At 41.1% G+C, this 72,089-nt stretch overlaps 1 protein-coding gene across 1 annotated transcript; it reads right to left on the bottom strand.

The window, feature by feature from the left end:
• Nucleotides 1-42,037: 42,037 nt before the first annotated feature.
• LBH (LBH regulator of WNT signaling pathway) lies at nt 42,038-58,702 on the bottom strand. Its single transcript, XM_083379637.1, has 3 exons — nt 58,273-58,702; nt 54,356-54,455; nt 42,038-44,533 (listed from the first exon to the last, which is right to left on the bottom strand). Exons 1-3 carry the CDS (start codon nt 58,296-58,298, stop codon nt 44,345-44,347), a joined length of 315 nt encoding a protein of 104 aa, XP_083235763.1. The 5' UTR covers nt 58,299-58,702; the 3' UTR covers nt 42,038-44,344.
• Between the last annotated feature and the right edge of the window lie 13,387 nt (nt 58,703-72,089).

Raw genomic sequence — 72,089 nt, 5'->3', positions numbered from 1 at the left:
TCCTAATGAGCAACTTGAAGGATAAATCTTGGAAAAGAAATAAGGCTTTTAAGCAACCCACTCCCCAAAGAGTGTGGATTTTTAATAATAGGACTCCTGGCAAAGGGAAAAATCTCTCCTTTATTACTCTTCCCCCAAATGTGTACACTGTGTTACTAGTGTATGGTGTATTGATTTTTTGGGGCAACTAGATTAGGTGAAGTAGTTTGTGGCTTAGTTTACACAATATAATAGCTAGTTTATGATAGCACCACAATTATCAAATAGCATTTCAAGAGAATATCATTACCTTTACTGTTTTTAGCACCAAATTAATAACAATTTATTCATCCATTTCTAAGTAGCATGTATCCTTTAGCTTAGGCCCATTTGGCTCAAAATCAATATTTCAAATATGTTTCAATTTTAATTATTATTACTATTTTAGATTATGTTTTTAATTTTATTCTTGCATCTGAAAGAAAACTCCAATTTTGGTGTAGTTATATAAATAAAATAATAAATAAATGTCCACATTTGGGCCAAGGGCAATAATTTCCCTGTCTCTATTTTACAGATTTGTGATGTCCATAAAATACTAACTAACAACACATTTTCCATGATAAGCAATATATTTGGACAAATGAATGGAACTGTCCTCATGTAAAAGCAGAACAGTGGTGCAAATTATAAATAGCCTAGAATGCTGAACATTTTAATGCAGTTTCAAATAGCAACAAATCAGGGTTTTTTAATTTAAATTCAAGTAATACCTAATGGAACATTGTGTGAGAGGTGACATTGTGTACTTTGAGATTTATAGATGTTACAAATTCTGAAGTTACTTCCAAGTTTCTCATCTTCTAAGGCAGACAGGAACATACATATGACTAAACATTAAAATGAAAGGAAAAGAAGGAACATAAACAAAACTGCTAAGCTTGTAAGCCGCCCTGAGTCTTCGGAGAAGGGCGGGATATAAATGTAATAAAAAAATAAAAAAATAAAAATCCACTATTCCATTCCATTCGCTTTCTAGATACTCTCAGGAGCATCCTTCCTGTGTGCTGAGGAACAAGGAAGACGACCAAGCTTCTTGCATCTCCAAACTCTTTCTTTGTCAGTGTGTCTTCCTATCTCTCAGGCAACTCCTTGCTCCTACTTCCTGTTCACCGTGATCTTATGAGAAAGAATGTGGAATCTGGATTACCTATGGGCTTGGTGCCTCTGAGAGGTAACATTCATTTTATCTGCATCTGGAAGAGAGAAAGATGAACATATGTGGCAATCACTGGCTGATGGGAGAATGGAGAAAGAGGAGCTGGATCACTTCTGGTTTGTGGAAATGGACATAGGAAGGGCTAACTATATTATCTTTTCGGCTGATAATATTGAATTTGTTCTACTATACATACCCATATATATATATATTTTGCTTAACAGCCTTGTGTTGAAAGGATTCATCCTTGCAAATTAAAATGATACTTATAAACTGCTCATCCAGGTAGTCCCTAAAATACTGCATAATAGCAAGGTTCAGCCATCCTATTTTCCATTATCATTCCAAAATTGGAAGTAGAAATATAAATGGAGTTCCTATTTGGTCCAAGGGGAAAAAAAGCCTGTTCTTCTCCTGCCGTTGAAATAAGTGGTAGCAACCAAGCTGTAAATAACCTGTTGAATCAATAAGCACTTCCTGGATACTCTTGGGTGGCTGGTACATGAACTGGAGAAGAGCCAAGAGAACCAAATACTCAATAGAAAGATGGTGTGTGTGTGTGTGTGTGTGTGTGTGTGTGATTGTGTGTGTGTGTGAATAAGCTAGACAGGGCAGATTTATTCCATTATACCCACACCTTTCCTCTGTCTTAAGGCTAATGCCTGGGAAGTATTGGAATCACATGTGACTATTTTCCTCCATCTGCTGAATTTCTACTTGTCTTGTAGCATTTGTTTCTTTTTCCTTTGACAAAAGATTCCCAAAGACCAGACAAGAAGGCCCTTGGGTTTTACTGCTTTTTAAAAATTATCTTGAGGCATATAAACTGTGAAAAGTAATTGTTACATTACAAGAGGAAGCAAATGATCCTGAATTATGCAATGGCTTTTAACTGAGGCTATTTACTTGATTGGCTGAGGGAGTGAGAGGAAGCTAATTAAATGTTGGTGTTTGTTTTTTAATCAGCTAGATGTTTAGACAATGGAGAGGTGGCAGACGTTTAGGATTTAGAATGAACAATTTCTATTATATCCTTTCATTGTTATTTTGCTGGTTACATAAGGATAAAAGCCAAAAATGCAAACAGCAATTTGAAGTTTTTAAAAATCTGTCAGTCTGTTGCAACACTACTTATATATACAAATTTAAAAGTTCTTTCGTGGAATTGTCCCAACATTATCATATGTGCTGATTATCATATTGTGGTCTCTCTCTCTCTCTCTCTCTCTCTCTCTCTCTCTCTCTCTCTCTCTCTCTCTCTCTCTCTCTCTCTCTCTCTCTCTCTCTCTCTCTCTCTCTCTCTCTCTCTCTCTCTCTCTCTCTCTCTCTCTCCCCCCCCTCTCTCTCTCACACACACACATCAGAATGAAGCCTACTTATAGAAAGTAAGATTCATATGGAGTTCTTGCCTGCTTTAATTAAAAATCCCATGGTGCCAGTGATAATGATGCAAAATCATGTGATGGTGCCCATTGTTTGAAAGGTTTCTGGTCCCCGATCCAGCCTCAGTTTCCTTTAGGTAATGTCTCTTGCAATGGAGAGATGGAAATAGGCCACTATTTGAAATGCCTCCATGCATTCAGAGGATAAAAACATAGCAAAGAGTTTACAGCAATTATAAATCAGAGATAATGTTACTCAGCTATCATTTCAAGTGATAGTTGCTATGTACAGGGTCATTTGGATTAAGCTAGGATTACCAGGTTATAAAATCTGCATACACATACATACAAAAGGTCTCTGAATGTTTTGTTTCCTTCAGGGACTCGGCTGGGCTTAAAAGGAGAATTCCTATTTGCTTTGCATGCATCAGCCACAACAGAAACCTGTCTAGTGGTAAGAGGAGACCTTAAATTACCTCTTGTTCCATCTCTGTTAAAATGCAGGTGGTTACTGTTGTTGACACTCAGTGATAAGTGAAGACTTTTTCCATTGGAAAGAATCTCAAGAATCCGAGTTCATTTTTCATACCATTTTCCTGCCAATGCCTTGTTTCACCTAGCCTTTTAGAACAGGATATAGATAAGAGAGGTAAAAAGTCTAGAGGACATGATAATACAGGATCTTAAATATCCCCCTCCCTCTCTTCCTCTCTCTCATTGGCAGTCAATAATAATAATAATAATAATAATAATAATAATAATAATAATAATAATAATAATAATAATGATGATGATGATGATGACACAAAAATTTGTGAAGCCTTTCAGATTATTTTCACCAGTGAGGCACTAGCTTGACACTGTTCTGGGGCTGTAACAGAGGTTCAGCCATACTACTAGGCCTCAACAAAGAAGCAAGAAGAAGAGTTCCTCTCCCATAAATAATATGGTGAGACATAACATACAGAAACCCATACCAGACTGATCACTGCCTGGGTCAACAAGGACATACTACATAGTGGAGTCTCTGGACATCTGATGACAAATGAGTGACAGGACTCAGGACTGTTGGCTGAGCAGCCAGAACCAACAGCTGCAGGACTACCTGAAGAAAAGTTGTTTGAGGAATCAAGGTGCCCTATGGCAGAGATCCCCAACCTTTTGGGCACCATGGACCAGTTTTACGTGGAGAGAGGTTTTTTTCACAGACCAGAGAGGGCGTGGTTTTGTGTGCTGCCTGCATCCCGCAAATGGGGTTTTTGCTTGTTTGTGTGGTTCAGTTGCTGGCATGCCGTGGCCTGGTACTGATCCACAGACCAGGAGTTGGGGACCCTGCCCTATGGAAATAACATCAAGAGTTATTTGGATGAAACTGGATGAAAAACATCACTATACTGGGCCAGCCCTCCGGCAGCAAGCGGAGTAGGGGAGGGGGGATCCATTATACCAGTTCCTTACCTCTGCCCCGGCTTGTTCTGTGGCCTTATGGTAGCGGCATTGGGTGCAATGTGCGAGGCGGCATATGGCCAGTTTTGGCATGATGTGTCTGTTTGCTGCTGGCTGCGGCCATTTGCCACCTCGCGCGTTGCACCTAATGCTGCTGCCATGAGGCCACGGAACAAGCCAGATGGAGCTAAGGAACTGGTATACCGGTTTCTTACTGCTGTCCAGTTTGTTCCACGGCCTCATCACAGAGGCACTGAGCTGGAGGCATCAAAGAGCCGGTTTTGGCATGGCATGACTGTTTGCCACCTTGCGTATTGCACCTGATGCTGCTGCAATGCGGCTCGGTTGAAAGTAGCTATGGAACAGGTGGGGCAGGTTCCCCCCTCACCTGTTGATTCAGCTACAATTTTGGTGGCTCTGTAGGCAGAGCTGCAAAGTTTTCTTCTCTGACAGAGAAGAGAACAACACAGCTCTGCTTACAGAGCCACCAAAGCAGCAGGTGGATCACCGGAGGCTCAGGGAGAGGGTGCTGAAGTGGGTGGTTGGGCCATTGGCAAGAACAACGTGGTTGAGCAAAAAGTGGCCTCAGAACAAGTGGGGCAGGTAAGGAAAGAAATCCTTGCTCCCCCCAGAAATTGCCTTCCTTTCCTTACCTGACTCCCAGCCCTGTGCCGTTTCTCCTTCGCAATCTACCACTGCCACTTGCAAGGACAAAGGAAGTATTTTTGGGGGTGGGGGTGGGGGGAAAGGTCAATCAATCAATTCCAACTTCTTGTGAAAGATTGCAAAGTTGGAATTGATTGACCTTCCCCCCCCAAAAAAAAACTTCCTTTGTTTCCTTGCATGCTTCAGCATCCTCCCTCCCAGAGCCTCCAGTGCTTCACCTGCTGCTTTGGTCAGCCTGCCAGCCCCCACCTCAACGCCCTGCCCACCCCTGCCTAGCATGGCCACCCCAGGGCTGTAGGGACTGGCCTGGCATGGGAAGGGCACACGTCCTACCCTACTCCCACCACGCAAGGTAAAGTTGCCACCTTCCTCCTGATGCCCTCACCTCCCCCAAGCATTTTTTTTTTACTAACCTGCCTTTCAGCTGCATTCCATTTCTCTGTTCGCTTCTCAGCCTTTTCTGCATGTTTGTGGGACTATTGGTAAAAAAAAAGTTCCATCAGACTTTCTAACTTCTTGAGATCTTGGGGGAGGCAAGGGCATCTGGGTGGGGGCGGGCCCAGCAACCTTACCCTGCGCAACCTCAGCAGGTGTCTGGCAGGGGAAGGGAAGCAACTGGTCTACCACCATGCCAGTGCTGCCGTGTTGTTTCTCTACCCCATGCACAGGCCCCGCCCTACACCTCACAGGTTCACTCAGGATAGTGAACGTTGTAATACCTGGAGACGGCAGAAGATAAGAGAAAGAATTGGACAAAATCACCAAAGGCCTGCAAATAGAAGTAGAATGACTGGGGCAAAAGAAAGCAAAGCTAATACCAATAGTAATTAAGTGCCTTTGGATGCAATGCCAAAACATCTAGAGCACTACTTGAATACCATTGGCACTGACCATCAGTCAACTGCAGAATGCAGCTTTGCTTGGAACAGCTTACATCCATACTGCAATGATACCATCAAATACCAGCAAATGTTGATTAATGCAGAGCCCTGGTTCAAGATGGGCCATTGATGACAGCAAAACAGCTGCCTATCTAACTAGTCTGTGAGCACTTGGAATACTGGCTTTAAAATACCATATCTGCTTTCCCTACAGTAAGAGAAAATGCAGCTGAGTCATCTAAATTGTTTTCAAGATGAATGTGAAGGTATATCTTTATGTTTTCTGTACAAGACTCTTGGTATAGACCCCAAACACCTAAGTGACTCTCTGTGTGGGGTTCACAACCAAGGAATTTACTTCTTTCCATGACCAGGAGCACACCAAATTTAAAAGCACCTGTTGATGATATAAATGTATCTGCAAAGCTCTTTGTGGCAGCAAAGCCCAAGGCATTGTAATACAAGATGTTTGGATTGCCTCCTTAGAGCATGACTTTATTTTTTTCTGTCAGTTTCCTGGAAAGTCTCAAATGCTATAGAGGTTCTCTTATGGACTAATAATGTCTCCTACTTTGCTGTCCTCCCTCCCTTTCTTTCTGTCCTCAATTATGCTGGTGAAGGAAGAAGCAGTACTAACTACTGTGCCCTGCCCTGCTGCATAATGGAAAGTATGAATTATCTTTTTAAAAAACATCCTTGGGAACAAGCAAGTGCAAGGTGTCTGCACAAAGTGCCTTGGGAACTTAACCTAGCCTGGCAAGTTCACTGTGGTTGAACTGCACTGCAGTCATTAATTAGCTGTCTTTTTGGCTGCCATAATCATCTGATAAGCCCTGAGAGCTCCTTCTTTCCATAAGGAAAGGGAGTCTAACACGTATAAAGCAGGCCAGATCTATAGAAGGGGTTAGTATCAAGGCTGCAACTCTGCATTCAGATTTTGCTGTTGCTACAAAAGTTGTGATGGGGGTTCAAGTCAGTTTTTGACTCCTGACAACTGGCTGGACAAGTCAGTGCAGTTTTCTTGACAAAATTTCAGACATGGTTTGCCATTACCTATTTTCTAGAACTGAGAGAGGGGGTCTGGCTCAAGGTCACCCTCCTGGCTTCCCACCTAAGGCAGGACTAGAACTCCCAGTCTTGCAGTTTCTAACCTGGTGCCTTAATTACTATTGCAAACTATATCTCAGATATGAAATCCAAACTGGCAATAAATACAATAGTATAAGCAACTAAAGGAGGACTTCACTGGGTTAGGACGCTGAGCTTGTCAATCAGAAGGTCGGCAGTTTGGCAGGTTGAATCCCGAGTGCTGCGTCACAGAGTGAGTGCCTGTTACTCATCCCAGCTTCTGCCAACCTAGCAGTTCGAAAGCACGTAAAAATGCAAGTAGAAAAATAGGTACCACTACGGTGGGAAGGTAACAGCGTTCCATGAGCCTTTGGCATCTAGTCATGCCGGCCACATGACCACGGAGACATCCTCAGACAAGAGTCGGAAATGACTAGCAGGCATTTGCGGGGGAACATTTACCTTTAATATATATATCCCTTCCTCACCTAGGATGCCTATTGATTTTAATGAAATTTTTGTCAACAACCTTTCTCCCAAAAAAGATTTAACCCTGTCCTGTCCCAAGCAAGACAAATTGTAAATTGGATGAGTCTTAGAAGAACTATATCGATTTTTAGGCCTGTTGTACAGGCTACATTCAAATGTATATTCTTCCAAAAACCCAGGGGCTTTGCATAGCCATGTACAACTAGACTTTATATATATATATATATCACGGACCTTGCTTATTTTACATTTCCTGATTGTACCATATTGATGCTCTTGGTCATACTTTCCACTCCCAATTGGCAATTTGAGTGGGCTGTCTGTATAGCCCTTTTCCTAGCAAATGATTAGTAGGTATGCATACAATGGAGCAAATCTTCTGATAATAAAGCTGTGGGAAGAAGTTGGGCAAATGGGCTGGTCCATTTGCATAACTGTGATCTATCTAGACGTTTATCACAAAACAATCAGAAAAGCTAATTGTAGGGAAGCCAAATATACAAATACGAATTGTTACTCAGAAAAGGGCATTTATGAACTGTCTACAGTGATTGATGTTTGTGGGTAAGTCTCATCTTGTGTTCTGGGAAGATATGCAGTTCCTCATAGATTTAGGAAGTAGCTGCTTCTATTTTAAAAGTTTGTGTATTAGGTCAACAAATATCTGTATACCTTACGATATTCCCCCAAAGGAGTTTTTTTGTTGCTATTGTTCTGTGCAATCTGCTCTTGGTAGCTTCTTGCAATAGGCAAAATGGGTCATATGACTCATCTCCTTCAGTAAAAAATTGCCATATTTTTAGGTGTGGAAAAGTTCCAAAAGTGTATGGAAAAATACTAGCTCTGCTTGAGACAAATAAATTGGACAATGCATTTGTCACTAGCAGAAAGATGCCAGGACCCACGCATCAGTTGGTTGGTTGTGGGCATCTACAATTCTCATCTCAGATTTCAGTATTGCTTTACTGGAAACATGAGATAGATAGTTACTTCATAAACCCATCTATGTAGTTTGCATGGCAACTGCTCAGAAACGATGTGGCAGTGCCAACTTCTAGGTTGCTTTTAACCTTTCTGCCTAGCCTGCTACTCTCAGATTTCCTAGTGGTTTCTCCTCCAAGTACTAACCAGATTTGAACCTGCTTAGCTTTTTTTTTTTTTTGCAGTTAGGGTTTGGGTAGTTAGAGGAACTTTGAAGAGCAATAAAGTACCAAAACTTCTGATATGTGCAGAATTTATGAGGATATGTGACAGACACCTGCAGCTTTTATTTCTTTTCACAGCTTGTAAGTATTTCCTACAGTTCTGTTTATGCAGAAAGCTGACCTATAGATTATTTATGTACTATTGGCAATTTATTGATAAGACAATGGCAAATTGATAAGAAAATTGGCAAATAATTGATACAGTAGGTTATTTATCTAGGGGTGGTGTCTCTTACTACCTTGGTTTGGATGGTGTCAGAATCAGTAGCCCTCTAGGCTCCAATAAATGACTTACCTATCATCTGCAACTCATATTAGTTTATTTAAACAATCTATATAGCTATCCATCTTACGTAATTCTGGACAGTTCACAATAACAACAAAACCAGTAAATAAACAATCATAAAAGCAATAAAAACAGTTAAAGAGGGTGCATCATTGTTAGACTTACCATAAAACCAGCTTTGGGACAGATCCTCCTACTGAAAGCCTATCTGGGGTTTCTAAGAATCAACAGTGACTTGATGGTATGGAAGCAATCAAACAAAATCAAACCATTACTACCCAGTTCTTTTACTGATGATGTTCAGGACTGCATCTCAGAGCAGGAATATATATGTAAGACAACTATTTTTCTCAAATGTTTTCTGGCATGCATTCAGAATGGTGATGTGCAAAGCCTTTGGTAATATTTCTTTTTAAAGTCTACCTGTAGCCTAGGGGCACTTACTGGAATTCTTTTCACCCACATTAAAACTCAATCCTATGTGAAATCAGACCAGCTTTTTAGCAACAGGCCCACTCTTTTGTGATTGAGCAATAAAGCTATTCATTATAGGTCGGCTGTCAGGAGGAAGGAGAGTCAGCTTCACAAAGCAATAGATGTTTTGTATATCTCATGTAATATCATGCAGGACTAAGTCTTTTTTAATATATAAATGAATCTTTATTTACATTTCGTGTTAAAAACACACCATACACCAAAAAAGACAAAAAAAAACCATTTACAATATACAAAAAATGAAGAAATCAAAAAATTGAAAACCATTTCAATAATTTTACATTATATCTACTTCTAAACTAACAATTATATTCCACTCATTAAGTCTCTTATAACTATTCAAGTCCAAAGCTTATTCATTAACAAAGACTATATCACTTCATTTTTGACCAACCTCCAAGCCACCCTCATTTCTTTAATCTTTTATCCATCCAAATATACCATTTATTCCATGATAGAAATGCTGGTGTCTCTTCTTTACCCTTCAACTTCTTGGTCAATGTGTCTGCTTCTGCACAATCAAGTATTCTCCTAATTATAACTTCATCCGGCGGGGTATGATTTGCCCTCCAAAATTGAGCATACCCCATCCTTGCCGCCGTTAAGATATGTAAAACCAAATACCATATTTCCTTCTTAATATTTCCAGGCCTGGAGCCAAGCAGATACGTCTCTGGTTTAAGATCAACTAAATACCCTGTGATTTCCTCTATCCATTTTTGGATCCTCATCCAATATCTAACCACTTCTGGACATGTAGGACTAACAGTCTTGAATACACCAGTCTGAAGTTACTTGGGGAAGGAAATTTGGAATATGGAATGCTTTCCAATTGCCAAGGTAACTTAGCAAATATTTCCTTTCTGGCACTGGACTGAAACTCCAAATATGCAACCAAAAATAACTGCCTGGGAGAAGAGGGTAAGATGGCAAATTGTTGCTATAAGTTAGAAATATGCCATCTCTTTTAAAAAGTCTTTTTTTATGGGCAAGTAGGATGATTAATTAGGGAGGAAAAAATACCCAGCCATAGTTACCTGTGCTGAAGATCAAGATTGCTATTCTCTACATCTCTATTTCGAGTTAATTTGGGGAATCACTGCAGACTTTTCTATGTTCTAGTTGTTCTAGTAATTGTTTCAAAGTATCCTCTTGGTAAGGGATTTGCCTTGTTTTAGTAAGTAAAATAAAACAAAAACGGCATTGTAAGGAAAGAAAATGAAAAAAAAAATATGGTCTTGCTTTGTTTTTTTTTTAAATCATACTCTATTTACTATCCAGAGGTAGAATGGAGAAAAAAAAACAACTCATTCTTTTCCAGTTGACTTGAACCCCATTAAAATCCCAAGCAAAGAAGCCTTCCATTCAGATAGCATGAGTCCTGAGAGTTGCTTATTCCATACTTGGGAGGAAAATTATTCTTTGTGTATAAATCAGCACAGAATCCTTGGCATATCTTTCTTTCACTGGCCATGTTATTCTTTTCTTTCACCTCTTCAAAGGAATCGGTTTTCAAAGGTCTTTTTTTCACCTTCCTACGCCTACACATATAAAAATGGCTTCTACTTATTTGTCAACATGTCCCACTTTCAGTCTTCATAACAGCTCCCAGCTCTATAGCTAGCAGAGAATGTAGTGACCAGTATGCCAAGAACAGAAGGACGTTGCCTTTTGTCCCCCTCAGAGCAGAACCTGAGCTCGGCAATATATGACTGTCTCTTCCCAGACATTTTGTCTAGAGTAGAAGTCAGCCAAAAAATGAGAATCAATTTATTATAAAGCACAACTCACAAATGTCACTCTATTATGGCAGGCTTTCCTTCACTGCTCTGTTGGAGAGATCCGGGGTACAAAATTGTTGTTTATTGTCTTATGGACAGCCATTGAATGCTGTAGTGAACTCATCTCAGCATTCAATTGGCAGGAATACAACTTTTTAAATATATCACCATATATTTAAACCATAGCCAAATCTCAGATGTGGTTGGTTAGAAGAGGATCCAAATCTGGCATTACCAGGGATTTGTTGAGATATTTTTGTTTATTTTTTTTAGGTCTATACAATCCAGAAAGAGGTCTATCATTTATTCCCAAGCTCAGTGCCCTTCTCCCCTTTTACAATTGCTACCAGATTGTAACATAACCTCCTTTGAGTTGAGCTTATCTCCTGATGTTTTCATGGACAAGCTCAAATTATTTTCTGGGAATCAATTTAAAAACTGCCACTGCCTTTTTCTGGGATGGTTTACAATTTCTCAGTTTCACTTACAGCTCTGGTTTCTCCTAGTGACCTCCCATCCAAATGCAACTAGGTCCAATACGAAGCCAAGGTCCCCATCAGATAACCTCCAGCAGTTGGCCAATACTGCCATGTGGATGAGCTCTGTCCATTTGGAGTATTTTGACTTGCTCTCTCTGGCTATAAATCTAAAGTTGCCACAGGGCATCCATAAGTCTTTTATTGTTTATTTCCAAGAAGGCTTTTTTATGCCCATTGAAGGCTTAAGCAAAGGGATCAAGACCTGTTGGACAAGGAAGACACATTTACAGGTTAGCATGGATGGTGAAAGACTCATCTGCAGCCATTGCCATGTGGAAGAGATTACAGGAAAGAAATGGGTTGATGAAACCTAGTCCGCCTCAGCTTAGTCTGAAGAGACACCTCCTCCCTCCTTCTCCTCCTCCTCCACCTCCTCCTCCTCATCTTCCTCCTGCTCCTCCACTGCCCCTTAGATCCATATGCCAGGAGCAGATTCTGAGATTTAATATAGTTCGATAGGGTGATTTGCTCCTGACCAATTCCCTTAGAAAGATTCATGTCCTAAAAGGGAAGAAAAGTGTAGAGGAAGAGAAAGAAATGGAGTAAATTTAATTAGTTTTACTGCCTATTTTATGGTGCAAATTTATGTCTCGGTTTTTAATAAAATATCACAGATGATTTATGTCTGATCCATTTAAGGGATAAGGGGAAGAGGGGGATGTCCTGACTAGGAGCATGCCAAACATTGAGGAAATGCTTCCCTTTGAGGGTGAGCTGATGAAAGCATCCTATCAAAGTAGAACTGTGAAGATGGCTGATGAAATGCTTATGTTAGTACAGGTCAGAATAACCACCTTGTATCACTTTACTTTGTCTCTCCTTTGCTGCCTTATTGATTGGTTGATTGACTGATTGATCAAATAGATTTACATCCTTCATTTTTTTTGTTCAAAAACTAAAAAGGACAACTCCCATCTTATTTTCTTTGTAACACTCCCCCACCCCCACCCCATGGGGCAGGTGGAATTGAGAGAGAAGAACTGGTTCCTTTGATGGGTCTCTGTGCATCTGTGGCAGCCCCTTTTCTTGAAGTGAAGTGGCCAGTTGAGGCACATCACCCTATCTTTGACGCTTCGTAAGGTAGAGCATATCACTTCCAGCACCTTTTCCCTTTAAACAGAAAGTTGCATCTCCTCTGATGCTGGAAGTGAAGCATTCAAACAGATTGTGTTGCCTTAAACGAGCCAAATAATTAATCCTAGGTGGTTAAGGTTACTATTTTTTTTTCATGTGATCACATGAAAAAGCATATATATATATATATATCCTAGTGAATTTATTTATTTGTTCGACTTAGATCCCAGTGCAATCAGAAGCAGAGTTTTGGCAGCTCACAAAAGAAGATGTTAAGCCTTTTGCCCCTTTAGGAAGGACAAAAGCTAGTCTGATTTTCTTCCTGGTAGTGTTCATCTTGGCTTTGATTTTAGTGGATGTGAAAGATCTGCTTCCAGTCAGATCTGTGCATATTTTTTTCTTTGTTTTTTTACATCTCTTATGAGATTGTGGAGGACAGAGAAATAATGTTATGATATTTGAACACTTTGAGTATCATGCTTACCAATTTTTACAGGAGGCTTATTTTTAACTGTACTTGTTCACATTCTTCTTTTTTTCTTAGCATAGATTAGCAACTATGGAGGAAAAACATGAAAATTCTGCATAATGCCTTTGGATTGGTTGTGCAGATTTTCATTCTGAAATAATTGTAGTTCTGCAAACATGACTGAAATTAACAAGACATGTACTGGTGCACTTTGAGGACTGAAATAAAGACATCTTGATTGATCCAGAGAGAGAGATCCATAAAAGTTAACATGGATTTTTTTTTATCCTAATCTTGGTAAAGATGAATGCAGAAGAGCAAATAACAAAACAGCAACAAATAAAGATGTGGTTGTTTCTTTGTGTCCTACTTGGAACTAATCTTTCTTCCATTAGTTCATCACTGAGTTCCTGCTAAACACCCTGTGGGAACAACAGTTTCCAGAGCAGACTATGGAAACTTTCAAAGCATAAACACTTGAGGCATATTCTCATGGGCCTCTTCGTATTTGGCAGCTGGAGTTTCCAGTCAGACCCTGATCATTTCCTTGTGGGGACTGCCACAGACAAAAGTGATCACGTGCACACTGATGGCACATGCCACCTATCAACCGAGATCAGGCCTTTGGCATGTCACCAAAATCATTCAGAGGGCTGTTTTTTCAGTGGTGTGAACAGCTTATCTACTCTAATTGTAGCACAACCATTAGGCTGAGTGAGGCAGTTGTCTCAAATGGCAGATTAAGTAAATTCAACTGCCCGTCTGGCCCGTGTTGGTTCATGGAATTGAGAAATATGATCTCCTTATTTATCCCAGAGAGCACTATTACTTGGACCAGCACTAAACTTACTAGATAACTATGACTCCCTTAATCTGGATCAACTATTCTGTCTATCTATATGTACCTAGTGGTTATATTACTCTTCTGTATATAGTTTACAAAAAATAAAAACAAAAATCAAATATATTTTACATGGATTTGAATATTCACCAGAGGGAACTTCCAGAAAAAACCAAAAACTCTATTGGGCTGAAAGTAAATGTAGTTAAGGGCTTAACCATTCAGACTTAACTTTTCCTAATGTTTTATCATTCACTGGAGTGTAAAGGAGTATATTAAACCTTCATTGTGACAGATTGGCCCCCATAAAAATGCTCTTTGCCTGAAAGAAATAAACATCTTTGCTTCTTGGGCAAACAGCATTTTCATGTAGGAAAATATTTTTATAAGAAAATGCCATAATTTAACATCATCTCACCATTGGCATGGATGTGAGTGGTATTCATTCCAATGTTTCCACTAATAATATCACTTTCTACAGGGGAACAATCAAGAGCATCCTGTCATACAGCATCACAGTCTTGTTTGGAAGCATCACTGCTTCAGATAGGAAGTTGGTGCAGAGAGTGGTGAGGATGGCCGAAAAGATCATTGGCAGTTCCCTCCCTCCCATCCAGGACATAGCACAGAAGTGTTGCTTGAGCAGGGTCTGTAAGATTATCTTGGACACTACACATCCTCTTCATGACCCGTTTTCCCTGTTACCTTCTGGGAGGAGGCTTCATGGTATCCGCAGCAGAACATCCAGATTCAGCCATAGTTTCATTCCATACAGCATTAACCTTGTGAACTCTCAAGCTTCCTCCTTCCATTATATATTTAAGATGGACAGTATTTAATATTTATTTGTTATGTATATTTAGGGGTGTGGGTCTATACATATGTGTATATAGTATGGTTAGGTGTGTGTCATGTATGTGTTCCACTCTGAGAGCAGGCAACTAAATTTCATTTTTGATGTGTGCCGTTGTGCCCACAGTAAAAAAAAAAAATGACAATAAAGGTTATCTTATCTAAAATACTTTAAAATGGTGAATAGAATGGGGATATTACACTATTATCATTTTGGGCTTCCTCGAGGCAACTTGATTATTCCAGGTCTCTTGGCTTACTATCCCCATGATTCCCGAATATTCCTTATATTGTTAGGGGTAATACAAAACAGTCATACTGAACCCAGATTGAGAAAATCTAAGAAAAGCTTCAGATCATCACCATTAAGGATGGTCTTATGATAAGCTTCATAGATATTACACCTTAAGCTCATTTCCAGTTTGGTCCGCAGTGAGATCAATGTCCTTCATCAGATCTTTAGTTACTTTTCAATGAATATTTATGATGTAACAGTTATACCATCCCGGCTTTGTTCCATTTTTTTAAAAATGTGTAGTAACTTTCAGTGATATTCCTTAACAACCAACACAATATTCAACATACCTTTCCTGAAGAAATTCAGAGCTTTTAGTCATCTTTCCCACATTTTCGCCTATTTGGTTTAACTCCTAGCAGTGTTCTGTAGATCTGGGAGTTGAAGTCCATTTATCTTCAACTTGCCAAGGTTGAGAAACACTGTTGTAGATTATTAGTACTGATGATACATCAGGAATTTCTAGAAGGAAGTTTGAACAAGAGATTTTCACTATGTGTAAATTTATCATTGCAGGTGCTTCCACTGAGCAATTTCCTAGCAAGAGCTGAGGTGCAAGCATATTCCAGTGGGTCAGGATGCTATTGTAGTGCTGAGCTGATTGTCTCACTCAGCTTCCTTCTATCGCAAGGCTTAGCATAGTCTTTTTATAAAAAACATCCTTGGCTACAATGGCAGTGGTCCCTGTGTGTGTAGGTAACATAAGCCAATTTTGGCCAGCAAGTGACAGACACTGGATGCATCCAAATGAGTGTATTATTATGCAGCCTACATGGAAGCCATATTTACCAAAGAAGAGGTAAAGCTAGTTCAACTTAAATTAATTAAACACAGTGAATAATACAAGTACTATATCTGTGTGAGGCAACTCTACTTTGCCTCAAAGAGGAAACTCTCCTACAATGGACCCTACCATAGTATTTGCCCAATTGTACTCTTTTGTTCTTTAGAAGTGCATCAGAGAAGATCTGCAAAGCTTTACAAAGCAATTTCAAAGGGGTGCTTCACCCAAAGCATGGCCACAGCTAAGCACCCCTTTGAAGCTTTCCACCCCCACAAGGACTCCTCTCATGTCTTTAATACCTTTCTCCTTTTGCCATATTATATTTTAGAATTAAATTGTATATTTGGGGGTTGCCTCCAAAGCTTTGGAGGTTTTATGTAGGTCTCATGTGACAGAGGTGTTTTTTGCAAAATCCAAAGAGAAGGAAGGAAGGGTACTTACATTATAAGGAATTCTTTTTAAAACATAGTTTAAAGATTAACCCAATTACTTGATTCACAAAAATTCATTGACTGGAGTTTTAGCCCTTCATGCAGCATGAACTCCAGCAAAGAAAGACAGAAAGAAACAACGTTAACAAATTAACACAAACCCACCTACTCACTCCCCAGACAGTTCAGAGAATCATTCACTTCCTAAACAGCCTCATTCCCTATTTCACGTGGTAAAACTTCTCTGGACAGAACTTTTGACTCAGACTGATGAAAGATAGAAGTGAAATGGCAAAGGAAGGAAAACAAACAATTGCCAGATCATTAGACAGCAGGTATACTGACCATTTTCACTGCAGAGATGGCAAAAAATAGCATGAAAAGGTTTTGTGGCATGACAGAGAGGATGTATGTAAGAGGAAGAAGGATGACATTGGTAATTCCAACAAAGGAAGAAGGAACCCAGATGCAAATAAATATAATCTCCTTGAGGTAATAGCAAGCAAATGGAACATATAAAGCTGATAATTAAGTTAGTCACCAGCAGCAAATTACAGCTCTTAAGCCTGCAGTGACTTTAAAGACTCTTCCTTCCACCTTTTTTCCCCTCCCTTAAGCACCTGCCTGTTTATAAAAGGCCTGTGAGAAAACAACCCATTAAAGGAATTATGAAATGGAGCTGCCCATAACGCTTTCTGTTTCAGAATTTTCCATTCCTTTCTGCTTTGTGTAGCTATCTTAGCTAATTAGGCTTTCAAGGTACCAGGTGCCGCTGCTAATAATACAGCTCCTTTTTTAGCAGTTTTCCTTAAGGTTTTTTTTTCCCCCTTTGTAAGCCAGAATACAATTCACAAGATTGATCCTGGACAAGTACATTGAGAGAGATAATGACAAGAGAGGCAGCCTGAAAAAAGGATGACAACAGCATACATAATTTATAGAATGATGCAATAAGTGGAGAGGAAGACTGGAGTGGGGAAATGGATGGTAGACAATCTGTTTTTTTCTGGAGTCCTACTGCCTCATTGTCTACCCTGATGAAGGGACAAGATTATGCCCAGTTCATCACACATTTTGGGGGGAGGGGATGTAAAGGCTTTAGGTCTTTCAGATTGATGACCTGGTGATATAGAAACACCAGAACTTGAACCCTTTTGGACCATGCTAGGGATCATGGAGTCCAGAATTCTCTGCCACTCTGTCACAATTTCTGACCAGTGGCAATAAAAAGTCACCAAAATTAATAGCAATTATCCAATACTCCCTGAATGTATCCATTAGTCGCCATGTAAAACTGTTTAAACTGGTGGCCGTAAGCACCATACATGGTTAACTATGGCTTTGTCCTCATTTGTACCTAACCACACCACAAGCTTGCCTAGACACCCCTTTTTTTTCTCTTCTGCATTCCAATAACATTGACTTTGTCTTGTCCCCAGCCATGTGCTAAGACAGGCTTAAGTTGTCTGCAGATGTACCAGTGTTAAAGTAGAATGTTTCACTTTATTTTAATAATGTCCACGGACAGCCTCAGGCTATGTAAAATCTGTCAGAGTTTGTCATGTTTTACTTTTGATGGGTCAGGCACTTGGTGGTGAGTCAGAATAGAGGTAGCTGAGGTAAAATTAAGCATCAGCAAAGGGGGCAGAAAATTTCATGCAAACTTATTTTTCTGCCTGTTCAAGAATGTCTTCCTCCTCCAAGCCCTGTTGGGCTGACTCACTATGGCAGGGTGATCTTTAGGGAGAGCTGAGGAATGCTGGGGACCATATGCCAACAGTATATTGTATATTCCTTGCGGGATCACCCAAGGTGTGAAGGTCATCTTAGCTCTCCACCTGAAGTAAGCAGGCATTAGAATTGGCAGCAATGGTATAGGAAGATGCTGGAGGTGGATGATCACTTTAGTGACAATATCAAAGGGATCAGTTCATGCTGTGTGGGAGAAAGCAAGATAAGCCACTTCTGTATTTTAGCAACAAAACCACATGGATGGAAAATAATAAAAAAAAATGATTACCTATATATTGCTGGGTGATGGGCCTGTTAAGTTGGATGGCTCTCATCATGCCACTGAGAAAGAACTGAGTCTTTTGGAGTACTAATGGCGTTTATGATGTGGCTAGATTAAATTTTAATTGCTGGTATGGCTATATATGGAAAGGATATCCAAAGCTTCAAAGACAGAATGGAACATGGAATATAAGAAGTATGAACACAAGAAAGCTTAACACAGTGAAATATGAAAAGAAGTGTCTACTTCAATTATAGAAAGGACTTTGTGTCAATCACATCAAGCTGTGAAATGTGCTTAGAAAAATGAACATCCCAGAACATCTTACTGTCCTCGTGCAAAACCTGTTGAAAGGTCAAAAAGCCACAATCCAAACAGAACATGATGAAAAAAAATGTCTCTAGCATGGCAAAGGAGTCAGGTAAGGCTGACTTCTCTTTCCTTTTTATTCAATATATATGCTGAATATATATTAAGAAAAGATGGATTGGAAGAAAATTAGCATGGAGGAAGAAACATCAAAAATCTAAGTTAAGATGGCTAAAAATGCAAAGGATCTACTACTCTGGTAATTGAAGTCAAGTGGCACAGTGAAAAAATAATTATATTAAGAAACCAAAGAACAGATATAGCAACCAGCCATAGAACTAACAGCAAAAAGTGGTAGATAGCTTCTTATTTTATGATCAACCATGAACAGTAATGAAACAAGCAGTCAAGAAATACAAGCAGACTAGCATTTAGAGTAACAATGAAGGCCTTGGAAAAGATAATCAGATGCCATGGATACCTAAAACGGATACTTAAAATGATCAGAATAGTGCAGGCAATGGTGTTACACTCTATGGAAGTGAAATTGGACTTTGAAGCAGCAGGGTAGACAGAGTACTGCCATTTTGATAATTGATGTTAGATAAAACTCTGGAGAATACTATGGTCAGTCAAGGAAACAAATGGCAGGGGTATAGAATAATCAATCCAGACTTCTTATTCAAGGTGCAAATAATGAGGCTCAAGTTGTCATACTTTGGACACCTTATAAGACAATCTAGCTCTGTGAACAGGGTTCCTGTGCTGGGAAAGGAGGAAGGAGAGGGGAAAAGAGGATGATCCACCCAGTCAGCTACTGTGTCAATGGGTGCATCATTGGAAGCGCTGAAAGATCAGGTTAAGGTCAGATTGTCATGAAGATTACATGGTTGCTAAGAGTAAATGTTAACTTGATAGCTCAAAGGATAAGAGTTGCATAGCATTTTTCACCCTTAAGGTGAAAGGCACCAAATATTGTGTGGTGAATTATTCTGAGTGTTTGTGCAGTGACTCTTGAGTTCCAACTTGGTAACCGGAAGAAAATCTTCAGTCCTCATTTCAGATGTGTGAATTTCAGCATTTAGAATTCCTTAATCAGTGTAGCTTTTGCTGAGAATTCCGTTTGTAGTCAATGCAGCCAAAGCTGGGGACCTCTAATCTAAAATAAAAAGCCACAGACACTATAATCTTTTAAAAAAAATAATAGGGGAGCAGCTTTAATCATTTTGATTGTCTTCTCTATTTTTTTGTTTTTTATCTTTTCCAGTGAAGTGACAAAACTGAACAAACCTTTTGGTTTGTTGAATAAAAATTCAGTCAGCATTTTCCACCAGCTTACTGAAGGATTTCCATTTTCTATTATCCTACTTACAGATCTCTTTGTTTGCTGCGGGAATATTACTTCTGTCACTTTCATAAATTTTCAGTCATCCTCCTGAGTCCCTGAGGTTGTCTCCTAAATAGATATTATATGTTCACCATTTATTGATGAGATTACTATCTCACCTTGTTCTTCTGCCAGGAGCTCAAGAGAGCATACAAACTGCACATTCTTTCATTTTATTCTCTGGGGAAACCCTAAGACCATCCCAAGATTATTCAGCAAATTTGAGGGTATTTGAATCTCAGGAGGCTTTATTCAATGCTCAGACCACTGCGCTGCACCATCACAAAGAACTGAAAGCCAACCTCTTCTATGTCTACATGGAAGCAAACCCCACTTGTTTAATGGGCAGAGTTAATGTACTACTTTAAGAAAAGTATTGAGTGTGGCGTAGGAAGCAGCATATTTTTGACTTTTGTCCAAACTGTGCCACCCCTTCATCTATTTGATCTGAATGAATGAACCTTTATTGTCAAAGTACAACCAGGTATACATTAAGATTGGCTGAGCCTCCCTTCATGCCCCCAACCAAAACTCACAGTGGCAACAAATCCACCATCTTATTACACCATGTGAGCTAATTGCACACAACATACCGACCTCACAAGTCAATCATACATAAAGTTATTTCCCATTCAAGAGTCTGACAGCCCATGGCTAGAAGCTGTTCTTCAGCCTGTTCGTACGGCTGGCTATACTCCTGTATCTCCTACCCAATGGTAGGAGAGTAAAGAGGTACCGACCAGGGTGTGAGTCGTCCCTGAGAATTTTCCTCACTCTTCCAAGGCAGCAAGCCCTGGTGATGTCATCCAGTGGTGTCAGGGGACAGCCCACGATGTTTTGTGCTGTGCTCACCACCCTCTGTAATATCTTCCTATCTGTGGCCGTCAGGCCAGCATACCAAACTGCAATACAGTGTGAGAGGACACTCTCTATTGTAGACTGGTAAAAGAAAGTCATTAGCCATTGTTCTACCCTGTTCTTCCGCAAGACCCTGAGGAACTAGAGTCTCTGTTTGGCCTTTGTGGCCCCCTGGGTTGTATTGACTTTCCAGGTAAGATCTTCAAAGAGGTAGACTCCCAGGAATTTAAAGGAGGAAACTCTCTCCACACAGCTTCCCCCGATGTAAAGTGGGGCAGGTTCCTCTCTTTTCCTCCGGGTGTCTAGCACCATCTCCTTGTATTTATATTTATATTGACTTGTATTTATACAATAGAATTAGAATTAGAATTTATTAAATTTATATGCCGCCCTTCTCCCTAAGGACTCAGGGCGGCTCACAACAATAAAAAGATAAAAAAACATAAAATACAAAATTTTAAAAAGAATTAAATCATAAATGTAATAAATACATAACAATTAACCCAATAAAATCTAATTTAAAACTATAGTCATTCCAGGCTCAATTGTTGGAACAGCCATGTCTTCAGGTCACAGCGGAAGGACCGAAGGTCAGGGGCCATCCACAGCTCCGGAGGCAACTCATTCCAGAGGGTCGGCGCGCCCACAGAGAAGGCTCTCTCCCTGGGGGTCACCAGCCGGCATTTCTAGGCAGATGGAACCCTGAGGAGGCTGACTCTGTGGGAGCAAACCGGACAATGGGAGGTTGACAGTGGCAGCAGGTGGTCTCGCAAGTACCCCGGGCCTAAGCGATGTAGGGCTTTAAAGGTAATTACCAGCACCTTGAATCACACCTGGAGGGCAACCGGAAGCCAATGCAGCTCGTGCAGGAGTGGTGTAACATGGGAGTATTGAGAAACTCCCATAAGCACCCGCATGGCCGCTTTCTGCACCAGCTGAAGCCTCCAGGTGCACTTCAAGGGCAGCCCCATGTAGAGAGCATTGCAGTAATCCAGGTGAGAAGTGACAAGGGCATAGGGCATCTCAGTCCAAAAAGGGGCACAACTGGCGCACCAGGCGAACCTGTCCGAAGGCCCCCCTGGTCACAGCAGTTAGATGATCCTCCAAGTTAAGCTGTGAATCCAGGAGGACACCCAAGTTGCGGGCCCTTTCTGAGGGTGGCAATACCTCCCCCCCATCTGAAGAGATGGAACATGTTGGACAATACGAGATGCTGGTATCCACAGCCACTCAGTCTTGGAGGGGTTCAGCCCGACCCTGTTCTTTCCCATCCAGACCCGCACCGCCTCCAGGCACCGGGACATCACATCAAGGGCATCACTGGGTTGGCTCGGGGTGGAGAGGAACAACTGGGTATCATCCGCATATTGGTGATACCTCACCCCAAAGCCACAGATGATCTCACCCAGTGGCTTTATATAGATGTTAAACAGGAGGGGGGAGAGAACTGACCCCTGAGGCACCCCACAAGTGAGGGGCCTTGGGGTAGATCTCTGCCCCCCCTGCCAATACAAACTGCGAGCGGCCCGAGAGGTAGGAGGAGAACCACCGTAGAACAGTGCCTCCCACTCCTACCCCCCTGAGCCATCGCAGCAGGATACCATGGTCGATGGTATCAAAAGCCGCTGAGAGGTCAAGTAGGACCAGGACAGAGGAACAACCCCTGTCCCGGGCCCGCCAGAGATCATCTAACAGTGTGACCAATGCCGTTTCCATACTGTAACCAGGCCTGAAACCAGACTGGTGTGGGTCCAGATAGTCTGCTTCCTCCAGGAATTGCGGGAGCTGATGCGCCACAACACTCTCAACAACCTTCGCTACAAAGCGAAGGTTGGAGACAGGACAATAGTTATTCAAGGAGGCCGGGTCCAGGGCAGGCTTCTTGAGAAGCGGCCTCACCACCGCCTCTTTTAAGGCGGAGGGGAAGACACCCTCCATCAATGAAGCATTGACAACTGCCTGGAGCCAGCCCCCTGTCACCTCCCCGGCGGCCAAAACCAGCCAGGAGGGACATGGGTCCAATAGACAAGTTGTAGCACTCAGTCTATGCATAATCCTGTCCACATCATCCAAGGAAACAGGGTCAAATTCACCCCAAATGGTATAACCATGGCCTGTCCTTTCCACTGCGCCGGATTCCACCCAGTCGGAGTCCAAACCAGTCCGGATCTGAGCGATTTTGTCCTGCAGATACTGTACAAATTCCTCAGCCCTACCCTGCAAGGGGTCATCCCTCGGTCGCTGATTAAGCAGTGAGCGGGTCACTCTAAACAGGGTGGCTTGGCGGTTATCTGCAGACGCAATGAGAGTGGAAAAGTAAACATGCTTTGCCGCTTCCATCACCACTAGGTAAGACTTAAGATAAGTTCTTAGCTGTGTTTGGTCAGATTTGGATCTGCTGGACCTCCAACAGCTCTCTAGGCATCTTTTCTGGCGCTTCATCTCTCAGAGACCCTCAGTGAACCAGGGGGCCACCTGGGATCTGCGCTGGGCCAGAGGCCACAAAGGCACAACTCGATCCAAGGCCCCAGCAGCCGCCCTCTCCCAGGCTTCTACTAGGGCCTCGGCAGAGTCGTGGGCAAGGGAAGCAGGAAATGTCCCAAGCTCCATCTGGAACCTCTCAGGGTCCATCAGGCACCTGGGGCGGAACCACTTGGTTGGTTCCACCTCCCAGTGGCGGGGAGTGGCGTACTGAAAGTCTAGCTGGAGAAGAAAATGATCGGACCATAACAGGGGTTGGACAGTTAAATCCCCTCTACCCCGATCATTAATCCACTGCCCAGAGATAAAAACCAGGTCAGGTCTTGAATTACTTGAGTCAGGTCCATGGTTGTCATGGAAGCCATGAACTCCTGAGCCAACTCAGACGCCTCACCCGCGGAAGGCAGATTGAAATCCCCCAGAACTATAAGCCTGGGGAACTCAATCGCCAACCTGGGCAAGACGTCGAGGAGCTAGGGCAGGGCCGATGACATGCAGCTGGGAGACAGGTACGTAATCAGTAGGCCCAACTGAACTCCAGGACCCCACTTTAAAAGGAGAGACTCACACCCGCCTATCTGAGGGACAGTGGCTAATCATGGACAAAGACTCTCTTTAATAATAACCGCCACTCCCCCACCCCTGCTCTGGGCCCGTGGCTGGTGAAGCACCCGGAAGCCTGGTGGGCATAGTTCTGAGAGGGGGACCCCTCCCTCTTGGCCCAACCAGGTCTCCATGATGCAGGCCAGGTCCGCGTTCTCCTCCTCAATAAGATCATGTATAAGGGGAGCCTTGTTCACCACAGACCTGGCATTGAAATAAAGCAACCTGAGCCCAAGGTCCTGCAATCCTATGCCCCTGGGGGAGCAAGAAGAGCCATGAGGGCAGGAACAGGCAACTGCTTGAAGACAGCGGTGGCCCGTTCCCAAATTGCGATAAAGCCCTCTGCTCCCACACTCTCTGCCCCTCCCAATCACCATCAAAATAGGAAGACCCTCCTCACTTGGAGCTGAGTCCACCCCCAAACCCCTACTCCCCCCTGTGACCGTCCAATGGTCTGGACTGCTGTCCAGGTCGAACTCCTCCAAGTTCGTTCCGGATCCCTTGGGCCTCCCCCCTCCCGGATCCCCTTAAAATTTTAAATAAAAATCTTGCTAAAAATCCCCGCAAACTCCTCTTTGAAGCATGCCATCTCTCAGGGTCCCACAACCCATCATCAAGAAAGTTCTTATGTAAGACAGATGGATGCTCCTGCGAGAGGGGGGAATCTCGCAGTGAGTAAAGTTCTCCAAAGGTATACGCTGGCATACAGAAACGGTAGCATCGGACAATGGAGGGTGCCAGCAGATGGTAATGCATAGTTCAGTCAGCCTGTGGCAGGTCCCAAAGCCACAATCGTGGTAGCAGTAGAGAAGGGGTGTCAAACTCAATTTCACTGAGGGCCGCATCAACATTGCAGTTGCCCTCGGGGGGGCAGCTGGGTGTGGCCAGGGTGGGTGTGGCCTACTGGGTGGGCATGGCTGGAGTGCGTATGGCCTACTAGGTGGGCATGGCCAGCTCTACATCATTTGTGTCAAGGGTGCCTATCGGGGCCTGGGCAAGAGTGGGACAGATCTGAGGGTCTCTGGCAGAAGGAGATGGGACCAGGGAAGTGCCAAGGCATGGTCCACCGGAGGAGCCTCACTGTTCCTCTCAGGCCATGGGGGGGACTGGACAGTGGCACGGAGGTCAAATGCCTAGCCCAGCCCTCAAGCACCCATGGCACTAAGCCCAGCCCCACTTCCCCAAGGGGGTGCCCAGCTGCATTTACCTGCTCCTCAAGGCTGCTGCTGCTGTGCTTGCTCTCCTTAGCCAGGTTGCTCATGATGGGTACGAGGGCAAAATCAAGAAGGAGGCCCATCCCTCTCCATGTGAAGAGACCTGGCTTTGTATCCAAAGCTTCCTTAGCAATAGGGAGACCCCCCAGCATAGGCCAGGAGGAGGGGGCAAGGGGATGCTGAAAAGGCAGCAAGGCAGGACTAAGGTAAGACTTCCCTCAGACCTTCCCTCTCCTTCCTTCCTTCCAAAGAACAGAGTGGTGGGAAAATATTTGAGATGAGGGAGGGAGAAAAACAGGCAAGAAACACAGCTGGGGAAGTGTCATCCTTTGTGAGGAATAAAGAAATGCACCATTGCCTGGAAATGGCCAGCACATGGCCCTCGCCTACTTTACATATCCGGCTTGGTGGGCTCTATGGGAGGGGATGCCATGAGCAGTGTGAGAGTTGATGTTACCTGTGCAATGCTGCCCAGCCCCTAGCCTGCCCAGTTTTGGCAGCTAGCGGGGTGCTCTACTCAGTGTCGAGGGGCTGAGCCGGGTGGCATGAATCTGAAGAGAAGCACAACGCTGCCCAACCCCTAGCCTGCCCAAAGTAGGCAGGGCCATGCGCTGGCCACTTCCAGGCAATGCTGCATTTCTTCATTCCTCACAAAGGGTGATACCTCCCCAGCATGCGCCGAGGGGGCAGTGCCGACACGGCACGGGCCGGTCCCTCGCTGTTTTCAGATGGCCTTATGGAGCTAAGACTGAATGTATTTCAGCATAGATGACCACCACGAAATTGTACATTGGCTGCTGGCCAGCCAGGGCCAGAGCCAAGACAGCGGGGGCCATTCCCTTACTGTTTCCAGGATGGCTTCACGGGCCACATGAAACCACTTCGCGGGCCGCATCCAGCCCCTTGGCCTTGTGTTTGACATGTCTGCAGTAGAGAAATCAGCAGCAGCGACAGCAAAAGCCATAAGGTGGTGATGACAAAGTGGTGGTGGCAAATGATGACAAGTCCGAAAAGGCAGCCCGATGACAATGGCGACGGACCCAAAACAACAGGATTCAGGCATGGCGACTACTAATGCAGATTAGTAATGTGGTTGGTTCAGTCCAGCTCCTGATGAAAATTCTGGATATTATGAGACTGTGACAAAGCATTATCCGTCAACCTGAAAGAAATTTAAAAAGGAGATGGAAAAAGAAAGGAATAAAAAAGACTTTAATTTAACATCTGATCATTCACTTTCTTGATCTCCACAAATGCTTTTTACTGGTAAACTGTATGTTGCTCTTTTTGGAGGCTGCATCAATTTCTCTTTTCCTAAATGATAAACACAAATATATCCCTGAAATCCATTCTAGATGAACCAGAGCACTTTTCAGGAATTGAAAGGCATCATGACTGATAGGATATAAAGGGGTGGTCAACTAATGTCCCAAAAAGCTGCCTTTGGCTCGAAATACAATTTAATCTAACCCTGACAGCCATTTCAAAAGACTGCTTTAAAATAAATAAAAAAATGCCCAAAGCTTCACTCTGAAGTAAATGATATTTTTTTTAAAGGTAACTTGGGCAAGAAAGAGAAATAGATACAGTTCTTTATCTTATTTTTTTCTGAGTTTATATGTAATGTTATAATCATGGCTGAGTGGATTTGTTCCATAAATATCAAATTATTTCTACTTTATTAAAAGCCTGGCTCCCAATGGAGGAGTGAAAACATGTGTTAAAATAAATTTCTGTTGCCAGACCCCTGCCAGAAAACCATAGCCCCCAGCTCAACCTTCCAGCCAAATTCATAAGGTAGCCACAGAAGGGGATGAAGTGGAGTCTACTCAAAGCCTGCTCAAATTCTTACCTGTCCCAGAAAATGTACCCTCCCTTTAATTGTCAAAATTTACTTTTCTCTCAGGGAAAGAAACCTATAGTTGCTCTGTTTAATCCTGAAGAGTAGAGGTAGGAGCTTAGATGGCACAGTCAAGAGACAGAATTTTAAAGTTTCAAAAGATCAACTTCATAAGACAAACTGAGATTGGGGATAGTTTAGCTTCCCATAGGAAAAGGAGAGTAGAAGGGGGAAGAGTAATTAGGCTGGTATCAAAGGTAGTGTCTGAATTTTACCAGAAAATTTGGGGGGGAGGGAGAACTGGGAGGGAGAATTTGATGGAATTGAATCATGGCTGACAACTAAGATGGATCTTAACATCAGTGGCTGTTAAAGGAAAGCACACAGACGGTTGGCGATGGTGAAAGGAATGGTTCTTACAATGCTGGATCACTGCTTTGTTCCTGGGATGTTGTGATGGTAAAATATACCCCCCATAAACATACACATATACATATGAGCTGCATTCAATACCAAACCTGTGAGATGGACACCCCCCCATCCCCATCTCATACATGTGAACTACTTAAAGTGTCCTTGTAAGAGAATAGTGACAGCACGTTGAACTGATCCTGAGTGGCAACAGGGAGAAGACTCAGTCAGGAATCTGTGGCCAGTAAACCAAATTGTTTATGCTCACTGATCATAGCTCAGAAATAGTATAGCTGCTATGCTGACCAAGGAGGAAGAGAAAAATAAGGTCACTCAGATGGGGCCATCAGAAACCTTATAATCTCATACTGTACCTTACACTATATCTCCCTTTGTCTTGTCTTTGCAATGAAGTAGGCCAAGGATACATAAACAATTGAGCTTCCTTTAATCAAGGGTTCTCAACAAGTTGCAAATGCTTTGAAGAGACCCAGTGTACACTGCTGCGTTGTTTGCATACTAATAATATTATGTTGCATCCTCAAAGTAATTTGGTTGCTTTAGGTGAGTTTTAGATTTTGGGACAATGTGCTAGTTCAAGGGGATTTTGAAGACTTCTGAACTGGAAAAGGGCAGAATCCAGACAATTGTGCCTGTGAAAAAGAGGATGCATCAAGGGACCTGGTTTATGCTTCATGGATGATCTTTTGATTGGTTAATTATGGGCTATCAATTTGTTTTCGGCTCCTAGTGAGCACATAGATCAGGGGCCTTCAAAAATTTAGAAGACTAGAAGGTCATTATATACTAAGCTAAAAGCATATCTTGCAAAAAAAATCCAAAACCCTATATACTTATAGAAGTTTTAAGCTGCAGAATTCTCTAGAAGGGAGAAAAAACATTTTAGATACCAAGCTGAGACTACCCTCTCTTTTCTGAGTCTTATCAGTAAAAGAACCAATAGAAGACAGGAGACCCCAGGCTTGGTTTGAATAGCTGTAAATCAACTTCCTAGGGGGAATGTATCTCAAAATGAAACTGCCTTTTTTATAAAGAACAGTTTCTGAAGAGGGTGTTTTGCACTGACTTTTCTATCAAAACTCAAGAATCCACAGAAAGCCCTGATCATGGATACATGATGCCTTTCAGATTTACAGCAGCTACATCTTGAAAACTGGACTTCGTAACCTAGATTTATTTTTGATTATTTTTAAGATGGATATTGTTTTAGGTCCAGATAACATTGCAAGCCACAAGCCTCAATTAAAAAGCTGTAAATAACTAGACATTCTATGACCATGTTTACTGAGTTGTATGTCTGGCATGTCACACTACCACAACCCAAAAGGTGGGCTATTTAAAAATGTGTTAGTGGCTGCAGTTGAACCATAATGCGGATTGTTTGACTTTAACTTAACATATGCAATATGCTAGTCATTACCAGTTCCAGGCAGTAATAACTGCTTCTTTGAAGGAGGGTGTCTTCCCTGCCACCTTGAAGGAGGCGGTGGTGAGACCCCTCCTCAAAAAGCCTGTCCTGGACCCAGCTGTTTTAAATAACTATCGTCCAGTCTCCAACCTTCGCTTTTTGGCGAAGGTTGTTGAGAGTGTGGTGGCGCATCAGTTTCCTCTGTTCCTGGAGGAAACTGATTATCTGGACCCATACCAATCGGGTTTCAGGCCCGGATACAGCACGGAGACGGCATTGGTCGCTCTGGTGAATGATCTCTGGGGGGCTCGGGACAGGGGTTGTTCCTCTGTCCTGGTCCTATTAGATCTCTCAGTGGCTTTTGATACAATTGACCATGGTATCCTACTGCAGCGTCTCAGGGGGTTGGGAGTGGGAAGCACCGTTTTACGGTGGTTCTCCTATCTCCTGGGCCGCTCACAGTCGGTGTTGATGGGAGGGCAGAGATCTACCCCGAGGCCTCTTGTTTGTGGAGTTCCACAGGGTTTGGTTCTCTCGCCCCTCCTGTTCAACATCTATATGAAGCTGCTGGGTGAGATCATTCATGGTTTCGGGATGGGGTATCATCAGTACGCTGATGATACCCAACTTTTTCTTTCCACCCCGAACCAACCCAGCGATGCCCTTGCCATGATGTCCCGTTGCCTGGAGGCGGTCCAGGTCTGGATGGGGAGAAACAGGCTTCGTCTCAATCCTGCCAAGACTGAGTGGCTGAGCATATCGGCATCTCGGGTTAACCAGACCATTCCACCTTTAACGATGGGGGGGTGAGGTGTTACCCCCCATTGATAGGGCTTGCAACTTGGGCGTCCTCCTTGACTCCCGGCTCAACTTTGAAGATCATATAGGAGCTGTGACCAGGGGGGCTTTTGCCCAGATTCATTTCAGGAATTTGTTTACCTCCCTCTTATAAGACTCTTTTAAAAATGTATAAAGCAGAGACACAATTTAAATTAATCACATTTAGATTTCATGTATTCTAGTGGTAGTTAAAGATACATTTAAAATACTCTCACTGAACCCAATGAGATTTAGAAGTTCTCTATGTAGATATTTGATACTTTTATTTATTTGAATGCTTGGATCATATGAAGCTTCAAAGGAGGCTTCGCTTTGATGAATCTTTGAATGAAACATCTTCATTGCTGCTTCATTCACTTTTAAGGAGAAAGCAAAGTTGCTTGGTTTTACTCTGCGTCAGGGACCCTCTCGACTTTCTCCCACAGCATCTCAGAAGTGTGAGAGGGATCCAAAGACAAGTGCTGCATGGGATGAACCACCTACATCTCTTAAAGCTTTCCTTCAAACCAGCTCACCTTCCCTACTAGGTGGCCCCAGTATGTGCTTCAGGCAATCACTAGTCCTCCTCTTGGAAGATGCCAATGAGGCTTGGTGACTTTAGCAAGACTTCTGAAGGGCTGTGGATTGTCCACAATGATGCACAGCCTCATAGCAGGAAGCTTCCTTTCTCCAACCAGGCAACCACACTGTGGGGAATCCCCAAACTGCTCAATCTGGAAGCACAAGGACCTTCTCTTCCTGTAATTGGCCTGAAACAGTTGAAGCCCCCCAGCCCCCCCCCCACTGTTCATTGCAGTAAATCATGTGGCCTCTTCACTTTGGTGGGATTGCATGGCCACTGCGGCCTGGATTGCTTCATCACAGCGTATGCCAGTTGCTTCACACAGGGCTACTGTACTACATTTGAAATTTTTGCAAGCTCTTTGGAGATATGACTAGAAATGAGAGTATATCACAAGACCACAAAAGAAAGGATCCAAAAGCCAAAATACCATAAATAGATAAAATTTAAAACTTTGGATAGGAGGAATCAAATATCAGTATAACTGATATTTAAAAGAATCTCCAACCATTGGGCAATAAATCTCTTTGGAGGTTAATATGCATTTGTTTTACCAGCTTGTTTATGAACCTGGCACTGTACAGGCTTGTTGTGATTTAACTGTGATGGGAAGTGAAGTATTTCTTTAAACAAAAATCTGATAAGTAAATGCAGCTTCAGTTAGAAATTCATTACATTTTTTGTCCTCTTCAGTTATGCAAGAATAAATCTATAAATCTGAAGAAGCCAGCATTCTCTTTTGTTCAGTTAAAGAATCAGATACCTACAGTACCTTGTATTTCATTTTCTGGGACAAATTAAATAGAAGATACTTGTATTAAAGATTCAATTTATCACACAAACCCAAATCAACTTGCTCCTTAGAGCCTTTATTTCCACTACACAATCCAACCCACAGGATCTTCAGCTTAAAGCCACATGGCAAAGAACTTCAGGTAATGAAGAGAAACTGAGCTCACACAAATGGTGAGGTGCTTTCACAACGAGAGTCATTTTATATGTAATATACAATATGTAATTACAATTGTTCCAAATGAGAATGACTCAAATTTTCCAGTAATCTTTCCTGTCGGTGGTGTGTAGAATGTAATTCTAGTCATTTTTTCCTATGACTTTGGACTTTAGAAACAATAATTAGCAGAGTCAGCATGTTATTAACTTTGTCAGTAACCTTTCCCTTACCAGGCATCTCTGTTCGGACACAGATTCAGAACAGTCCTGAAAGTTTGCTTCTGTTTTTCAAGCGATATAAAAATTATAAAGTGTATATGTCACAAACACAGAACACTTGGTTTAAGTATTTTGTGTGCTATCCTCTTCATCTTAATTAAATAAGATTAATTTCTCAGTAGACAAATGAGGAACTTTTCCTCTTTATGTACAGAAAGGGGAAAATATTAAATTATTAAAAGGATGTATTAAATATATATTAAATAGTTAGATAAGAAATACATGGAGCTAAGTACTGATAATTATTGTAACCGTTGAAGTAATGTAACCGTTGTTTCTCTTCTGGCTTCACCCACTTGTTAGTTGTTATCCAAGGCATTCCACTTGAAGGTCAAATCTGAGCAGTTCAAAAAAAGATTGTGTCTCACTCATATAGTCTAAAACAGGCTACACACTTTACTTAGTCTGAAGAAAAGCAGTGGAAAATATCAGCATATTTTGCATTCCGGGGCAAGCTTCTGTGAGATTCTAAAGAAAGTAACTTTGAGAATGTGCAGAGAATACTCCTTAGCACAGTGCAACCATACCTGGTGCCCATGATAAAACCTAGGAGATTGCAGATCAGTGTAATCTAAGATAGGATAAACACTTGGAAAAGTTGGTCTATTTAACCTGGATTAAAATAGCTGACAGGAGATCACATTTTCATCATCCTGATTTTGTTGAAAAAAAATATACTTGTGAGCATGGTTAATTAATCTAATGAAATAGATTACTTGATAGGAAGAAATAGTTGTCGAAGTTGAGTGGATTTACATACACTTTTTTCAGGCCCAACAAATGAGTTTATCATAGCTTTGCATGCTGATCTGGGGTTGCAGCCCAATATATCTTGAAATATATTTTAAATACTTGTTGGATTTGAATTCAGATTTTATGTGACTATAACTAAAAATCTCAGTTACCCCAGTGATAGCCCTGATATGACCACTGTGGCACCAATCAGAGATAAGATAGAAAGATTAGCAGACAAACGAAGGCATTTTTAAAGAAGAACCCCTAACTGGGTGGGGCAACACAGATAGAGCCCTGGAAAGACTGAGTATATCTGTACTTAGTGGACACTGAGAAACTATGTGGGGAGATAAAGAAAACCTGATGGAGGGATAAGTAATAGAAGAACTGAGATTCTAAACATGAGCATATTGGCTTCCCCTTCTTGCAAATTTCACTTGTTACTTTCAAATTCAATTTACCTGACAGTTTAAAAAGAAAGCAAAAAAAAAAAGCAATATGCCTTTTAAATATTTATCTGTATTATTTTAGGGTGATTTTTTTTCTTTTTTGTGTCACAAAAACAACAATACTCCTTACAATTTTTTTTATTACATTTATATCCCGCCCTTCTCCGAAGACTCAGGGCGGCTTACAAGCTTAGCAGTAGCCTTCATTCTATGTATATGCCTGTTTATTAGGGCTTTCACACACACCCCCAAGCGGCATTATTACAAAGTCAGCTTAATTGCCCCCAACAATCTGGGTCCTCATTTTACCTACCTCGGAAGGATGGAAGGCTGAGTCAACCTTGAGCCTGGTGGGATGCGAACCTGCACTAATTGCAGGCAGCTGGTGTTACTTAAGGAGGCATCAGCCCACTGCTCCACCAAGTATTGAGCAATGATTTTTTTTTAAAAAAATAATTTTATTAAACTTATCAGTATAAAATACAAATGAAAATGAAAATAGTGGGAAATCGGGAATAGTAAAGGGAAGAGAGAAAAGTTCTGGTAAAGGGAGAAAAATAAGAAAAGCATTGACTTCTGACTCTTTTTCGCACAGTAGAATAAAATAATAACATCACAGCCTCAACTTTTTACTTTGACATACTTAGTATGTATTAGCCATTTCTATAACAACAAACTTATCTAATCAGCAAAACCCAAAGTCAATATTTCATTTTTTTTTTCCATCTCAAGCAGAAACTCCAGAAGTGGTTTCCAGGTAGAAACAAAATTGGTTGTGTTTTTTTCTTTGACTAGAACAATTTAGCCATCTCTGATCGTTCCATCTGTTTTTCCAGCCATTCATCTGTTGTGGAAATTGAGGTTTTTTCCATTTTTGTGTATAGTGGTAAATAATTATTAATGTTCAAACCTGTTAGTGCTTTGCTATAAAATAAAAGGATAGTCGTTAAATTGGAACTATTAAATTTTGATCTTACTGCTGTCAACATATATAACAGCAAGGGATTTTTCTCAAGTTCTTTGTCCATTAAGCTTAAAAAAAAGATCTCTAGTTTAATTTTCATATTTATTTTGAGAATCTTCTGTATTAAAATATGAATCTTACCCCAGCTTTATCACAAGTCTACCAAAGATGAAAATGTTCCTTCTTTGCATTTATATTTGCAACATACATTTGAAATACTTTTGTACATTTTGGACAATTTATCAGATGTTAAATACAGTGGAACATAATTTTATTAAAAAAAACGGATGATAGTCTAAGGTAATTTTTAAACCTTCATGGTTTTCCATTGTTCAAGCATATTATACCCAAACTTCTCTGCCCATTGAATCATTCAGTCTTCACAGATTCATTCTCCAAAACTCAATAACAATTGTTTCAATAACAATTCATCATTGCTACATAACACAAATTCATTTTTTACAAAATCCAATCCATTACTATTTTTATCTAGTTTAAATGTTTCTTTCAGTTGTAAATATATAAGCCAGTATCAGAGTTGTGACTCCAATTCTTCTTTGGACTTAATTAATCAACTCACCTTAATTAAAAAGTATAATTTAATCATAAGTCCACTAATATTTATTTATTATTTATTTATTAAACTTATATAGCGCCCTTCTCCCGTAGGACCCAGGGCGGTTCACAAGGCAATTAAGACAATATAACAATACAAAAGTTAATAACAAATTAATATGACCTCACCATTGTTTCTTGTCTGAAAAAGTCTTCCTGAGGTGACACCCAAAGAGATACTTTCACAGAGAACATTGTTTTATATTTTGTCCAAACCTGTAGGTGACTTTTAAATACATTTTGCCAGCCTGTTAGAGGACAGGTAGACTCTCTTTTTAAACAGATGAGATAGTTGAAATTCTTATAGTTACAAAATAATTTCAATCTACTTTACTCCTTATCACAGATTCACTTTAAGGCAGATTGGCACCTTTGGACTTAGTTCTTGTGAGTACTTGTCCTGCTTTGGATCTGCTGGAAGAGGAACACCCAAATTTGGCCCCCTAAGAGATCTGTAGCAGGAGATGTTTTACTCTCAAAATATCGCAAAATAATCCCCTAGCCTAGCATGTAGAGGCAGTCAGCAGGGACTGCTAATTCCCTTGACTCTTAAAAGCATTGAACCACTGCTTATAAAAGTGTTGGCAGGACAATTTACTGAGAACACCACTGTGTGGACTTGTGATATGGAAAAAAGCTTATGCAAAGCTGTCTGATCCCTTTATGTATCAGTGTTTGTGATACCACAATCAAGTATGTCACCTTCAACAGTCACGTGCGTAGTAAAAATGGTGGTAATGGTAGTAAATGTTCTCCAGTACTGAGATGCCAAAAGCAACTGACAGCAAGACTACAGGCAGCTGCATTTTATCTTGGATTAAATTTGGGCTACAAACAACAGTGAATCCAGAAGAGAATGCATTATACAAGTGTTGCTGCTAAAATCTGTTCCTGAAAGACACTGGTATGAAACATCCATAAGATGAGGAACAGTTGCAGTACTGCAAACAAAGATGCCAAGGATACAACCTTATTTGCAATATTGGGTTAATAGTAGTAAAGTTATTAATGGTGGTCTCTTTAATCATTGGGATTCAATCATTACTTCAACATTTCCAATATACATATAATAAAAGGGATGTTCTTTCCAGGACAAAAATCTGCAGCCAACTATATGAACTTTGTGCTCAAATAGTTCATTTTATTGTTTATAAATGATGGTAGGACCACTTTTCAAGGCATTGAAACAGAAAGTTACTTATATAAAAAGGAATGGATTATTTTTATTGGCATCTCTCCTATATAACACTGAGAAGTAAATTCAAGAGGTTGTTTGCATCTGCCTTTTCAGAGAAGAATTCTGTAGTTTAATTTTACCTAACTGCAGCAATAAAGATCATTGGGCTGCTAGGGCTTCCCACTGATCCTGGAGGGTGTGCTTTACTTTAACAAAGGCTCAAGAGAGAAATTTGCTGAAAGTAGTTTTGCACAATAGTGTTGACCCCTTCAAATCTAAGAGCATGAATATAGAATAATAGAGTTGGAAGAGACCTTGGAGGTATTCTGGTGCATGTTCCTACTCAATTAGGAGACCCTATACCATTCTGGACAAATGGCTGACCAGTCTCTTCTTGAAAAGCTCCAGTGATGGAACACCACAACTTCTGGAGGTAAGCCGTCCACTGATTAATTATTCTCATTGTCAAGAAATTCCTCCTTAGTTTTAGGTTGGATCTTTCTTTAATGATCTTCTACCTGTTACTTCTTGTCCTGACCTCAGTGCTTTGGAGAATAGATCAAACACCCCACCCCCACCCCTGCTTTCTCTGTGAAAGCCCCTCACGTACTGGACGATTGATAGTCAACACTTAGTTCCCTCAATTATTCATCATATGACTGAGCCTCCAGACACCTTATCATCTTTACTGCTCTTCTCTGCACTCTTTCTAGGGTCTCAACGTCTTTTCTGTATCGTGATAAGCAGAACTGGATGTAGTATTCCAAGCATGATCTCACCAGTGCAGTATAAAACGGTATTATCACTTCACATAATCCTGTTGCAACCTAGGACTGGATTAGCTTTTTTGGCAGCTGCAGCATACCGCTGCCTCATACTTAAGTAATAGTCAAATGGGACACGTAGATCCCACTCACATTTGCTATTATTGAGTCAGGTACTAACTATTCCATACTGGTGCATTTGTTTTTTCTTGTCTGAATGCAAAACCTTACTTTTTCACACCACTGAATTGCGTTTTGTTGGACAGGGTCCAGTGTTCAAGTCTGTCAAGATCCATCTGAAACTTAAGTCTATCTTCTGAAGTGTTGTCTGCACATTTGACAAGTTTCCCTTTTGTCCCCTCATCTAGATCATTTATGAAGATATTGAAGAGTACTGGACCCAAGACAGGAGCTTTGGGTACCCTACTGCCTGCTTCCCTCCATGTAGATGTAGTGTCACTGAGGACTACATACTGAGTGCAGATGGTCAGCCAGTTGTAAATCCATCTGCTGGTGTTATTGTCTATCCCACATTGTTCTACCTTAACAAAAAACAACAGCTGTGGGGCTTTATATCATCACTGCTCCCAGCTTTCCTCCAGCACTTGCAATAGTCAGAAGAGGTTTCTTTATGTGTATGGAAGCTCCTTCCAGGTATTGCAAGGATTGGGAGATGCTCTCAAAACATATAAAATGCTATGTCAAGACAAACTGAACCACCTCTTCACTTTAGTAAGTTGCATCACATTGCCTTCACGTTGTGAAATGCCCTGACAAAGTAAATCATAGCTACTTTGCATGGGCCTATTGACTTACTATACTGACTCAGTTGTGGGCCTTTTCATATTTCAGTGTGATTTGTTCATATCAACCTTCCCAGTTTGGGTGTCTTTCAGATGTGTGCTGCCTTCAGTTCCTAAAATCCTTCAGCCAGTGTGGATGTTGCTAGGATTACTTGGAAGTGAAATCCTGGAGAATGCTTATGATATGTGTGTATGTATGTATGTGTATATGCAGTGCTTTTTTGTAAAAGAAAAAGGTGCCGGAACTCACACATGTCATACAAACCACCTTGACTACCCTACAAGATTCCATCCAAAAAAGGTGCCGGAACTCCGTTCTCAGCGTTCTATGAGAGAAAAAGCCCTGTGTATATGTACATACATGTACACCCATACATAAAATGAAGTAAGCAACCTGTTGCCCTCCAATGTTATTAATCTCAATCATGCCCATCAGCTAGCATGATCAGTTAATAATGAATTGTGGTACCTGTAATCTTAAGAAAACATACTAACATAGGCAGAAGCAAAAAGTAGGCATATCTAAGCTGTAGCCTTATCAAATGGGCTGCAAAGGTAATATTTTGTTTGGGAGAGATCTTATGAACATTTGGCATTTTTCTAGAGAAGAGGGAATGGAACACTGTTTTGTATAACAGAGTTGTGAGTTTATCATGATCTGTTTTGCAGTCTCACAGGAGGATAACAATTGCCTGAAGAGCGCACAAATCCATCACAGTGTCTCCATAAAAAGTCCCCGAGGCAAAGGAAAAGATGTGAGAAATATGAACTGGCCATTGCCTAGTTAAACTATTTTCAACAGGCCTAGCATATAAATAGTGCAAAATAAAGTATTACTGTTCTTCCATTTTATTTGTCCAAATTGAAAAGAAAGGAGGGATCATTCCAGAATGCCTTGATGCTTTAATACTATATCCAGGCTGCCACAATTCTCTTACCACTTGCAACAGCCTATTCATGCAGTTTCTAGATTACTGCATATCACCTTTACATTGGATATAGGTTGTTGTAGGTGCAGATGCCCACAAATTTTATAGTGAGTTTCCCTAAACTGGCACCTCCCTGGTGCATTAGGACTGAGAATTCCCATGCAGCATGATCAATTTCTAGGAGTTGCAGTCTAGACACATCTGGATTGAGATAGATGTAGCCTATCTGCTGTGTAGCATAACGTACATCTTCTCTTGTGGAAAAATGTGTCTCATGCTATAAAACCATCATGGAAAGGAATATTTCATTCTAGCAATGGTCTCTATGGTTCAAGAGGATATCAAACAAGTCACAACAAATAGAAAAAATGCTGCTGTACTTGGTCTCAATGGCCTTCTATCAAAAACTAGAGAGCATAATCTATAATGCATAACTTTGGGTTTCACCTCAGAAGGACTAATACTTTCCAATCTGTGGTGGGGGAAAAAATCCACTCCTACAGAGAAGCCCAGTGCAAAGTAATTAAATTACTTTACTTTTACTTTCAATCATTTGAATGCACTAGGACTCTTCATTATACTGTAAGAGTTAATAAGGGAATGCTCAACTTAGATTATAACCATTGAGAGACATACTGGCATTGTGTTGAAAGAAAAGATAGCAAATTCTATGTCCCTCAGCTAAGGAATGGGGAAGTCAATATCCCAAAGCAGAGCATAAAACCCTGTAGAAATAGAACAGACATGCATCATCCGATGGTCCAGGGGAATATGAACACTGCCCACTAACCAGAAACAAACCAGCAATTATGTTGGAACCACAACATATGATACCAAAATAATTGGGATATTTATCAGCATGTAAGCCTTCAGCCTCCCCCAATATATTATGATAGTGTTTTTTACTCTATCAAACAGTAACTCACTCCATAATGTATGGGATTAGGAGTGGGGGAATTCCACCATAGCAAAAACCACATGTAACAATTATGTGATTCTGATACAATAATTATAATGTGGTCAAACAAGAGAAAGCACACATATGTCCCAACTGAAAGATGCATTGCCAAGCTCACTGGAGACTTCAAATATTTTTGTACTTCTTCAAATTGATGACCTCCTCAAGAAATGTTTGATCTCAACATCTTCAGTTTCCCAATCAGGTGGCTACTGGCCAAGCTGGGAACAGTTGTCTAGTATATCTAAAAATCACCAATATTGCCCCTATTGTTATTTTGAATTGTTTTCTGCCTTCTAACTATGTTTGAAAGGCCAATGTAAAAATCATGCATTAATCAGAGGAAGCTGCTTGGATTATTATTATGGAGGGGAGGAGTGATTTAATATTAGAGAACAATAAAGTTGCACACATGAAGAACCTTACCAAGAGCAGGAAATACCATGCAGGCAAGAACATATTAAGAAGTACAGGCTGAAGGAGGAAGTACAAAAAATACAGCCAAAGAACTGGTGAGATTTTCTTGTGCTCAACTTGACATCCTCTTCTTTATGCATGCTTCACTTCCTTAGTTGTGTTTATCAGATGAAGCTAGTGGTTTCTGGGTACATTCATGGTGAGCTTGCAGCTCATAGATCTGTTTCACAGAGTAAAATGTTCAGTACATGCTTCCTTTGTGGCTTCTTTCCTCCCTGCTTTCTTTCCTATGTTGGTCTCTCCTCTTCATGACCCACAGAAATAATGTTTCATAGAAAATAAAGTTCCATCATCAGTTTTCGGATTTTATTTTCTGAGTTTTTTTTTACTGAACTTGCTGAAGAGGAGGGCATGTATCTAAACCTTTTCTATTCTGTGGCACATTTTATTCTGGGAATGTAAACAATCACCTGCAACAATCATATGAATTGATTACTATTTGTGCACATCAGTTTGTTCATGAACTGATGTGCACAATGATCATAAAGCAAGTTGTTCCTGGCAAGCTAACTCCATGTGTTCATTCATGGAACACCTGTAAAAGTAGTCAAGTCCATGTTATTCATTTATGTCATAAGTTGAATACCTTTTTTAAAAAAATGATTGTAGACGACTGCTGTTCCAACATCATTGCAAAGAGTTAGAACATTAGGGCAAACATATTTGGACTACAAAACTCCAGTAACCACTAAGGGATGTTTCTATAAAATACCATCTGGGGGTCCTTTGAATTTTTGCAGATCAGACATGGTAGGCTTACTGAAGATAAAAAAAAAAATATATTTGAAAACTGATAAAAGTTCAAAATGATGATTAAAATCATTCAGGTAACAGAGGTAAGGAATGGGTAGTCCTTCTTTTAGGGGGGGGTTTAAAGTATCCTCTAATCATGACAGGTAAAGGCTAACATCACAATTAACTTGAAAGACAGATAAAATGATAAAACATTTTATTATCAGAGCTAAAAATGGCCATTATCACAGCTAAAAAGCTAAAAAAATTCCTGCCAGCTTGTAGCTCCGTAAAAATATTAAGTTTAGTCCTGGTTTAACAAAATATTGCCTGCTATTATTCCTGCCACTTAGTAACAAAAAAGATCAAGATGGCATATTTACAGCTGCAACTTGGTTTTGATCATTGAAAAAAGTATTAAATATATCTCTAATGGGGATATTTTTTCAGACTTTTTTTTGAAAAGCATTCATATTTACCTTTTCTACTCAGCATAATCTGTATTTTATGGAATTTATATTTGTGGAACATAGGAATAAGATTTAAATACTACACATTCAGAATAACCTGTGTGGGTGCAGTTGCTCTTCTGCAGCCGTGGATGTGTGGAACAAGAGAATGGCAACTGAACATACTAGAGAAGGCTCAGAACTGACCCACAACTCCTTGATGAGGAAAATAGCTTCACTGTTGTGAAGAGGAAGTTTTATTGTTTTGTATAAGCCTAATTTCTGTGCAACATTCTTGGAAAGATCAGTTAGACTGACATAAAGTATAAAGCTCTCGGGATGGGGATGAGGGAATACAGAAGCTATCTAGCTAATTTTTATGTTAACCCAGCATTATGTAGCAACAATTCCTTGAAACTAACTAAAAACAAACAATACCCCCTCCCATTTTACTTCTAGAAATACTTATATTTCTCTCACAAGTTGTTTATTAGTAATGATGTTCTGCTACAAGTATAATATTCTCCATTTTAACCAAAAGCCCTAACTTGAAGAGACACCATTTGAGCACACCATTTGACTCAGTGCATGCTGCATCTATGGATCAAGCAGTGTTAATTCATACTTCAGAGTCCACTCAAAAAGGGAAACTGTGAGGACTTCTTTGCAAAGCAGTGATGCTCTGCTTCATGGTATCTTCCTGACTCGGGGCCTTGAGATGATACTAGATAAGAAAGAACAAGATGGCTTTCCTCCAGCCAAGGAAATTTGTTTTGCTTTGGCAGAAATGTATTTTAAGTGTGTACATGCAGAAAATTGACAAGGGCCAACCTGGTGGCTAATTGGCTAGGCCTTACTACTTAAGACCACCTCTCAGGGATGGCAAGGAGTGAAGGGACATCTTAGAAAAAGGTTCCCCTAATCCTACTTCTGAATGTTTTGATTTACTTGCTTTAAATTAAAACTATCCCTCAAGTGCCTTCTGTTTACTATATATTTGGTTTTACATTTATACAACAGCCCAATAGATCTTACAGTGTTAATGTGCATTTTTAGTGGTGCTTGTACCCTCCAGGGAAACTAGCTAAGGAAATGGTGCAAGTATTGCTCCAGCAGCAGCCCACAATGATTCTGCCATCACACCTTTCTCACATGTCACAAGAGTTGGACAGCATAACTGCTCTGCCTGAGGTGCGGGAAGGTAGTAGAGGTATACTGTGTTGGGATGAGATTCAAAGGCCCATTTTCCAGTGACATGTCCACAGAAATGGCTTTACTAATCAAGACAGGGTTGGCACATTGTCACTACTTCCATTGTAGAGAATAGACAAAAGGTTTTTTTTTTAAAAAATAAAATAAAACCAGATCCTCCTGGCTGTGGTGAAAGAGGACTGTGAATGTGCTTTCACTCTACTGATGGATTCTCTTCTCCATCTTTTGCCATAAAATGAAGGTACGATTGCTCCGTTCAGTGAGATGATTCCATCTTCATCCAAATTTGTGAGACATATTTATTTAAAAGGCTATGGGAAAGCCAGAGCTTTGAATAATGTAAATAAATAGGACACCTCTTAAGAATTTGGAAAGCATTTTCAAACTTTATTTACAACTGTCACAGTGACAAAAGTAGTTTGAAAAAAATGCTAGCTTTTTCCCTGAGGCTCAAAAAAGAATTTTACAGAAATATAGAATGTAATATATATAACAGGAAAAAGTTCCACTGGAGTGCTTTGTTCCTCAGACACATTCAAAAGTGACAGAAATACAAGCAACAACTGTATCTTTTAAAAAAGCAGAAAAATGATATGCAAATATTCAAAGACAAACAACAATCCCACTCTGTCCATAAGCACTAAGGATTTTTGTTTTTCCAAGTCTGAGTGGTTAACATTTGACAACTTCAAACTGGGACAAAAACTGGAGAAACAAAAAGTGACTTTTGAAGGAAAAAAAATAGGGCATTTTGGGTTGGGTGCAAGTGTGAAAGCTCATTGTACTGAACAGCAAGACAAGAATAGATTCAAGGAGACAAAAAACATCTGGATCCATCCATTTTAAAGCAACCTTGACAAGTGCAAGGGTGCAAGACGAATTTCAGTGATGCCCAAACATCCACCAAGACAGGTAGTATATGTGTTACAGGTTCTTGGCTGAAAAACACACACACAAGAACACTCAACTAAATCCCTACAATCTCACATCCACATGTAACAATGATTCACAGCTGTTAAGTTATTGCCATTATGTGGAAAACACATGCGAGACAAGACTGAAAAAAGTAACCCTGCTGATTTCAACAAGAAACTCTAACCCATTACCAGCAATTTCACTACTCATGAGGTATCAAAAATAAGTGTACGTGTGTGTAAGCGTGTGTCTTTTATATATAGCACATATACAGAGTTCCAACAAATTAGGAAAGGAATGGAAAAGATGGAAAACTAAGGATTATTTTGACTATCTTGTTAAGGCTATAATGTTTATACATTACAAAGTTTTAGTTTCTCCACAGTTAATATGGAATCATTGGCTTTTAATATCTGAAAGCCGTACTTCAAATTTCAACTTTGTGGAACTTCCGGCCAAGACATCATACTGTTTTTTTTTAAAATGAGGCTGCCAATTTAGCTTATCCAACTATTTGTTTGCCTTCTCAGAAGAGATATATGGGACATGAGGAATGAGATGATAATGGGCAAATGAGAACCTGCGAACAAGGTAAGTCAAAGATCCTTGGTTCAAAAAAAGTGTTATCTTCTTGACAATACTGAGATGCTATAATACCTTTTGTTTTTGAAGATAAGTCCTGCTTTCACCATCCTGCTTTTAAAGGGGATACCGATTCTCTTAAGGTCTTCCTATTTAACAGCCTTGTTGGCCCTGTACTATAATCATGAGCCCTTGATCCAGCATTAAACACATGACTAAATTATAATCAGTACTTATGAAAAAGCTGCATTTCACAGCAACCGGATGCATTATAACAGAGAGAGTTAAACAGTAGCTTCAGTAGCAAGAAAGAAAATATTACTTATTTTCCATATCAAAATCTCCTGAAGTTTTTCTAAAGAAGCATTTCTTCCAATCCCACCTCCCAAACAAAATAAAATGTGATCTTTACAGCCTAAACAAAATAACTGCAGAACAAGTAGTAAAGGCCATTTCTATAGTCAACAGCTCAATGGCCATACAAAGCTATTCACTGCGATGTCAAAATGCATGCTTAGAGGTGCCAAGAAAAAAAACAGACATAAAAATATAGTTTATGTGCAACAGGTGAGCAAGCTAGTGCCAGACCCTGCAGCCTGACAAAGATGGTGTCACTTTTAAGAGGACGCTAGGCTGTACAAGGCCAACCTACTTATTGACCCATTGCTCCTCTATGGTGTTCCGCAGGAAAACTGCCTAACTTGGTAATGTCATAGGAGCATTTCAGTGGCTTTGTCTTCCAGCCTCCAAACACATGCACACATAAAACCAGAAAAAACACTATGAGAAGGCAAGGTTTTGAGAGATGAACACTATTCTCATGCATTTGTAGCCAGAGGCAGTCCCTTACAGAACTTAGCTGCATTTATATTTGCAGTTATTTCTTCTAATACCACACACTTCAGAAGAAGCATGCTTCCTGCTGGCCTATTCCTCCACCAAAGCGCCCTCTAATTTCCTGGCTGCCCCAGGCAACCACCACAGAATTCAACAATGATCTTGAGAAGGGCAATCATTTTTGGCTTGCTTTGCCTGCCCAAACTTTCTTAGTTTTAGCTGGAGATTGTCACATCAAGCGTTTCAGTTCTCAATAGAGAATATGAAAAAAAACTAAGATCTTGCAGGTGCAAAATTTAATGTCTTTTGTAGAAAAGACCCTTCAGAAAGCTGTTCTCTCTCCCTCAAGATGACCTAACATCTTGAGTAGAAGATCTTCGGTGCTTTTACTGCTCCTTGCTCTCTTTCTTTGCTTCATCACAGTTCTGTTCCTCTTCCTCCTGAACCAGGAACTCTTCAGGTGGCCATCTTAATTCTCCACTCTCTACATCTCCTTCTGTTGGCTCCACCACAATGGAAGGAAGACGGTCCTTCAGCTTACAATAACGATCAAAATCTGAAGGGTCAGGGAAAATCTGAAATAAGAGATTTACAATAATCAATGTCTCCAATCCAATGTATTTTCAGTAGATTTTCATTTATTCACAGCTATCCAAGTAGCCCCCTTTAAACTTCAAAGATGAAACATGTTTTAAACTTAGGCTCATTCATATCCCAAATTATAATTATTATAATTAAACTGATATGATTCCTTATTGTATGATTTAGAGCATAGTAGGCAGCCAAGATTCTCAGACAATTTTTGTTGCTTTCCGTTAGTGATCATTTCAAAGCCCTCCAGATGTTATTGATCTACAACTTCAGCAGTAGGCATGCCCACTGATAAGGAATGCTAGCAGCAATGTCTAGGGAGCCAGAAATTCCCATTAATTCCTCTCTTTTCTTGCATTTTCTAGTTGGCTGGAGGTAAAAGGAGATAGTTTTACCCCCTTTTACATTGATGGCAGTCAAAAGATCACCACATCCCAAGGGAATGGAGTCTTCACAGCCTGATTTGAAGTCAACACATCTCCAACTGAAAACAAACGTGTCTTTCATGCAACGGTTACAATTTGGACAAGATATATCTCCAGTCTACTGGCAGGTTACAAGATGTAGTAAGCTGTCAATGATATTTTTCATATTCAGGCTTTTTAGGTGACACATACACTTTTTAGGTGACAAGCATGTCATGATGTGTTTATATCATATCACTGTTCCATGAGCTGCACTTGCTTCCAGGGAGTTTCCAGGTGCAATCTAAGGTTCTGGTTATCACTTATGAATCCCTACATGATAGTATAGCTTATCTATGGGATTGCTTGCCTTTGCTCGTCTGACCAGACCCAACAGGATGAGTAAAGTTCCCTTCTATGAAGCAATACCATCTAGCAGAATGCAAGAGATATGTCTTCTTTATCATAGCACCTGCCCCCATGGTACAACATTCCTCTCAAAGTCTAGATGATCCTGACCCTGTCCATCTACCTTAAGGTGTCAAAGGCTTTGATTTCCCTCAAGTCTGGTGATTATTAGTCTGCCATTTGATTTGCAAAATAGAAGGGATTTTTTAAACCTCATGAACATTGCACTTATTAGATTTTTATTAAAAATTTGTTTACTTTCAACTGCTGTATTTGTAAGATATTGACCATATAAATGGTTAAATAAGGAAGGCTCTCTTGGTGTATTTTGTACACATAAGACATTAGGAAAACTGATCTTCAGGTTACTCTAATCACTATATATAAGTATTGAATGTGATTATACTGCACAAAGAATCCACAATACAACAGATGTCCTGCCCATCAACTTCCTGAAACATCATTATATATAATTCAGTTTTGGAGCTAGGTCTAGGTCACCCATAATGTATGAATTATGACAATGCTTGACTAACTGGACATTACCAAGCAACCCACTATGCTTATGTCTCAAATTCTCCTCTTGAAGGGTTGTTCATCTCTATTCCTGATTAGATTCTTACCAACATTAGACCATACACAAATATATTTTCACCCATTACATTAAATAACCTGTTATTTTACGCTGGCCAAGTTAGCACTGCCAAGATGTTACTGTTGGCAAGCCAGCATCATGATAATTCCATTGCTTCAATGTCTGAGCTCTTTGCAGATACTCAACAGGTACCATTTCCTTAGTCAGTTTTTGCCACCCTAGTGTCCCCCGGATTTTTAGACACTAGCTCTCAAGCCAGCACCTGCATTCGACCTAAAGATACTGAGAACTGCATTTCAATAAATTTGAACATTATGTAAATATCCAACTACTATGCTAGGTAGATATTTCCAGATAACAGTAATATCAATTAAAACTCATATGGAAATAACTGCAATATTAATGTTTGATCTATTGCACTCTAGGAATTTTTCATCCCATCAGTCTTACACTGATCACTACAAAGCTATTATAAACTAAGCTGAAGTTTCCATCTCACCATTAAAACATATCAGATGACCAAACAGACCCTGTATAGAGTCTACAGGTTGTGTATAAAGCATCAGATTTAGCTATTGTATCCTGTTCAAGGGGGGGGGAATGTTGGCATTTAAAGTTGCTTTCCTCAGCAGAGCATTTCCAAATTGTTCAGCACTACAATAACCACTATCCTCAACCAACTATATCAGGTGACTATAAATTTAGGGGGAAAGATGAGTTGCAGCCAAGCCTGAAGTTCATAATTTGGATAAGCCAATATACATCCTCAGTAAGAGAACAAAACCCTTCCTGTATCTACAATGAACAGCAGCACAGGACAGAACAGCATTAAACCTTTGTTATGGGAAGCACATTAGGTCAAAATGGAATAGCCATTTTGAAAATATGCTGACCTACCCCCTTTAAAGTAAGGAATAAATGATTTCTTTAAATAATCATCCCCCAAATATATATGTTTGTGTGTGTGATTTAAATAGCCTAAAGAATCTTATCTGTAACAGCTGCACAGATAGGTCAGGATTTTTCCACTAAGTCATGCTTTTTTAAAATAATCAAGGAAGCATAAAAATGAGATGTTGCAATTGCACTCAAGGATTATATGGATGGGCCAATGGAAAATAAATGAAGTCACATTTCCCAGCACATGACAGAGAAACAAGCATAAGCTGTCAATAGAAGCAAAGAAACAAGAGCCTTTGCATAATGACATTTTAATCCATGAAGATGGTCAGCTGAATATTGCTTGCACTCTTTATAAGAAGACTTAAAAACTATCTTTGTGGTTTTCAGAGCTGAGCATTGGAGTAAACATTGTCTTCCTCTCTGAGTGTTAACTTTACTTTTAGCCTAGCATCTCCTTGAATTCAATTCCTGGTGATTACTTGCAAACCATATAGTTTTCTTGCAACTTGATTTATCGCTGCTTTCATCCAGGATAGTTTTTCAATTTCTCAGTCTAGTCAACAATTCATGAGAACTCATGTTGGTTTTCTTTCCAAGTCTAACCAGATTCAATTCTGGTTAATACTGGAGATCAGCTGTGAGATACTACTATCTGCTGTAGACAATTACCCTCTACCATCAACAAATATATTGAGTCTACAGTATCTATCACGATTCCCAAAGTGCAGATTTTATAGCTGAAATATAGACATCTATCTTTCCTACTTCTACCCATCACTTACTTTTTGTTGTATCTTGCTTGTTGCTAAAATTCTGCATAGTCTTTTGAGCCATTTTGGTTCAAAGCAAGTTATAGACTTGGTACATTCCCCCCAAAAGCCCCTTGTTATTGTCTACCATGTTGCTTTTGTTCAATTTTCTAGAGAGGGTGTATTGCAAAGTCCCTTTCTGCTCCGCATTTTATAAAATTTTTCATTAATCTTTATCTATGGCAGCAGTAACAATTTTTTTATAAAACTAAACATTTAACAAACTCTTTTTCAGGTAACAGAGACATAGGAAGTGGACTGATGCATTATGAATGTATTTTGTGGCTGCCATAGGAGTAAGAACCAAATGTCAGAAAAAAAATCACTTGTTCAAATACAGTAATTTACCATTTTATATTATTTTATTTGGAACATTTATAGATAAGAATACTTATTTGCTAGGCACCTCAAAGAGAGAAAAATAAAACTTAAAACTTGAGATAAACATCTTTTCCTGTGCCAAGTGACACCCCACCCCCTTCCTCTAGAATTGACTGAACTTAGCCCCAGAATGGAAAAAAAATGCTTAACCAAGCCATACTAGTAAGAAAAACAATACTACTGAGAAGAGTTTATAAGCATCTAGCTAGACTATTGACTGTGTCCCAGTCCATGCAGCCTACAAGACCTTCACTGAAACTAGCAGTAGCAGGCAGGGACATATTTAGTCAGTGCTATCTGAATGCAGCCCAGCCCAAAGTTACTGATGGTAGGTACTATCTGGTTGCAACCCCAGGCATATGCAACATGATTCAGTGAACCTACCAGTGACACATTAAGACTACTTTTTGCTACTCCATTAGGATCCACTCCTGTGAATGCAAAGGTCACAGGTCATTCAGCTGGTCCATTTTGAGTTTCATGAACACCAACGGTATTTAATGGTTCAGAGGTTTTGGTGCAGTGGATCTCAGGAAGATTTGTCTTTAACAGTGTGTAAATCAACACCCACAAAGACGGTCCAAAACAAACAAACGTGTTGTGCAGTCTAAGCCATGTATATCAGAATTGCTTCTACGTCTATAGGTGGATCTCAGGAAGATTTGTCTTTAACAGTGTGTAAATCAACACCCACAAAGACGGTCCAAAACAAACAAACATGTTGTGCAGTCTAAGTCATGTATATCAGAATTGCTTCTACGTCTATAGCCGATAGATAAGAGATAAAGAGATCTCACTACAAGACATCACCCTGATTTCATTTGCACATATAAACCTAATTCTGCTGCTTCACACAACAGCTCGGGTTGCTTTTGTATCAGCTTTGAGTGCCTACTGTCATCAGGATCAATGCATTTAGTTACCACTTCTTCATGGCAATTTCAATTTATATATAGAGAAAAAGAATGCTTGCCTCAAAATGTTGTTTATTCAACCCAGCTACCACAATGAGAGGCTGCCTCAATGGTCATCACTTCAGATTCCATTCTGAGGTTTTGTTTTGTTTTTTGGTTTTTTTAAAGAAGTTTCAACACATCATTATTTTGACAGCAGAGCAGGGATATTTTAGTCAACTTCAGTTTCAAACACCATGATTAGTGCTAGACTGTCATTAACAATCAAACTTGGGAAAAGGACATAGTCATTGCCAGGTAGAAAGGATAATAGGAGAACATAATGGATGGGCCCCAAATTTAGGCTGAAAACTAACAAAGCCTTTGTTTCAATATTCAAACAACATTTTAAAAAAGAATCAAATTCACTGAACAAGAATGTTGGGATATTCATTCCCCATTAAATTAGAACTTGCCGCTTTCAGCTGTATGTTGATATTAATAAAATGTAGAGGGAGAAGAGTTCCCATACATTACAGCATTATTACACAGTTCCAAACTTGCCCTTCTTCCAATGAAGAGGGCAAAAGTCCATGTATATTCTGGATGTTTTTCCTGGCTTCCATTTGCTATTTATTTAGCAAAAGAGGCCTTCTCTGACCTGGCACTTTCCTGGCTGTTGGACTAAAGCCTCCAGCATCCAACCAGCATTGGCAACTCTAGTTGAGGGATGGCTGGAAGCAGTAACCCAGGACATCTGCAGTTTGCCAGGCTAGGGAAAGCTCTGCTAAAGGATTGCTAATTTAACAGTAACATTAATCACTTTCAATAATCCTGGATTTTATTACTTAAGGCTGTGTTGAAAAGCTCCTCCACACAAGAAAAGAAATAACTTCTGTCAGAAAAGAAAGCTAGGCTAGTTTTTATGTGCAGCGCATTGGGGTGGGGGTAGATTGTGAATTTTAAATTAAAATGCTTGTCTGAAATGGTACCACTTTGATAAGCTAAAACTGGGTGAGGGTTCAGATTTAACAGATTAAAAATAACGGTAAAAAGCTTAAAGCTTCTAGTTTAAGACAAACATTATGCATTTCCAGATGCTTTGGACTACAATTCCCATGCTTCCTCATTCGGCATGAGGCTCATGAGAATCAAAATCCAAAGTCAAATCAAGTACAGGTAGTCCTTGACTTACAACCACAATGCAGCCCATAATATCTGTTGTTAAGTGAGACATTTGCTAAATGAGTTTTGCCTGATTTTACGACCTTCCTCACCACAGTTGTTAAGTAAATCACAGCAGTTGATAAGTTAGTAAACTGGCTATTAAAATGAATCTGGCTTCCCCATTGATTCTGCTTCTCAGAAGGTCGCAAAAAGTGATCACATGACACACCCACCCACACACCCCAGGACACTGCAACCATGATAAATATGAACCAGTTGCCCAACATCTGAATTTTGACCACATGACCATGGGGATGCTGCAAAGGTCATACGTGAAAAATGGTCATATGTCACTTTTTCCAGTCCCGTTGTAACTTTGAATGGTCACTAAATGAATCATTGTAAGTCAAAGGCTGCCTGTACCTTGTTGTCTCTCTCTCCCTTTGAAAGAGAGAAAGACAGCAGCAGGGTTGCTGACACTTCCTCCCTCTCTCTCCATACTGTATGCAATTAAATGAATTTAATGTACAATTATCAGTAGTTAATAATAGCTAATAACTAAGAGTTAATAGTTGCCAATAACCTTTTTCTCTGAAAAATGATGCCAAACTTCAAATCAAAAATACTTTGTAAAGAACCAAGCCGAAATCAAGCAACAGAAAAACTTGTAGAGCAACAACTTCAAATCCACTCCAGCTGGATCACTTCTTTTCTATCTTTATCCCATTCCAGGTTATCTAAAAGGTGGTCCAGTAGCTTCAAGTGGCATCTACTTGGTAGTTTCCAGAGTGGGCTTCTAAGGAAGAAAAAAAAACAGTGTATGGCAGGGCTCCCCAACCCCTGGGCTGTGGCCCACTACTGGGCAATGGCCCATTCAAAACCGGGCTGCGCAAGTGGTGGGGCTCTGCATACATGTGAATGCACAGCTTGACTTGCGCGAGAGGCCTGGTTCTCCTCCCTCCCGCCTCCACCAAGCCATAAAGGTTGGAAACTGCTGGTGTATGGTACCATTTGGTAATTTACAAAATATGCCCCCAACAAAAAAAAAATTGGATGGGGACTTAAGGGGCAAAATGGGTTGTTTCGCAGATTTTTAAAGCACCCATTTCATCTTTTAAAACTTCTTAAAAATTCCTCCTCAAATGGGTCCTGGCTCCACTCACTTTGAGGATTCAGCCCCAGGCATGGCTTGCAAAGCCTGGCATTGTTACTTCCTGGAGTTCCTATCCCAGTCTTGAAGACAGATGCTTTGCTTATTCATAAATGGATTACTTAGCAGCTGGTTGAGAACTCAGAACAGGAGGGAAATAACTTTCTGGATCACATTTGAGTTGTTGCACTTCCTGATTTGATTGGACCGGGCAGCTAGTGGTTTGGGGAATGCTGACATTTGAAAGTGCACAATGCAATGCAGACATTTATGGTAGGAGTAATAGATTAGGATGAGATTTTGTTTTCTGTCCATCCTAGAAATAAAATGATGTTCTCAGGCTGGAGAATTCTTTATGTAGAATCAAAAATCATCAGAACAATACTGTAGCAACCTTCTAAAAAACTGTAGTTCTCTTCAGCTTCCAGTGGCTTCCTCTTTCAAATTCATAAGGCTCTTCTAACCTCTGAACCAGAGGGTGTGTGTGTGTGTGTGTGTGTGTGTGTTTTGTGTCTTCTGAGAGATAACAAGGAACCTACAAGTCCCAATTTTATAGCAGCAGAAACTCTGAAGATTTAAAGCTCTCAACTGGACTGCAGATTTGTGTTCAGGTTCATCAAGAAATCCTAGAGCCACCAATTGTCATTTTCAAGTATGTACTATATTATGCCTGGAGTCATGGTGGTTTCTAGCATCCAATGATTTTGTCTTGCAAATATATAGACAACCAATAAATAAATCTATACTGTAGAAGTTTAGATAATCATTTTAGGATCCTAAAATGTTATGAACTAGAGCAGGGGTGTCAAACTGCCGGCCTGCGGGCCGGAGCGTCATGGAGAAACCGCGCCCATCCCATTTTCGGCAATGGGAAAAAGTTCCGATACATCGCGCGATGTCACGTGGCGTCGCGCGTTTGACATGCCTGAACTAGAGGTACAGACATAGCACAAGTAAGGATGAGGTCAAAGCCAAACTTCTAGTCATTCTAAATAGCAATTTTTGCCAATACAGCAAATGAGTTTCAGAGGTTTAACTCACTTAAATCACTGAATTCTAGCTTCTGGTTTGATCAAAGTTAATGGCCACAAACGTTTTCTAGATCAAGTTCAAACCACATAAATACTAGTATACTTATAAGACAAGAGACTATGCCATGTAACATGACCTTAGAATTGTTTTTGTTCTATGAGATAGAGATTAAGAAAACATTCTTCAAAAACACTTTAAAATCTGAATTGCTGGCAGTTTTGATGATTTATGAGCCAAAATATAGTCATAAAATCATCCCAAATCCAAACACTGCCAAGCCTTTTGTGTTAGGAACAAGCAAAAGGCAATGAGCTTAAGGCCATTGATTTAACAGGGCTTCTGCTTCACTTAGTAGAAGTTGTCTTGGTAGTCTAAACATATTGAACTTAATCCAGCTGGCCAAAGTTATCTGAAACACAAAGTTTACTTATTTTAATACAAGTCAGCCTCAAAATAGTTAAGACCCTTGAGCCTTACACTGGAAATTCATGTGGCTTTTTTCAGTTCTGATGCAATATTTGCTAACTGTATTTTTCCACTGGGATTCATTCCAAAATCAAGTTTTTTTTAAAAAAAAAACATTGCTAAAATTAGCCTGAAGTAACAAAGATTCCTTGCACTACCATTCATCTAAAGGACATTAGATAATTGAATATGAAAGGTAAGTCAAAAGTGACCTACACACCTTCCATTCAAAGTACAGAGCAGAGTTAAGAGCCGCTGAGGGGGGAAAACCCTAATGGGGTTAGAAAATGCTTAAGCAAAACCTACTATGGCTTTTCAAAATCAAAATGCCACTTTATACAGAGCAACCTACAAATATTTATTCAGAAATATGTTGAAAGGACTTGAGTAGTATTCAATCAGATCAAAGCCCTATACTGTACAGCTGGTTAATCTGCCTCTGCAGTGATCAGCCAGATCATTATTAGTTATCCACAAACTGGATCAGGATGACAGCATTCACTCATGCCTGTAATTTATACCTTTTTATATGCTGTTCACTTCCATTTCAGGCTTACAAACACTGATATAACAACATCCGAAGTAACCAATCATTACATCCAATCAAGAATTTGTTAAAAACAACAAAAAGTCATCAAAGCCAAGGTAGAAAGAAATGCTTTAAGGCTATACGCTAGCAATAGCAATAACACTTTGTAGTGTTTTATAGCCCTCTCTAAGCAGTTTAGAAAGTCAGCATATTGGCCCCAATAATCTGGGTCCTCATTTTACCAACCTCAGAAGGATAGAAGGCTTAGTCAACCTTGAGCCGGTCAGAATCGAACGCCTGGCAGTGAGTGGTGAGCTAGCCTGCAATGCCACATTCTAACCACTGCACCACCCCAGCTCTTAAAGTATGCTACTAAAGTATAACAAGGAACACTTACTCGATGTCAAATTTATTCCAAGTTCTAGGAGGCAATGTAAAAAATAACACACTTAGATGTTCATGTTAAACATATCAGTGGCAGGCCAGCAATGCAGTTGCTTTAGTTCAGGGAGTGATATGATGCCAAGTGCATACACCCCCCCCAAATGCTCAATCTTTCTTCTCCAGGATTAACACCAAATTATTACCCAAAGGTGATAGATAAAAAAAACCCTTCTTCCCAATGATCTAAAACACACCAGAGATCCAACAGGACATCTAATCCTTAATGGGAACTGCAATAACTCCACATACATCCAAATTAAACCCATATCTCATATTCTGAATGAACCTAATAGTGGATATTGAGAGAGATGTAGCCATAATGTTTAATACCACTTATATCTTATAAGAAGAAAGCCTTATCCTTCATGAATTTATCTGCTGAATTCCTTAACAGATCTTTTTCTTCAAGCTGTTTATAAATTTACTTGTAAATAAATCACTTCAACATCCCTCCAAACCCCAAAATACACTAGATTCTGTGCTAACTGCTCTTGCCAACGAAGCATTACAAACAGCTTTGTAAATTTTAAAATATTAAGAACTAATTAATCAGCCTTCTAAAAAGACTACTATCTAATCCTAGCTGAATCCATATGCAATTTGCAGTTAGCTAGCAGTAAATTTACCTGATAGGATAGGCCATCCTTGCGGGGGCTTAAACCAATCTCATCCATAGTTGGAGCACTCATCACCTCAGTCATGTCAGCTGATCTCAAATAATCAGGGCTGGAAACAAAGGCAGAGAGACAACTTCAGCAATTACTCTTTTATTCAGCCACAATTAATAGTAGACAAGCAAAGAAAACTTAGGACTCCATATTGATAAAGAATTCTAATACAGATTAAGATACTTAAGCATTTCAATGCATATATCCAGTCTTAAGTCACAGTCACCTAGATATTTTGAAAAGAAAGTACTTCAATCTGTTCTGGAACAGAATGAAAAACACTGTCCTACAGATTCTGTGAAGGCTTCAGAATTAAGAATTTTAAACCAAAGGCATGACTCTTGCTTTGCATTTTTATTGACTGAGCCACCGAAAGGTTTCAGATTGATTCATTCTATAGCCCTGGTTTTAGTTTCAGCCTTACATTGTTCCCAATATAATTTATTTTGAAAGCAAAAGTAGATTTACATGCATGCAACTTCTTGTATGTTAGTGTGTAATTCCACCTCAATTTCCCAGCACAATAATTCTTAAGTTTCTCTCACCCACTTAAGTTATAATAGAGATAAAAACAATGTAGTGGGGCACTGCCATAAAGAAATAGCATTGCAAGTTCACTGGCTGTTCTACACTGAAAGGCATCTTTCAGAATTCTTACTCCAGATAATATCACATAAGAATGTGCACCCATCAATCACCAGTGGCCAAACTATAATGGGTAGAAGGTTTTATTGTAACAGTCAGACATGAGACTGGTCTTTATTCCTTGACTATTCTTACAGTACCTTCTGCTTTTCTAAATTAATATTTTAAGTACTACAAATACTGAAATGTTCAGCATTAGCTTTGCTTAGCTTAAAAATAATAAGCCAGGTCATCCCAAGGAATCACTTCCACAAGTAACAATTGTATCATCACAGCATATTATAATTCCATGATATATATCATACTTTTAAGTTATCACAAGAAACACACACACACACACAAGGGAAGCAACATCTAGAAGAGTCAGCCTAGTTTTGCATATACCAGGTTACACAGACTGAAATAACAGTTGATTTCTTTCTTCCCCAATTTCTTTCCTTTCCACTCTTTGTCCCTTGGTCTTAATATCTTAGGGAACAAGACTTTCATCTTGTCCTTAGAATGCATACACCTACCTAATGGGCTGCCACAACTCTCTTCACAGCAAGTTCAGAGAAAAGTATCACCATCACTTGAGCTCTACAGAGTTGATGAAGAGGCAACAAGTTGGTCAGCATTATTTATGAGAATGATTTAGAGCTATCAGTAACACTGTGGGGGTAACCTTAGAGTGTCTTTGTTTGCAACAAAATGGGGAAATAACTGTGATAGAGATTTGAGGTCAGCCAAACAGACTTTAAGACAATCAGAACAGAAAACAAAAAATGTTGCAGCTAGGAACATTGGTTTGAGGGTTTTTTTTTAACAAGGTATATAATATAAAGGTTAGTTAATTGGCCAGGGAACCATCCAAGTTGCAGTGTCTGGCAACAGAACTATATGTAAAGCAACAAGAAAATTCACCAAGATAAAATACATCAATTGCCAGAGATCTCAGCATTTCATTTCACAGGTTTTATAGAGGAAAGATCACTTTCCTGACACTATTTCTGCACCAGCTCTTTCAGAAGAGACACACATTTTAATTGTGTCATACTTGCCACTTGTAGTCACTACTGGATCCTGGTAAAACTGCTAAGAATTTACTGTCTGCCAGAAGGTATTTATTGTTCTAATGGCATTTGTCCAGCGAAACAGTAATATACAGGCTACTGATGAGAAAGAGACAATGGGAATATATGCACACCAGGGCTTAATATCTGAAGGGGGGGGAAGCTATTTTTCCCCTTGTGCTCTCTGCCAAAAGGCAAAAATACTTAAGCATCCTTACTTACATCAAGCCAGCCTTTCTTGAAAACATTCCAGGAAGGCAGTTATACAACTTTGCCGCAGCTCACTCCTCTTCTAACAACAAAGAAATCTGGCTGCACTCAGTTCTAAAGTGTGAGCCTAACCCACTGAATGAATGCACCTGCCATAAAATGCTCATTTGGAGCCCCAGTTTTCGTGCAAGTCCAAATTTTCAAACTGGGGGATAAATCCGATGGAACTAGGAGTTTCCTAACTTGTATCCAGAGCCCCTGGCTCTCTATTATGGCTTAACTGTACAGTGTTCACTCACATTCCAGATTATGGATCGGGGCTTCTGAGTTAATTGAAACACCCAGAAGGCAAATGACAAAATCTTAAATCCGTTTTTTTTCTCCTCACTGTCTCCTTCCCCCCTCCCCACAATCAAGGTTACTACTTCCCAACTAGAAGAATAGTTTGGTCTAGTGTTTAAGTCACCAGGCTAGAAAGCAGGAGATTTGTGAGTTCAAGTGCAGCCTTAGCCAAGAAAGCCAGCTGGGCGACTTTGAGCCAGTCACTCTTCCTCAGTTCAGCCCACCTCACAGGCTTGTTGTGAGGAATACAGGAAGAGGAAGGTGTGTTGGATAGGTATGCCGTCTCGAGTTATTTGTAAAAATAATAAAGGCTGAATACAAATAAACCAAAAGCAGCAATTGTAGCGGCACCAAACGTCTGCAGCCTCCTGCCTTTGTTAATCGTCTTGAAAGAAGCAGCTGTTTATATCAGCAAACTTCTTACTGCGTTTTAAGTTTTCTTCAGCTCGACATAGCATCTTCCCCACCATCTGGGGGGTGAGGGGACAGGAGAGAAACCCCGATAAGGAAACGGGGAGGGGAAAAAAATCTTCATTGCTATCTGCGGAATTCTTCTAAGAGGTCGGTTCTTTGGTCCGGATTCTAATAACCCTGATGCCCCCCCCCACACACACACTTCCACTCCCCAACGTTGATGGGATAGCTCTCTCTCTCTCTCTCTCTCTCTCTCTCTCTCTCTCTCTCTCTCTCTCTCTCTCTCTCTCTCTCTCTCTCTATCTATATATATATATATATATATATATATATATATATATATATATATATATATATATATATATATATATATATATATATATATATATATATATATATATATATATATATATATATATATAACCCCTAGGGAGCTGAACAGTTGCAATTAGGAATACCGGAAAAAAAAACAGCTGCTGGGTCGGGTTTTTTTTTTCCACAGAAACCAAGCCAGTAGCTGTTTTGTTTTCTCCATGGAGCTCCAGCTGGAAGAAATTAACACTTGCTGACAAAATCCCCCGGGGACATCGCAAGCGGCCAGCCTCGATCCAGACACACACACCCCGCTCTTTTCTCGAGAGGAGAGCTGCCGCCTCGCCCCGCCAACGAGTCCTCCACAGCCTCCTCTGGCAGGAAAAGCCAGATCCGCCTGAACTGGCTTCTGGCGCGGTGAAGCGGAGGACAACCGACGGATGAAAAGCAGCGCTTCGGAAGCAACCTCTCTCCTCTCCTCTCCTCTCCTCCCAGCAATCGGACGTGCGGCGACTGCTAAGCAGGTCCCCGGAACGCCATCCGCCGTTTCCGGGTAGACTTGGGCTCCCGAGAGCTCAACGGGACCCGCTTGCGGGTGGACCCCAGGACAGGATCGGGAGTGCAGGCGCCGTCCTGCCCGTTTGGCGCCGGAACGGAGGGGACGCGCCCAGGGCTTGCGTTCGTGGCGCCCCTCCCCCCCTCCTCCTCCTCCTTTCTTTGTTTCTCCCTCCCGCCTTCACTCTGCCCACCCCTCCAACATTCCTGGAAGTTCTCCGTCCCGGTGGCTCGCAAAAAGGTGGCGTCGAGCTCTCCCCGTTTCACCTCTACTACCATCGACCCGCAACCCCTCGCCAGCCAGCCAGCCAGCCACGCCGCAGAGCCCCCCCTCCGGCTACTCACCAACGAATGGAGAAAAATACAGACATGTAGTCCTAACAAAGGAGGTCGACCCAACGTCCTTTTGCAGCTCAGCACAGGAGTTAGTGCAAAGGAGTATGTGTGTGTGTGGGGGGGGTCGCACTCGACCAACCCAAAAAAAAAAAAGAAAAAAAAAGAGCGAGCGATTGAGCGGGCTAAGCTTCACCGTGAGAAACTATCGCCGGAATAGCTCTCTCGGAAGATAAATGCCCCTTCGGGTTCTTTCTTTTTTTTTTCTTATCTCCCCCCGCCCCCCTCAGGTTGTTTAGGTGGAAGCTGCTGGGTTAGCGTGTTTTTTTTCCCCTACCCGTCGCAGCTACAGGTTTGTTCCACTAAACTGACCAGCACAAAGAGTTTGAGAGCTATTTTTATAGACCGGGGGGGCGTGTCTGGGCTCACAAAGCCCGCCCTCGGCCTTCGATGATGTCACAAAACTCATGAATGGTTTCGTGCGTTCGGCCTGTAGCGGAGCCGCAGCGCGGAAGAAAGCAGCAGGCTTCGGGGCATTTCTATTGGACGCCTAGTCTGGCATCATCTTCGGCACGAGTCCGGCTTGCCGCTGGTGTGCGTTGTTACCTAACGCTGATCTCAAATCGATCCAAGTTTGGCCATAAACCCTCCTCCGGTTTCTCTCTCTCTCTCTCTCTCTCATTCTTTTTTGAATGCGTGGCTGTGGGCTTAAAGGAAAAGTATTTAAAGCATCTCTCTCCCGTGAGAAATCATTCTTTGAGGAAAGGTGAGAGGAGCCTTTGGCAACACGGGTCTTGCAGAAGCAGAATACGATCCTTGAGAAGATCGCCGGAAGATGCAGACAAGGACGGCATTTCATTCATAATAATGGATTTTACAAGCGCTCGCCGTAACCTGCTTTCGTACACTCGGAAAGGCGGACCCTTTCGCCTCCGTCACAAAAACCCGCTTATTCCTCCCACCAGCTACGTTTAGCTTCTATTTTAAAAAAAATACGCAGATACATGCGCGGGTGCTCACAGACTGCTCCAGAAGCAAAGATTGAAGCAGTCGTTAATGCGCTGCCTTGAGGAAGCCGATGCTTTTCTTTTATTTATTTATATACATATACATATACATATACACACACACACACACACACACACACACACACACACACACACACACACACACACACACACACACACACACACACATATATATATATATATATATATATATATATATATATATATATATATATATATATATATATATATATATGTCTGGATCTGCGTAATATGGCTCAGGCCGGTTCCTATTTTTAGTATCCTAAACCGGGAAAAGAAAATGTCTAAATAATCCTTGGGAAAGTGGGCGGAGTTTGCAGCTTTGCAGGGCCATCAATCGCTAAGTCGGGTGATTTTGTTTTTGGCTTTCGTCTCTCCAAAATAGGAATTATTTTTAGCTTTTGGGAGAAAGGAAAAGGGTGTGTTTTGAATGTGTGCTTCAGTGCTGCTGAATTGTTTTCCCACAAGAGGGACAAAAGGGACAAAAGAGTTGCTTTCCCCCCCCAGGTGATGTGGGCAGGTCTGCATTGATACCACCATTAGGCAGCAGTTCTCAAGAGGTCCTTTTCTCCCCTCCAGAAACTGAGTTTGTGAGAGCTTCTGCATATAAATCTGTTAGTCTCATCTGCTTTTTTTTTAATCCATTCATACATGCTTCATGGATGTATAGGTGTAAAGGTAAAGGTTCCCCCCGACATGCGTGCTAGTCGTTTCCAACTCTAGGGGCCAGTGCTCATCTCCGTTTCAAAGCCGAAGAGCCAGCGCTTGTCCAAGGACAACTCTGTGGTCATGTGGCCGGCAAGAGCATCAATATGGTACAATCAGGAAATGTAAAATAAGCAAGGTCCGTGATATATATATAAAGTCTAGTTGTACATGGCTATGCAAAGCCCCTGGGTTTTTGGAAGAATATACATTTGAATGTAGCCTGTACAACAGGCCTAAAAATCGATATAGTTCTTCTAAGACTCATCCAATTTACAATTTGTCTTGCTTGGGACAGGACAGGGTTAAATCTTTTTTGGGAGAAAGGTTGTTGACAAAAATTTGATTAAAATCAATAGGCATCCTAGGTGAGGAAGGGATATATATATATATATATATATATATATATATATATATATATATATATATATATATATATATATATATATGTTTTCTGAGGTTTTCGCGGGTGTTCGTATGTGCATCTTTGGTTATTCGGGTTTTTCCCCGCGTAGAACTAAAGGTGTAGGGGCGACGTTTCGACGGAATCCCATCCGTCATCATCAGGCTGGTGGCTTCTGCTTCCTTCTTCTGGGAGAAGCATGTGGCTGTTTGTTCCTCTTTTTTAAACTGCCAGAGGGGGTGTGTTCTGTGGGTGGTGTGCTCTGATTGGGTGGGGGAGTAAGTGTGTTCTGATTGGGTGGGAGTGTGTTTTGAATGGTGGGTGTGTTCTGATTGGGTGGGGGTGTGTTTTGAGTGGATGGGCTGGTCTCAGCTGCCAGCCTTAGACCTGAGCTGGTGAGTTGTGCTGCTTTTGTTCGGCTTCATGTTTGTGGTGGTGCCATGTTTTATGACACCCACTATAAAAACATGGCACCACCACAAACACGAAGCCGAACAAAAGCAGCACAACTCACCAGCTCAGGTCTAAGGCTGGCAGCTGAGACCAGCCCATCCACTCAAAACACACCCCCACCCAATCAGAACACACCCACCATTCAAAACACACTCCCACCCAATCAGAACACACTTACTCCCCCACCCAATCAGAGCACACCACCCACAGAACACACCCCCTCTGGCAGTTTAAAAAAGAGGAACAAACAGCCACATGCTTCTCCCAGAAGAAGGAAGCAGAAGCCACCAGCCTGATGATGACGGATGGGATTCCGTCGAAACGTCGCCCCTACACCTTTAGTTCTACGCGGGGAAAAACCCGAATAACCAAAGATGCATATATATATATATATATATATATATATATATATATATATATATATATATATATATATATATATATATATATATACACACATATATACATATACATATACATATACACACATATATACATATACATATACATATATATATATATGGGGTAAATGTTCCCCCGCACATGCGTGCTAGTCATTTCCGACTCTTGTCTGAGGATGTCTCCGTGGTCATGTGGCCGGCATGACTAGATGCCAAAAGCTCATGGAACGCTGTTACCTTCCCACCATAGTGGTCCCTATTTTCTACTTGCATTTTTACGTGCTTTTGAACTGCTAGGTTGGCAGAAGCTGGGACGAGTAACAGGCGCTCACTCTGTTACGCGGCACCCGTGATTCGACCCACTAAACTGCCGACCATCTGATCGACAAGCTCAGCGTCCTAACCCACTGAGCCACCACGTCCCTTGTATAGGTGTACATATTTTTAATTTCACCACATGAGGGAGTTCACAGATCGTGTTAAGCGCTCCCCTCTTCTGCTGTATGCACTTCAATTAATGAATGAATGAATCTTTATTGTCAAAGTACAACTATGTATACATTGAGATTAGCTGAGCCTCCCTTTGTGCTCCCACCCCCCAACACACAGTGACAATAAACCCTCCATCTTACTACACCATGTGAACCAACTACACCACACACCGGCCTCCCAAGTCAATTCTGCATAAAATTCACAAAAGTTATTTCTCATTCAAAAGCCTAACAGCCCACGGATAAAAGATGTTTTTCAGCCTGTTGGTGTGGCTGGCTATACTCCTATATCTCCTACCCAATGGTAGGAGAGTAAAGAGATACCGTCCAGGGTGTGAGTCGTCCCTGAGAATTTTCCTCACTTTTCCAAGGCAACAAGCCCTGGCGATGTCATCCAGTGGTGTCAGGGAACAGCCCACAAAGTCTTGTGCTGTACTCACCACCCTTTGTAATACTTTCCTATCTGCGGCTGTCAGACCAGCATACCAAACCAGTACAGTATCAGCCTGTAGCTGTAGGCTGACATAAAAATGGACCACCTTAACATTCTGGGGAAAAGTATTAGAGGCATCTGCCTGTCTGTGGTAAATAGTCCCATAAGGGGATGCATCACACGCAATACAAACTGGCAAGTTTTCATTAAAGTGCGTGAGCACTGAATTTGAGGACAGTAGTGCTTGAGGCAGCATCGGCGGAGCCGTCCGGCGTTAGGCGGGAGCCGGCAGGGCAGTCCTGCACACGCGCGCGCTCCCCGGCTGTTAAGGAGCATGAAAGGGGCTTTTCCTTCCACCCACCCTTTGGAATAGACGCAAGAGCTCCCGGGGTCTGGCATTTGCAAGGGGGAGGGGAAGGGGCTGAGAGGTTCTTGGGGGTGGGAAGGGAGAGTCACGTTGGAGGGGGGACTGGACTAAGGAGGCTTGAAGTTGCTTTGCAAGAACGGGGGCGCTCGATTGATTTATGTACTATTTTCCGGCGTATAAGAAGACTGGGCGTATAAGACGACCCCCCCCCCAACTTTTGAGATGATTTTCATGGGTTAAAAAGTCATCTTATACGCCAGAAAATACGGTATCATTTTTATCTCTTGTAGGATCATGCATTGCTTGTTCAAAATGATACACAAGGGATTCAAAATTATTCCATACAACCAAAACTGTACGCAAACTAGATGACACCCATCGGGTACTTAAAATTCTTCCAATTTTCATCAGCTCAGTCCCCAGTAATTCTGCACATGAATGCAACTCTCTGCTATTCTTTGGTGAAACATGGTATATGACATACAGTTTATCAATAAATGATTGGAATCTATTTATTCCTGAAGTTTCCTTGGCAGTATCACCTACTGATAATTCTAGTCTGTGATTAGCACAATGCCAAACTATAATAGAAGGAAAACGTTCTGACAGCAATTTTTTCACTCCACTTTTACATCCCATCATCACAGCGGCGCCATCGCATGCCAGAGAAATCAAATATTTTTTTCAAATAATCTTCTGTCATCCCATAAGAGTAAAGACATTGGAGTAAGGAATCAAATATTTCTTCTGCTATTACTTTTTCAAGTTCTACCAAGCCCAAAACCAAATTTACTGGTGAATTCATTCCCATACCTTTGATACAGCATCGAACAAATACTATGAGGGTAGTTTTTTTGCTTATTGTGGTTGATTCATCAATTATCAATGGAATTTTATTATTGGATCAAACAATTTCTTTAACCACAGTTTTCCTCATTTCTTCACTTATATGATTAACAATATATAATCTTAAAGGGCTTGCCATTGTGATAGAAGATTGCTACCACTACTCCAGGGTTTGGCTAAATTAAATATGCATAGCATAATTAGATTTATTATTGCTGCTAAAGCTATGGATTACGGATTCACATTTCCCATGGATTGTCTTCTGTCCATGGGAGGGAAGCTTGGTAGATTATAAATTTCATAATTTTAGTTATTCCTTTGTGGCAGGGTATATATGAGAACAAGCTGCAAAGGTCTTTAAAAACATGTTTCTCACATATTTATATTTTTGAATCATAAATATTAAATCATTTTTCTTTCCAATGATCCAAACTAATGCTTTAGAAATATAATTTCCAGTTTTAGCTACAGTAAACAAGCAAATTACACTAAAGCTAAATTTAACATTACTTGTTAAAGATATTTACTATATTTCAGAATTAGTATTCTTTCACTCACAATCTTATTCCTATTCAATTTGGCTGATTTTAAAATGTGATGTAAAATCATAAGCACATAAAAAGAAAACAGCAGAAACAGCTGCAAATTAACTCAACAGTTCTATGCTTAGCAACATTTCCATTTAATCAAAGTCCTTGCTCTTTCCAAAGCTATTTCAGGGTTTACTTTCTATATACACAAACAATGGGAAATGAGCTTCTGGGCTGGTTCGAATTTTTTACACATTCCAAAAATTTCAGGTAATGTATCTGTTCCATATAAATATAAAAGCATGATAGGCTCTGTATTTGTACAATGGCCGATTATCTTAGTGTGCAGAAACGTGGATAACTACAAACAGAAGTTGCAAGCCCTCTCCTTGACTTCAGAGTCATCCTGGTGAGATAGTCAGCATATAAATTTAATAAATAACTTTTTTTTTCAAATGCCCCTATCAGGAATTGAATTTGAATGAAGTTTCAGAAAAGCAAATGTTCTGTGCTGGTGGTACTAAGCTCCCAAAGATCTAGCATGGATAAATGAATTCTTCCTAATAAAAATAACTTCCTGCCTTTTTCTAATCATCATTTCTTCCCTACAGCAATTTGAAAAGTAAAACAAAGTGAAACAAACCACTACTCCCTCCATGCAGGGAAAATTTCCTTGAGTCATACTTGGATATCCTATTTACAAATAATATCTTACTTACCTACTTGAGATGGTGTAGTTGGGGAGCAGGGAGGAGTGCAATGTTCCTGCCTTCGCTGCAACATTTGCCTGCCAGGTCTTTTGGCAAGCTCAGCAGCAATTCCTATTGGCTTCCAAAAGCCAATAGCATAGCTGACTCAGGAATTCTGGGAGTTGAAGTCCATGAGTCATAAAAGAGCAAAGCCTGCAATAGGCTTAAGCCAATAGCAGTACAGCTTGTGCAAAAGCTTTTTGGGGGGGGGGGAAAGGTGCCAGAATGCCGTTCTGAGCGTTCTATGAGAAAAAAAGCCCTGGCGAAAAGTTTTTGTTGGAGCTCTATGCTCCTGAGTCTGCAAACAAGACAAAGTCTTTCTTCCAAATCTGTAAACTGACAAAGACGATATGCCTGCCTCAACGTTGCGATGAACTCTGTGGCCGTCTTGCCGGGTTGTTGTTCTCACTGTTCAAAGGCATGCCTCTACGCTATCACCAGCAGCTTTGATTGAAAATGGTTGCTGAAACGTTTCTTCAGGTCCGCATAAGTAATGAACTCCAGGTGTGCCAGTGCGACCAAGTTCTCAATGATGTTGAATGTTGCAGGCCTGCACACACAGAGGAGTGTTGCGGCCTTCAAACCATCTTCGGCAACTTGATTTGCCCGGAGGTAGTTCTCCACCCTCGAAATGTAGGATCACCATCTGTCCAGGTGCGTGACATCAAATTCTTCGAGCTTTCCAACTTTCGCCATGGTGAGAAGTCTTTGTGGCTCATGGCTCGCTTCTTCGTAGGCCCTGGGACTGATCCTCAGGGTGGAGTGGTCTCCAGCATGGCTTGCTAGGCAGACTGAGGATGGGGGGAAATGCTGTCCCTACCAGACGGTGTGCTAGTCTCACCCCCTAGTGACTTCAGGCTCTTACAAAGAAGCAGCATCCCATCCTCATCACCAGTGTTGTGTAATTGGTTCATTGCAGGCAATAAGCGAGACAAAGGTTCCAAACAGTAACATGCTTTATTGAAGTCAAGCAGAACAGAACTGAAACAGTGGCTGCTGCACAGCTATTTATACGGTAGGCCACTAGGCAGCAGCCAATAGATTTGAAGGAAGCCATTCCCTCCCCAAATCTACCAATGATAGTCCTGGAGACAACAAGTCTGGCTTAGTCAGCAGCCGTTACACATACACACCAATGAGCAACCGTTAATGCAGCATTTAAACAGACACGTGAATCAGTACAAGCAAAAACCCCAATACATTACAGCACCTATGTTGGGGAACTACACTGGATGTTTTTTAAACAATAATGTTAATGTGTGGTTGAAGTATAAAGATGGAGTTGCACAAAAACTTAACTTGCAGGTTTTACAGCTGTTCATTAACCAGGCAAAAGCTTGGTTAATCTGCATTTAAATGACTAAAGCTGAAGTGCCTCAAGAGATAGCAATTTCTCCTTGACTTAACTGGTTCAGATCTTGCTACAACCTGCATTCTGGATGGGAGACATCCCAATGACCTGTAGTAGAATGGGCAGTGAAATGTCCTGGAAATGACAAAGCACTTCTGCACGGCTACCAAGAATATGTCCATGAAGACACCAGGAGTCAGACTTGAAGAAATCTTTTAACTTTAAGGCCAGAACGTACAATGCTTTATTATAATGTGCCGGATATGGAATAACTGCATAGCATTTTCTATGGGTCTCCACATCAGCCTTCCTTTAGCAAAAACAGTCTCAGATCCATTTAGTTTTTAGAATTTGCAACTAGAGTAGCTTGTGGGAAGTCAGCCCCGCAGAGAAGGAAATATTAAAAGGGCAGGAAAATATATTTCCTCAAAGGATATTAAAGAGGCAGAAAAGCGTGCCCAGTTTTCTTAATAGCCCCAAGTCTCCCTCCCCCAAGCAGAAACCAGCTGTATAGAAATGCAGATGTAAATCCAGGAAGGTTGGAGCTAGAAGATTAAGAAGACAAAGACACCTAAAGTCCACATACCCCACCCAAACTCTAAGATGGGACATAATAGGATTAATCCACAGATGCCAAGGGCACACCCAGACTCAGGTCAGAATACATGACATAGGAAATAGCCTCAAACAGGAACAGGAAACAACTTCAAACAAAAGGCTCAAGAGCAGGGGTGTCAAACTGCCGGCCCGCAGGCCAGACTCATCATCCAGAAGCCGCGCTTACCCCACTGCCAGCAATGGCAAAACTATCCCGATACATTGCATGATGTCACCTGACATCGTGAGTTTGACATGTCTGCTCAAGAGGGTATAAAAACCCACTCCCTACATGTGCTCAGCCCATTTCTCCTCTTTCTTCCAGAGCCATCTTTCTGTCTGGCTCTCTTCAATAAACTGCAACCTTCTTTCTAAAGCAGTTGCCATGTTGTTTACCCCCGGCTTGGACTGAACCATGATGAAGACTTTTCCTTCAACAAGCTATTACAGGAGAACTGCACAATTCCCTCCAGTCTGAGGGGCACATTTGGTCCTTGATTGGCATGTTGCAATTGCCATGCAAAAGATTGATGGGGTGGGCAAAGTCAAATTACAATTTCAAATGTAACCAATTGTTTTTAGAAATCTTTGCTGCACTTGTGTAGTTTTTGCTTCTCTGACAGTATATAAATACAGGCAGTCCTCAACTTACAACCATTCGTTTAGGGACCATTCAAAGTTACACTACAGGAAAAAAAAGACTTGTGACTGGTTTTCACATTCACACCTATTGCAGCATCCCTGTGGTCACATGATCAAAATTTCTGCACTTGGCAACTGGCATGTATTTTTTATCTATTAAATTTGTTTGCTGCACATTTTTCTTAGAGGACATGTTTTTATGACAGTTGTAGTGTCCTGGGATCAGGCAATCGCCATTTGTAACCTTCATAGATGGCTTCCAACAGGCAAAGTCAATGGGGGAAGCCAGATTCCCTTAATGTTCACATGATTCACTTAACAACTGCTGTGACTTAACTGAGGTAAAAGGTCATAAAATGTGGCACAACTCACTTAACGGTCTTGCTTAGCAATGGAAATTTGGAAATAGAATGCTTTACTCATTATAGCACAGGTCCCCAACCTTTTAGGCACCAGTTCCGTGGAGAGAGGTTTTTCCACGGACCAGAGGGTGCATGGTTTTGTGTGCTACCTGCATCTCGCAGATGGGGCTTTGCTTGTTTGTGCGGACCGGTTGCTAGCATGCCGCAGCCTGGTACTGGTCCACGGACCAGGGGTTGGGACACCTGCATTATAGCAAAGAATAACATCTTTTTTGTGACATGACCTAATCAATATTGAATAAGAAGGATGGGGGTGGAGGTGTCAGTTAACTAACACTATGAATGATGCTATGCAAAATATGGACATTGTTGCAAACCTTGCATAAATCACTTTTTGTGTGCCTAGTATGAAGGTAGATTCAGAATTAAATAGGATGTTGGGACAGTTGATTTAATAACATAGAGCGGCATGTCTATCCAAACTATCAAAGTGCCAGACAACTGATTTACTGTAGATTTTTACCTATACGTTATAAAAAAGTGCTTTTCATTCAGCTGTAGCTACAGTATGTATGAAAAGGTGCATTTGTATTCAAGGAGTCTGTAAAACTCAAAAGCTGTAGCCAAAGAAAATACTGCTTGCCAGGGTTTGTGATTTTGCATATGGAATTTTGGTAGTGCAGTTTGCACATCTATCTGGTATAGTTCTCTTGTTCACAATGCATTTTTCTATTTGCTCATCTGTACAGCCATGAACATTTAGCCTCTTTCCTGAACAATTTGCTACCAAACATCCAGGCGCATGGAACCAAGACTATGAGCTGATCAGAGTTGCTTCTTTATTGTTGCTTACCTATTTACAAGAATCTTGCCAGACTGATTATATTCTCTTGGAAACAGCCAGAGAAAGGCACCAGGATTTTATTTTATTTATTTTATTTATTTATTTTGGAGCTGGGGAGTGTTTGGCCTTTATCTCTTCCTTTCCTGCAAGGACTCCAACCTTGCAAGTATTTTGACTCCTCTCCGATTTTAGCTGGAGATTCCACCACAAACTATGTTCTCTTCTCATTTTAAAAATGAATCCTGGAGAATTAGGTAATTATTTCCCCATACCTGCTTTGAAACAAAACAAGTAAGCAGCAAATGTTGATTGGTTATCATTTCTGGGTTCTTTTTTGAAAATCTTAACAGTTTAGTCAGTCATGTAGATTATTAATGTAAAAATATTCCTGAAAATCACAAATCCTATCTTTTAAATAATGTGAGGAATTGTAGCGGATTTCTTTCCAGTTGTATCATTTATACAGCATATCTGTTTTTTGTTTTGTTTTGTTTTGTTTTAAAAAGACATCCTGTGAAACTGAGTTGAATGCTTTCTTCATTATCTTCTTTTTATGCAGATCTTCTATTTCTGGCCAAGCATCCTGTATGCAAATTGTTTGTTAGGCAGGCCTGTGTGTAGAAAAGGAGGCAGATGGTCCAAATAAATCTTACCATACCTGCTTTTCCAACTCTAAATACTCAAATTAATAAAAAGATCCTGGATCACACATATCACTAAGCTGGAATATGATTTTGTATTATGACTTCTTTATTGCCATTGATTCCTGTATCACACTAGACCAATCTTTGCAAGCAATAAGGGAATGACTAGAGTCTAATTCTCAGATGCATTTTTTCCAATTGAGTAACTGAAACGTCCTTGCTATGCGGAGTAGAAAAAATCCACTAGGATTTATGTTTAATTAAATGTCAGTTATAATTTTTGGCATATACATATCTTCACAGAGGGTCTCCAGAATGGTGACTTATTTCCTCCTTCAACAGTCTCTGTGACAAACCATTGTAATCCAATCTGTCATTATCAGAGATGACTTTGTGCTTAATGACTAAGAAGAAACAGGGAGGCTGGCAGGATACCACATTTACTTAGATTTATTTTCAGAATTAGCTAGCACTTCCTTAAGCTCAAATAATTTTATTTCAGAGTCAGAGAATATATGTGTCTAGTTCAAAAGAGGTAAATAGGAGATGTGGACTACATTTCCATTATAAAATAAACTGAACTGTTTCCACCTACATATTTTGATTCTGACAATTATGTGACCAGAATTTCATGTGTATAGCTATTCTCTCTCACTTCCTTTGTGTGTTCTGAAGGGACATGAATGTTTAAATGTAGCCATGAAAGAACTAAATTATGTCAGAATGTATAAATTGGTGTCATTTAGGTTTTGTGGGTACATATCAAAGAAGAAATCCATTTGTTGGAGACAGCTATATGTTACACTCCAGTGAATGATGATAATGAGAAAAAAAGAGATGGGTTTTGCAATAGTGCAACATTATTGTAGTGTATGCTGCTAGCATACACAGGAAATGCCAGCACAGCAGGGGGCTGGTCAGCTCCAGGCATGGTCAGCTCTGGCAGGAAGCCAGGGTTTAAACCTATTGGCCACATGCACTGGCGGGAAGCCCAGGTTCAATTCTATTGGCCATCATTCACCTGGGCAGTATAAGAAACACCAGGTAAACCCCTTTGTCCCAGATTCATTCCTGATCTGAATAAAATAAATATTACCCAGCTCAAGTGTCCGTCTCTCTGTGTGAACACGCGACTTTGCACTGGCGACGAAGGTGGGATCCTGCATCGGACAACGCTAGCCACGGACAGAATCCAATCGGCAGCCCCGGATCCAGACGCAGGACAACCGAGACGACAAGATGACACAACTGGGTCAGTATCCCCTTTTCAATAGCGGCCGCCCTGAGGAGTGGGAAGCCTTCGTGGGGCAGATAGAATGCTACCTGAGGGCGAACGGGGTGAAGGAGGACCGGCAGAGAGCGGCGGTACTGCTCTGCAGCGGCGGCACAGAAACCTACCAGCTGGCGGTCGGCCTCTGCGCACCCGATGACATCCACTCCGTCGGCTACAACGAATTGCTGGCGAAGCTGTCTGAACATTTCAAGCCCGAGACGTCCGAGATCGCCTGGCGGTATCGTTTTGAAAAACGGGATCAGCGACCAGGTGAGTCTGCCAAACAGTATATGGCAGCTCTGAGGCTGGCAGCTCGCCTCTGCAATTTCGAAAATCTAGAAATTAGGCTGCGGGATCGGCTCGTTTGCGGGGTGAGGGACAGGAAGCTGCGCCAGAAACTTTTTGCTAAGCAGAAACTGACCCTGAGGGATGTCCAAAACGAACTCCTAGCCTGGGATGCAGCCGAGGAGCCCGAGACGAGGGAAGGCGGATCCATCCACCAGGTGAGAAGAGGCACCGACGCAGATGGGGCAGAGCTGGAGGTGGATGCCATCAACCGACCTCAGCGATCCTTCAACCCCGACCGAGACAACAGAAAAGAACCGAGACCAACCACGGCAGGTGAGAGAGACCAGGAGTGCAGATGTGGAGCGAGCGGACCCCGGTCTACCCAGCCTCATGGTCACAGCGCGAATCACCCTCGGTCTACCCAGCATTGCGGCTGCAACTCCCGGTCTACCCAGAACAGCGGTTACGGACAGCCCCGGTCTACCCAGTGCTCTGGCTGTGGCGCGAGCGGCTCCCGGTCTACCCGCTGTGCAAGCTGCAGAGGACAGCATCCCCGGTTTACCTGCCGTTTTAAGTCAGCGAAGTGTCGGTCGTGCGGAAAAACGGGGCACATTGCGGCGGTCTGCAGAGGCAAGCAGCGGGACAGCCTACACGAGGTGGAAGCTGAGTTCCAATATGCCACAGGTACTTGGAAGCGGTCGTCGGGTCTGACTGTGAGTCACACGTCGGGACGGCCGGGTGTTTTCAAAACAGGGGCTCCTGCGGCGCTAGCCCAAAAAATAAAACTGAGGGTGAAGCTGCAAGGGGTCCCCTGCTTGATGGAGCTGGACTCAGGGTCAGCCGTATCCATCATCTCCGCCAGAACGTTTTTAGACATTTGCAAGTAGAGCGGCCAACGGGTTCCCTTGAGAACATCCAGACTGACCCTCTCTGACTTTCAAAATTCACCGATCAAAATCCGGGGGGAGGCGTTGTTGTGGGTGCAGTACAAGGGATTCAAGGGTAAATTAAGTGTGTTGGTCGTCGAGGGCCAGCGGACTAGCCTTGTGGGGTTAGGGTGGTTTAACGCCTTGGGCATCAAAATCACAGGGATTAATCAAACAAGGAGCCATTTGTCCCTAGAAGCAGTCTGCGAGGAATTCGCGGACGTGTTCGATGGGCAGTTGGGAAAGTACACGGGTCCCCCAATCTCATTTAGACTAGATCCCCAGGTACAACCCATAAGGATGAAGTCGAGGCGTGTTCCATTCGCGTTAAAGCAAAAGATAGAGCGGGAATTGGATAAGCTGGTAGACCAGGGGGTGTTAACACCACTGGATGGAGCAGATTGGGAAACTCCCATCGTAACGCCAATTAAAGCAAATGGGGAAATTCGTATCTGCACTGATTATAAAGGGACGA

This window comes from Vipera ursinii (assembly GCF_947247035.1).
Source record: "Vipera ursinii genome assembly, chromosome: 1".
Lineage (NCBI taxonomy): Eukaryota > Metazoa > Chordata > Lepidosauria > Squamata > Viperidae > Vipera > Vipera ursinii.
The sequence above is the reverse complement of the archived record's forward strand: the minus strand, read 5'-3'. Positions and strand labels throughout refer to the sequence as shown.

What these genes read in the sequence shown, in the direction of transcription:
- LBH (XM_083379637.1), bottom strand. Translation starts at nt 58,298, where the DNA reads ATGTCTGTATTTTTCTCCATTCGTTG. An exon ending in GTATTTTTCTCCATTCGTTG is followed by an intron (nt 54,456 to 58,272) that starts GTGAGTAGCCGG and finishes CTTTGTTTCCAG; the next exon opens with CCCTGATTATTTGAGATCAG. An exon ending in AGGATGGCCTATCCTATCAG is followed by an intron (nt 44,534 to 54,355) that starts GTAAATTTACTG and finishes CTCTTATTTCAG; the next exon opens with ATTTTCCCTGACCCTTCAGA.